We start from the raw sequence: 71557 nt of genomic DNA on the forward strand, positions 1-71557 counted from the left end.
TCTTCAAATTTCCTTCCCAGCAAACAAATTCTCATCCGAGGGTCTTGCATTTAAATCCAACATCAATGACTGCAGCTCAAACTTCTTCAGCGTTCAACCTCCCAATGCCGAAGAGTCCCAAGCATTCAAATCCCACGCCTCATCCGCTCCCAGCAGCGTTCCAGCTTCTCCAATCCGGTGAAGTGTCTATAAAAGGGGATCATGTGTGGAGGACAAGGGGGGACGGAAGAAGGAGGCCATTCGGGAAGAAGAGGAAGCAGCCATGCGAGTGTGTGACAGAGGAGTAAGAGACCAAGGGAACCACCGAAGCATCTGCATCTCCTCTTCCGATTTTCCCAGCCGGACGGAGCAAATCATGAGAGGGAGGCCGGATCCATCTAAGTCTGGCGAGAGAGGAGAAGAAGCCAAGAAGGAAGAAGCCACGATTCCTCATCCAGCCGGGCCACGGAAGGGAGAAAGCAGCCGGGAGAAGAAAACAGAGCCACCCTATTTCTGAACCAAAGAAAAAAAAAGAGATTTATGTTTATTTTAAGTTATTCTTTACTAATCCTTTTTATAAAAATGTTTCCATTTCATATGAGTAGCTAAATCTTCTCTAGCTAAGGCTAGGGAAAAGCCTAGCATTTTCTTCATGTATTTCATTTAATCATCAATGGGATTTTAATGTTTTTGATTTGATTTATGGTGCAGTAAATTTATAGAAATTATTTCAAACTTATATATTTTCTTTGATTTGTTATTTCCTCCGGATATAACAGATGCTTAGAAATCCCTGTAGTTTAAAATTGAATTACTGTAATGCTGCCCATAAAAATCTATTTTACTATGATTAATAGGTGATTTTAAGAAAAGCATGATGAAATGCTAGGCTGAATCTTGATGCCTTAGTTATATTTTTTGTCAATCCGAATATTATTCAGCCTTTAGTTTTTATTCACTGTCAAATCTCTGTGGATTCGATCTCGAACTCACCGAGAATATTACTTTGCTACACCCTATACTTGGGGTATTCTACATTTAATTTTTCTTTTTAAAAGAGCAATATTAAAATCGTAGCAATTTCTTCTGATTTTTCTTGACTTAGAAATCTTCACAAGTAGACTAATGTCATTAGTACACAACATGATCTCAAGTATTTTGTAATCATCAAAATTCATCCTTTAGGGTTGACAATCTTTTCCTTTTTGATGATGACAAAACCATTGAGTTAAAAAAATTCACAGCAATTATTAGAATTTTATAATGAAGTTCAGAGCAAATATGACATTCAGAGATATATGCATAATTTCACCAAATTAAGGAGAAAAGTCTCTCCTATCAATTAAAATATTTGAATTATGCAGAGTTCTTGTTCTTTATCTTTTCTTAAGTTTTGTTTGCCATCATAATTTAAATCTTCCCCTATATATTATCTTGAATGTAGAGATTGGTATTCTGAATTCTTTTCACATTTTTTATTTCTCATATTAGAATTCTTTTTCATATATTTCTTCCAATTTGTATTCTGAATTCTTTTCATATTTCTATCTCTCAGTTTAGAATTCTTTTTCATATATTTCTCCCCCTTTTTTGTCATCAACAAAAGGAAGGAAATTAACAATAATTTCTGATACCAACATTAAGGATTAAGGATTGATTCAAAATGTATCAGAGCAACATACAAATCAATAAAGACATTCACTGCATTTCAAGAAGGGTAAGCATTCATTACATTTGATAAATGAAGTATACTTGATAAATAAAAAGATTACAATTGAGATCAATTTGTATTAGACAGCATACAAGTGTGCCAAAACAAGCTTAGGACAAGGTTATGTTTTGAAAACATGGGTTTCAATCTAAGCTCAGGTTAGGTTCAGTCTAGGTTCAAGATTTTGAAGATGAAGGTCCAGATTGATCTTCCTTTGGTCTTCCATCAGCTTGTCAATTTTACTGTTCAGTGCAGTGATGGAGCAATTGAGCTGAGTGTGTTCTTCTTTTAATTCTTGGATGGAGCCTTGAACAGAATTTTCTTGCGCTTGCAATTGTTTTTCCAATCTCAATAATTCTCCTCTGTTGGTTAGCTGCTAGTTGCCTAAACCCTGCAGTTCTGCTTTCACTTCTTGGGTCATATTAGTGAGATGAATGGACTTTGCTAAAACTGACTCCATAATTAAGCAGTGCTGTAATAATGTTGTCCCCAATGGCTTTTAGTTGCCATTCAAGTCTGAGTGGAGGATATGATGGCCTTTGAATAGGTGGAGGCTGACTAACTGAAGGTTCTGTTAGAGGTGCTTGTTATAAAAATTCTTTTGCCTTTGTATGGTGTAGGAGTGTCTTGACCACTTTCATCTTGAATATCCTTCCCTTTATAGTCCATTTTTCCTCAGATTTGACAAATCCCATCCTCTTTCATGATTGTCATTGTGAACATCAAAAAAGACAGTAATTCTTTCTTGGTTTTCTCCTTCTAGATTTACATTGAAGTTACAGAGAACTTGTGTTAAGACCATACCATAGGGAAGTGAAACTCCTTTTTCTTTGACCTTGAGCTTCCATGTATCTAAGCATCAAGGAGGGTAGGTTTCAGTGGGAGTCCTTGTATGATATGGTGCTTACTAGTATAATCCTTTTCTGAAATATAATCAAATTTTTCTATCTTTGGGAAGAAAATTTTGTTGATCATTGTGATGTCAGTAGACGCATCTCTGCATTCAGTTGATTGGCACTAATCTCAGTCCAATCTTCTGTGACTTCTCTATTCAAGAATAGTACTAATCCCTTCATTCCTATTTTCTTGATGATCTCTATTTTTTCCATCATATTGGAATCCGAAGGGTATCTCTAAGAATTTCTTCAGTAATTAAGATAGGGATTTCTTTTACCTTGGACGAGATCTGTCCTTCTCCATATCTTGTATTGTTTGTATAACTCTCGTACCAGGTCTGGGTAGGTTGGCACATTCTGTGAACATAAATATTTCCAACCCATATCCTTAGATTTTTTGCCCTAAGGGAAAATTTTCTTTCTCCAGAAATTCAAAATCCACATCTCCTTCCTGTCTACATTTCTTATGGAGAGAGGTCCTTGTTTCGACACTAAGGACGGAGGTAAAGAGGAGCCGTAATAGGTTGAAGCGGTGGTGTTACTTGCCTCTGTGGATTCTCTACCCGAGCCTTTGTTCTCCTCTCAGTTTGTGGAGTGGCATTCTTTCCTCTTTGATCCAGATGTCACTTGCTTTACCCTCACCATTGGAAGATCAATCAGAACCTCAGAAAGATTTTGTAGGACTTTTGGAGGTTTTTGGTTTGAAGAGTTTGAAGACAAAAAAGCACTCTAAAGGGTATGAAACGTTTCAGGTTCAACATTTTAGAGAGAGAGAGGGAGAGAAAGCCTTTTAGAATTCGTTTCGAATAGTTTCTCCTTAGTCAACTCATCCAACTCATGAGTGCATCTCCTATGAACTAAGAGTCGACTCTTTTAACTTAAGAGTCGTCTCTTGTGGAGTTAGGGGTCGACTCTTTTTAACTTAAGAGTCATTTCCTTACTACATAAGTTCGACTCCTCCATTTACATGAAGTCGTCTCCTCAGACTGTTTCAAGAGACAAAATCTTTTTGAATAAGATTTAAAGCTCAATTACAAACCACGGATCATATCAACTAAAATTCAACTTTTAATAGTAAATCAAAATACATAGTTTATCATTCTTAATCAGTCATCAAAAATGGATCACAAATGCATAATTCACCTCTAAATTACAAAATACTTCTTCATTAAGAGGTTTAGTGAATAGATCTAGAATTTGTTTATCAGTATTTATAAATTCCATTTTTATATCCCCATTATGAGCATGATCTTTTATGAAATGATGTCTGATTGCTATATGTTTAGTTCTTGAGTGTTGTATATAATTTCTAGTTAGATTTAAGGCATTAGTGTTGTCACACCTTATAGAAATTTTATTTTGTTTTATGCCATAGTCCTCAAGCTATTGCTTAACCCCATAGGATTTGGGCACAACAACTTCCCTGCAGCAATATATTCAGGCCTCAGCTGTAGATAGTGCTACGGAATTTTGTTTCTTGCTAAACCAAGAACTTAAGTTTGTTCCAAGGAATTGACAAGTTCCACTTGTACTTTTTCTGTCTAATCTATAACCAGCAAAATCAGCAATCTAAATATTCAATCAAATCAATTGTAGATGCCTTAGAATACCATAAACCTAAGTGTTGTGTTCCTTTAAGCATCTTAATATCCTTTTAACAGCAATTAAGTGTGATTCTTTAGGATTTACTTGATATCTTGTAACACATATAAACACTATGCATTATATCAGGTCAACTTGTTGTAAGATAAAGTAAAGATCCAATCATTCCTCTATACAACTTTGAATCAAAGGATTTATCATCCTCATTTTTTTCTAATTTACAAAGAAGCTCATAGGAGTACCTATTGATTTTGAATCTTCCATACCAAACTTTTTTAAGATTTTCTTTGTGTATTTGCTTTGGAAGATAAAGATTCCATCTCTTGTTTGCTTGATTTGAAAGTCCAAGGAAGAAGTTGAGTTCACCCATCAAACTCATCTCGAACTTCACCTTGCATGAGCTTATGTAAATTCTTCATATAAATTTTCATTAGTAGCACCAAATATAATATCATCAACATATATTTGAACAATCAGAATATCAGAATTTTTCTTTCTAATAAACAGAGTTTTATCAATATTTTCTCATTGAAAAGTTACTCTTTATTAAAATATTGCTTAATCTATTATACCAAGCTCTAAGGAAGCTTATTTCAAGCTATAAAGTGCTTTGTTTAATTTAAAAACATGATCTGAAAGTTTATGATTTTTCAAATTCAGATGGCTGTTCTAACATAAACTTTTTCAGTTATGAAACCATTTAGAAATGCACTTTTGACATCTATCTGAAATAATTTAAAATCCGTGAACGCATGTAAATGCAAAGTAATAATTTAATAGCTTCAAGTCTAGCCACAAGGTACAAAAGTTTCATCAAAATTAATTTCTTCTTCTTGATTATATCCTTTAACAACTATCTAGCCTTATTTCTAATTACAATTCTATCTTCATTTAATTATTTCTGAAAATCCATTTTGTTCCAATTACAGAAATATTTTCAGGCCTTACTAACTAAAATTCCAAACATTGTTTCTTTCAAATTGATTCAGTTCTTCATTGCATTGCCATTAACCAATAGTTATCTTTTTCAGCTTTTTCAAAAAGATTTTTGGTTCTATTTGAGAAACAAATGCAAGATGATTACTAACATCTCTAATGGAAGATCTAGTCCTAATTCCTTGGGAAGGATCACCAATTATTAGTTCTCTAGGATGACTAATGTGCATACCTCCATTCTTTTGGTAGACTAGTTTTTATCAATTAAGCATTTGATCTTCTTCTTTCTGATTTTTATTATGCTCTGAATTTTCAGATTCAGACACATCCTTTAGGGTCAATTCTTTTGGTTTGCTTATTGAATTCTTCGGCATCATCATCGAGATCTAAAATTCTTCCTTGATGAAGGGCCATTAGATTCAATCAAAGATAAACATGTATTGACTCTTCATAACTAGAGTTGTCTTGTTAAAATATTCTATATGCTTTGCTTGATGAAAGAATATCCAAGAAAAATAGCTTCATCTGATTTTGAATCAATTTTTTCCAAGTTGTCCTGACCATTATTTAGAATAAAAACAGATGCAACCAAAAAATATGAAAGTATGAAAAGATTTGGTTTCTTATTTTTTCAAGAGTTCATATGGAGTTTTCTTTAGTATTAACCTAATAGTAACTCTATTAAGAACATGACAGTTGTATTTATTGCTTCAGCCCAAAAATACTTTAGTAAGTCACTCTCACATAACATTGTCCTAGGCCATTTCAATAAGTATTCTATTCTTTCTCTCTACAACATCATTTTGTTGCGGTGTTCTTGGTGCAGAAAATTATGATCAATACCATTTTCAGTGCAGAAATTTTCAAAATCATGATTTTTAAATTCAGTTCTATTATCAACTTCTAATCTTGATAGTTTTTCAGTCCATATTCATTTGAAATCTTTTTATACAGGTTTAATGAAAGCTGAAAAATGCTTCATTTTTGTGTGCCAAGAATAAAATCCATGTATACGTAGAAAATCATCCACAATAACAAAGCCATAAAGTTTTTCCTCCTAGACTTGCAGTTCTAGTTGGTCCAAATAAGTCCATATGCAGAAGCTCTAAAAGGCCTATTAGTGAAAACAGCAGTTTTAGATTTGAAAGAGGTTCTGGTCTATTTTTCTAGTTGGCTTGCAGAGCAGATTTTATCTTTTTCAAAATGATAATTTAGGCAAGCCGAAAATAAGTTCTTTTCGAATAAGTTTTGAAATTAAGTCCATGCTTGCATGAGCTAATTTTCGATGCCATAACCAGCTGGCTTCACTATTTTGGTCTTCATTGCTACTAGACAGTCCATGTTTTTCATGAGTATTTGAATCTAAATCAACTAGATATACATTTCCATGTCTATGTCCATTAAATATTATACCACTGTCATTACTACTAGAAACTAAACATGATGATGATTTCAAAAGTCACAAAATATCCTTTATCACATAATTGACTAATGCTTTAGCAAATTATATTTCAATCCATCTACCAATAAAACATTTTCAATAAAAGTAGTTGGTGTAATCTGAATGTTACCAATACCAATGATTTTGCCTTTTTCATTATCACCAAAGGTAACCATTCCTCCATCTTTTTTTTTAGGGACATGAATTGGGATTCATCTTCTGTCATGTGTCTAGAGCATCCACTATCCAAGTACCTTTTTCTATTTGATGCTTGGGATGCTAGACACACCTGCAAAAACAGAAACTCAATTCTTTATCTTTAGTACCCAAACTTTCTTGGGTCCTTGAATATTAGCAATGATGGTTCCCTTCGGAACCCATATCTTTTTAATTGAAGCATTGTTCATAAATTCTGACTTATAGGATTGTAAGTGGCATATTTCTATTTCAGTTTGTCTAATTTGAGTGGTTTCGGTTGAACATAAGTGGGTTTCATAAAAATATTTTTTAATGATTTCTGTTTCTTCCAAGAATTATATCTAAACCAGCTTTATCATAAATAGCTTTTTGACTTTCTAGAATTAAATTTAATTTCTCAGAGCTTAGGGTGAATTTATCAACTATAGGTTTCAGTTTTTCAACTTCATTAACTAACTTCTGATTTTCTTCATGCAGTTTCTTCTTATTACCCAGAAGCAGAGTTTTTTTTTTTTTTTTTTAATGATTGGTTCTTAATCTTCAGATCCTTGTTCTTTAAGCTAAGCTTTTTCTATTCAATCATAAGCTCAGAAAAAGTATATTGAAGCTCATCGAAAGTGAAATCATATTCAGTATTCAGATATACCTCATTTTCGTGTCCCATTAGTAACAAATTTGCAGCTTCTTGTTGCTGTTCTTCTTCTCCAGAGCTGGATTCATCACTGCCACTCCAAGTAGCCATCATAACTTTCTTCCTTAACCTCTCCGGAGCCTTTTTTAATAGAGGACAGTCTGTTCTGAAGTGTCTAGACTTTTTGCACTTATAATAAATATATTGCTCCTTATTTTCTTTGCTTTGCTTCCCCTTGATTATAGGCTTTTTCCTGAAATTTTTTTTGTTTCTTCTGAAAAATTTTCTAAACTTTCTTTTAATCAGGGCCATTTCCTCACTGTTATCAGGTTCAGAATCCTCACTCTCATCCTCATGCAGAGTGGATTTAAGAACGATGGTTCTGCGCTTCTTGGGTTCATCCTCCTCAAGGTTCTGTTTCATTGAGAGCTTATGAGTCATTAAGGAACCCATCAGTTCGTCCAGTGGGAGAGAGTTGAGATCTTTGGCTTCTTGAATGGCAGTGACCTTTGCTTCCCATGCTCTAGAAAGAAACCTAAGAATTTTTTGAACAAGATTACTGCTAGAGTAAGATCTACCAAGACTTTTCAGACCATTTAAAATATCAGTGAATCTAGTAAACATTTCAGTTATAGATTCACTGTTGTCCATTTTAAATAATTCATACTTATGCACTAGCATACTGATTTTAGATTATTTAATCTGGTTAGTGCTTTCATGTGTAACTTCCAGCCTATCCCAAATTTCTTTAGCAGTCATGCAAATAGATATACGATTAAACTCATTTGCATCTAAAGAACAGTAAAGGACATTCATGGCTTTTGCATTTAGCTGAGCCATTCTTTTCATGGTCATCCCATTCAATCTCAGGTTTGAATAAGGTGATGCCATCAACAATTTTAGTTGGTGTGTGAGGTCCATTACTAATAGCAGTCCATAAATCATAGTCAAGTGCTTGAATAAAAATTCTCATACGAGCTTTCCAATAAGTAAAATTTATGCCATTGAAAAGAGGTGGTCTATTGGTAGATTTTCCTTCGGCAAGAGAGGATCCCATAATGACGCCATGACTTTTAACTCTTGATTTGTTAGATCAAAAAGTTTTTGGGAGTACCAGGCTTTGATACCACTTGTTGCCCAGAGGTGCAGCCCAAGAGGGGGGATGAATTGGGTCTCTTTAAAAATAATCAAAGTTAAAACGTATGGAGAGTATGAGTTACTATTATGTTATAGATTTAGCAGCGGAAATAAGATTGCACAAATACGACAAGAAATAAAGTTAGGAAAGCAGTCAGAAAAATGCAGAGAAAAGAAAAAGAAGAACCACAATCACAAACACCAAGGTTTATAGTAGTTCGGTGCACTCGCAGCACCTACGTCCACTCCTCAAGCCTAGCTTGAGATTTCACTATACCCAGCAGATTACAGCCTGATTATTTTTCGGGCTCACAATCAAAACCCAGTTGGTTTTCCAGGCAACCAACCGAAAATCTTTTGTTTTTCGGGATCACAAACAACCCAGTTGGTTTTCAGACAAATCAACTAAAAACTTTACACCGTTTGTTTTTCGGGGCTCACAAACAATCCAGTTGGTTTTCAGAAACTTTTATATTCAATCAAGTTTTTCTCAGGCAGTAAAGACTTTCTGTTTATTTCAACTACACAAGGATCGACTCATGTTTTGCGGGGGTCGACTCATTGACTGTGTTCTTTGAATAAAACTTATCAGAATCAACTTAAACTTCTTCTTTTTGCTTAGGAATTGACTCAAGTCTTTCAAACAGAAAACTTTAGACTTCATCTCTGATTCCATGGATTAGATTAAGATCATTTTCTTTTAGTATGTCCCATGAGACGTTTGCGAAGAACTTATGATTTTGCAGTGCTTCATTCCTTCTGATTTTTCTTGACTTAGAAATCTTCACAATTAGACCAATGTCATTAGTACACAACATTATGTCAGTATTTTGTAATCATCAAATTCATCTTTAGGGTTGACAGATTCATCTTTCTGTAGTGTAGCACTTTCTTTTAGGGGGCGGGCACTCTGGAGGCAATGAGTTCAGTATAATTTTTCGATCTGGAACATAAGCTACCGAATTCGACGTCATGGAGTGTGAGTCCTATATTACCAAGGTCTCTCTAGAATGACTTGACCTATGTCATCAGAATACAGTGCACAGATCTCATCTTTATAGATAGGAATTGGAATCAGGATGAGGCATTTTCACCGAGATGGAACGTTTTATCCCAAGCTTTTAGATTTTGGGATGAGGAGTAGATTTCAGACCTGGCGGGAACAACTCGGAAGCAATGGCGTTGATGCACTCCCTATCAAATAAGATTTTGGCACGTTTACTTGATCTTATGAGCGTGTTAGGAAAGGTCTACGCGCAATCTTGCTCGGTTTTAGTCTGAGCTAAAGTACCTAACCATGAAGCCTAGATTTTGGTCATTCCGATTGGTGGGCTCACTTTGGTTTTTAGCTGGATAAAACTCTCGGTCTGTTCGTCTCCAAAGTCTTCCTACAAATTCTCGATGTTTGGTTTAGACTTTTTCGACACATTCAGTTCTGGGTTCAATTCAAGTTAGTTTAGATGCTTTTGGATTATATTGGGACGCGATATGGCCAAATTTTTGGCACTGAAACATTGGTTTGGTTCTTAAGAGGGTTGGAACTTAATATGCCTTTTCTTTATATTTGGGTTTTTGATGGGTCTAGTCGGTGCTTGGCTAGAGCGGGCTAGTTAGGAGGGTTTGGAAATATGGCCTGGATTGCGGAAGATAATTTTGATTAGGTCGGGCTCCTACAGTGGATCTGAGGGTCGATGATTGCTTATAGGGATCTGTAAGAATACCACATCTTGAGCCAACTGATATACTTGGCCAAGGGTGGTAATCTCTCGGAGGATTAATTTTTCTGGATCTCCTCGCGAAGTCATGCCCGAACTAAAGAGTAACAGTCTCCTCTTCGTTACACGATCTATATGAAACTCAAATGTGCAATATAATCGGAACGGTTGATGTCTTAAGTTATTTCTGCCACCTATCCATAAGGCGTTGTCGTAAGAGAATGGCGATATTTCTCATTCAGCTTTTCTTTCATATCTCAAGTGGTGATACGAGGAGCTTTGGGTCTACGCTATATTCACATTATGTCAGTACCAGTGTGCTTGCCAATAAGCTTCATTTTAGCGTCGTATTTTTTTATGGTCAGTTTTCATACATCCAAATAATTATCATGGCTGCTCTCAATCAAGGTACATGCTTGGCTTGTTGACTAACATATGTGGGGCATCTACTCTTACGGTGAAGTAGTCGCTGTCCGATGTCTGGTGATTAGGAGGATGTTGGTTCCTGGGGATTGGGAAGAATACAGGTGGTGGTGGCCTCAAGTGGTGACAAGTGGAGGGGAGGAGCAGCGTAGGGGTTTCCTTTTTTTTTCTCTGGTGAAAACGACAAAGGGGGAGAGAGGAAACACTGGATCGTGGCTTTGCAGCAAGGGCAAAGCCGACATCCTCTGATACAAGTTGATGCAGCACCACAACAGGGAAGGTTGCTATCAATAGGTCAGTGAAACCAGAAGATAAGGGGAAGGGAAGAGGAGGAGAGGAAGAGAGGAAGAGAGAGGGGGAAAACGGGAGGAGGAAGAAAGAGAGGAAGAGGGAGACGAGAGAGAGAGAGGAGAAAGAACGTAGGGAGAAATTTCAATCACTTCATTAAAACGCTAATCATGAAAATAGTCCCTTATATATAGGGCCAATTAAACACAATTAGCTTAAAACCTCTTACACAGAAATAACTCCTAATAAGCCCAAAAATAACACAAATAAGCCCTAAAATACAAACAAGCCTAGAAATAAAAATAAAACAAATATGCAAAATAAGATGGTGGACTAGGCGGGTAAATAGTCAGCTCCGATGTCCCCATCAGCATCTAATCTTATATTCAAAGAAAAGGGAGTTGAATGCAGCTCAAGGGTTCCTTATACTATTGTTAACCTTTTCACAGGTGGTTTAGTGACCAATTTTCTGCAACCTGCTTATGTGGTATGTTGTATATTTGCTCCAAATTTTGTTTATGTTAAATGAAGTGACTATAGGTGGCAACATACACCAACTTGATTTTATGGGAGAGGAAGCTTACTTCATCTTGTTGGATCCTGTTTAATTAGAGCCCACATTTGTCTAGTATCACTTGTAAATTCTGATGATCTCAAGAGCTTAAATGACATTTTACAGTGGTGAAGAGTTATCTTGATGGAGGGTGACTCTTCACGGGTGTGACCACCTGTGGCGTTTGGTTTTGCAGAAAGCTATAAATAGCTTGTCAGACTCTTTTTCTAATACACGCATTGAGAGCTCTCTCTCCAGAAAGACTATTCTGCTAATTTTTGATTAGATCTTTGCTGTTAGGCGCAGTTGCGGATCTAAGCCTCACATACATCTCAAAGTTTGAAAGATGGATTTAGCGAGTTAAGATATGATTCTTTTTTATTGTAGTTTAGTTTTCATCAATGGCCCAAAATTGTCCTTGTCCATGGATTCTCGGTTCAAGAGTCTTGCATATCAACATCAACCAATTGCGCATTGATAACGTGATTAGTAGTTGCCCTGTATTTCCTTGATATGGTCATGATCCCACCGCTAATGATGTGATCTCCAACTCCATGGTGGGGTTTGTGCTTGCACTAAAACCAATTGTCTTGTTCTTATATCCAATTGTATAATAAAGTTCTCCAAGTGTTATACCAACGTGAATAATTGGAGGTTTAGCAAGGTCAGCAATGATGAATACATCATGGTTAGGCACATAAGATATGCCCTTTTAGTTATGGCCACCACTCCGAACGAATGTTCTAACTATGCATCTTGTTGATGATGATGGATTCTTGAACATGGGATTCATTTTTTGGGTGATGATGAGGACATGCTTCTTACTAATAGATCGGCAGAGGTAACAGAAGTTGGGTTCACATATAGTATTTTCCATCACTTTACCTTCTGCTATCTGGCCGGAATGAAGTAGGAGTACTACTAATGAGCTCAAGCCATGCAGGGGAGCAAGAGATAGGCCAGTGCCACTCCTGGCCGTCAATAATAGCCTCCACCTATCCAAACTCCAGCACTGACTAGGTGAGAAAGGGACCGGATGAGCTGTCAAGCCTAGGTCACTGACACTATATCCCTGTCTTTCTATACTATATAGTTGATCAGTTAGTTGGAGTTAGGGTTTAGGGTTTAGGGTTTAGAGACCATATCTTCATCCATAGGATCCCAAGTCCCCGGATCAATCGAAAGTTTGATTCTATCTGAACCGCTTTAATGGGCGAACAGCCCAACCCTTGGAACATACTACAGCTCCAGGTGGCGAAGAGCCGACATCGAGGTGCCAAACTTTTCCGTCGATGTGAACTCTTGGGGAAGATCAGCCTACTATCCCTAGGTAACTTTTATCCGTTGAGCGACAAAGTTTTAAAAAAACTTAAAAAAGTATAGGGGGGATAAGGATAGGAATTAACCTTTGATCTTCTCATTATATGTCACAAATTATATAATCACATCTTCTTAATATATATATATATATGAAAACTTAACACTCTTTTTTTTATATATATATATGAAAACTTAACACTCTTTTTTGAGTGAGAGAAAGCATAATATGAACAAACAAGAAAGAAATTTATACTGTGTCTAAAATGCATCGGTAGGGGAGCGTTCCGCCTTAGAGGGAAGCACCCGCGCAAGCAAGTGTGGACGAAGCGGAAGTGAGAATGTCGGCTTGAGTAACGCAAACATTGGTGAGAAAGAAATAATAGTAACTTGGTCTCGGGCATCTACCATTATACCCACAATGATTGGCCATACAATCGCTATTACTTGGACATGTATAAAAAAAATATTGTGACATTTCATTTCGTACAGCATTTTCAAATAGATCATTTTTTATATATCGCAATGGACAATTCCATCGTTTATAATCGAAAAGAAAAGTTACAAGAGGTTTTTCAAACCAAAAATAAGTCTGAATCAGATAGATTCATATCGGAAAGAGGCTGACAATAAGTTCTTTCAAAATTGACTATTTGTTCCTCTATTAGAGGTATTGCAGAAATGTCTGCGATCGAGTAAATAGCTCTACGAACGAATGGATTGGATCGAAAATGGAAAGATTTGTACAAGTTACACGTTTCGTCACCACTTTGTGGAAAATCCTTAGGTATGAATATGTTAGATACCCGTGACTCGATTGGTGAAATAGTCTCCCTCTCCAAAAAAATATTTTTTTTTTACCGACGCACAAAGAAAATATTTTGTTGCGAATGAATAAGATATTGAGGAATTGTCCATATGTAAGATCATAATTATTGATACGGGTCTTTTCCACATAAAAAGGGAATCTTTTGTTACAATAGAACCAGAAGTGATGTGGATCATTCAGGAATCGAAGTCGATTTGCTTTATAAAAAGAAGATAAATATTAATATAAATAATAAATTAATATAAATAATAAATAAAAAATTAAAATACTAAAAATAAAAAAGAATCGATTTGATCCAGGTCATAATCCATATTGGATTCCCAAATTTATTAATGGAGGGCCAAACACGAGGGATAGAAGAATTACAGATGAATGTACAAAAGGAACTTCATTGGATTCATATCCAAATTCGAGTTAGATTCATATCCAAACTTATACTGTGTCTGAAATGCATCCTGGGGTTTTTATTGATAAAAAAGAAGAATCTACTTCAACCGATATGCCCTTAGGCACGGCCATACATAACATACTTCGTTTCCCAAGAAATCCGTGCAGCGGAAGATCCTGAATTTGAGACTTTCTACATATCGTATGGTAGGTCACAAATTGGGAGAATTCGCGCCTACTCTGACTTTCGTAAGACATGCAAGAAATGACAATAAATCTCGTCCATGAATGATAAATTATATATCAAACTATCGAATTGGAAAAATTGGGTGCTATCATAGTATGATTTATTTGATATTATGGATGATTGGTTACGGAGGGACCGTTTCGTTAAATTTATTTATTTGAACCAGCTACATTTCAGTTAAATTTGATTTTTGAAATCCGGCTGTTATCGGTGAAGTGATGTGGATGGCAATGGAGAGATAGGTATTAATCAGGAAGGTATTTATCGGCTCCCCAAAGAAATGGGTTCTATAGAGTGACAGTAAGGGTGACTTATCTATCAACTTTTCCACTATCACCCCCAAAACCATGGCTCCCCGATTGATTCTACCATAGAGGCCAACGATAGATAATAACTCCTCTCCGAACACAGCTTACAACTTTTATCGTACTGTGCTCTCAAAAGAGCAACTCTCAAAAGGGGGTTATAGATTTCTTTCTTGTTTGTTCATATTATGCTTTCTCTCACTCAAAAAAGAGTGTTAAGTTTTCATATATATATCAAAAAAAAAAGTTTTAAAAAAACTTAAAAAATGTATAGGGGGTTAAAGGATAGGAATTAACCTTTGATCTTCTCATTATATATCACAAATTATATAATCACATCTTCTTGATGCTATCTTGCTTTGTACAATGTCACGCCATTTTTCAAAGGTTATTATATGAGTTCAATATGAAATCATTTTTAGTTCTTTTTTTATTGGTTCGTGAGGAAATAAAAGATAATATATGGACCGCTACATCATATACGAAAATATAAATCTAGATTTATCATTTGATGGTTTCCTAATGGTTGGCATTTTGATAGTTTGCTCAGTTTCTCACAAAGTTGTTGTACTTTCTTTGAATACCTCATCTTTCTTTCTTTTTTCTACATCCTTCCCCTTCTTAACTATTGTATCTCTTTATATTGAACTTTTCTTTCCATTCCTGACTTACTTTTGCTTATTAATGCTATTGGTAAAGCAGGTCTAACTTCTGTCATATATATATATATATATATATTTCAAAAAATAGAGCTCACTTTAAATTCATTTTATTATCTCCGGAGGAAGTTTTGTAGCTCATACTTTTATTGTGAAGCTATTTTAGATGCCTACACAAGAAAACTTATAAGTTGGTGTGGCAATATGCATTGGCTATTCTCCAAGGCCAATATAAGCCATTAGGTGGAGCAACATAAAATATTAAAAAGTATTATGTGATATACATAAATAAACATTTATCAAATCAACTGATTCTATAAAGAATAATGATAAAAACATGTAATGAATAAAAACAACATGGATTAGAGAATGTCACATATAAAGAACTATAATAGGGTTGTCTAAGTGTTGAGATCGATAGAAGTAAATCAAATAAGAACTGGACATACTCAAAATGTAAATAGGTGGAAAGAAAGATGATATTGTCTCCTTCCAATATATCATGAACTTCTAGGAAAAGAAAAACATGATCCAATGTGAGCAAGTTATGAAGTAATAGCAAGCTCATATTGCTCAAAACTCAAAAAGCATATACAATTTCCCCACTTGATTCATCATCATCCAAGTCATCAGAATCTGTTGCCATGTCATCAAATGTACTAGCCCCAGATGTTTGTCCACCACTAAGATTTGGTCCTTGACAAGCTTCTTTGCCTCCTCTATTATGGCCATTATTTCATCAATGCTTTGCACTGGAGTATACAAGTCATCTTGTAAGTCGCTTTGATACCCTTCAACAAGCTCCATCGGTAGGTTGTTTAAAAACCAAGGATGGGTTTTAATCTGTTGCATGGTTATTCTCTGCAAAATTTAATGAATAAAGTAAAAAACAATTGGCCCCAATGCTCTTAACAAATTATGAGTTTCATCAAAAACAATAATATAAGATAGTCTACTTCAAATTTATGATGTTTTGTCTGCTTATACAAAAACAATACCTGATAAGGAGAAAAATGAATCGTCCAGTCTACAAACTAAAAGGCCGCCCAGTTTCGGCCCAGTAAACGTCAACGACAATCAGCTGAATCTTCAATCTCGGCTCAAAAATCAGCTCGAGCTTTGGGACTCCGCCAAAAAGCTCTACCACTTTCAGATATTTGCCGACTCCCCCGACCAAGCTCGAGGTGCCTCCAGACATTTGCCGACCCGCCCCGACCAAGCTCAGGGTGCCTACCCCAGCAATACGGCCCTGAACCTTCGAGCTCGGGGCACTTCACCGAGCACGCCCCGGAACCCGGGAAGCTGAGATACTTCCCAACACCCGCCAAGCTGAACCTCGTCAAATGCCATGACGCGATCTTTTTAACGAGCTCGGCCTTGGCCAACGATCACATCCATGTGCGTTGCCTATATCCATCTGCGTGACCGTACTTTGTAACACTACCGTGTCACATCTCTATATCCAGCCTTCAAACAGTCAGACGGCACCTTGACCACTCCAGCCATACCCTAACGAGATTGTCAACACCCTACCATTCTCAAAAACGGGCAGTACTACACGTCATCAGCCAGTCTAAGTTGCACGCCACACGGCTTAGAGCCACGCCCCCCATGATGAGGGCTGACAGTGCCCTTTGCCACCTGGGCCACTCCACCAAAATTATAAATAGCTCGGTCAGGTAACTTCTAAGGGACTCTTTTGGCTGGACCAAATCGATCCCCTTCTAACTTGATCGTCGGAGGACCCTCACCGGAAACACCGGTGAGATTTTGTGGCAGGTCCAACGGCCGTCGCGCAGGAGGTGGCTCCCGTCTTCTCCTTCCAACCAACGACGGCTCTCTTGACTCCTCCGGTGTGGTCACCCTCGGGTCAAATTTGAACCACAACATTTCTGGCGCTAGAGGAAGGGCCCTGAGCCGTGATCACAAGGATAATGAGCCAGGGGGCCTCAAACATGTCGAGCAACCGAAATCAGCGCCTGACTGCTCTCTCTCCAAATTCCACCTCCTGCATCGCATGCGCCGGTAGATCAAACTTCTCAAATCCAACCAGAGCAGTTTTATTTGCTCGCTCAAGCAAGTCTAAACCCTAGCTGTGGTTATTCAAATCCTTTATCCAGCTAGAGTTTCATCAACCATTGGAACTCGATAGGGAAGGTCGAGGAAGCGGGGCGACAAATCCAAATGCTTTGGGAATCAGGTCGTGGAACTCCGCGAAGAGTGTTATCGATCAAGAAGCAGGTCCCCACGGAAGTCTGGGAGACATCTCTACACCAAAGTTTTGAGAGTATACTCCTCTTACGTCCTTCCGGGCCGAAAATCCTCATAGAAATTGAAGGTTGTAGTCACCTCCAATCTGCCCCGAAGATGTGACCATCCAAGTTATGGAAGCGTTTAGGCAAATACTGCCGCTTCCATAGGGATCACGGCCATAACACGAAGGATTGCTATCAGCTCCATGATAAAATCGAAGTGATTGTCCGCCAAGGCCTTTTGAGCCGGTTCGTTAGCGGGTCAACCGACAGAGTGGAGCTCGATGGGCAAGACTTCGGGACCATTTGACGAACCCGATGACGGATGCCATAGTATGGGTATTATCAATACCCCGTCTATAAGTCTCACACGTTGATGCCTCCCTGGCCCCAAGGGGCCAAGAAAAAGCCACACTCACCGGCCCGAGGCTAGTGACCCCAGATGTAAATTACTCCCCGAAGAAAAAGACCTTAGCCTTTTTCAGGTCAGGGCTTTTTCCCTCAGACCGTAATCCAATGAAATTATCTTTCGGAATTTTTCGAAGGCGTCTCTGAAGTGTCCTAGGAAAGCTCGGCGCACATTTGATGTCCTGGCAATGCAAGTTATATGCCGACAACCTTATAAAGTCGCCCCTGGAGCTTGACTCGGAGCACCCTGCAGGACTTAGCGTGAGCCCGAGGGTCTCACAATTGCAGGTTCTATTTATAAAGTTGCCTCTGGAGCTTGCCTCTGGGTGCTCTGTAGGACTTAGCGAGAGCCCGAGGGTCTTGCGACTGCAGGTTTCATCTACAAAGTCATCCTTTGAGCTCGGCTCGGGATGCCTTGCGGGCGCCAACGGAGAGCCGAGGAAGAGCACCCTTGTCCACAGGATTATACAAGTACGTCCCTGATGTGAGTGGGGGCATCTACAAAGTCATCTTTTTGATCTCGGCTCAGGATGCCTTGCGGCGTCAATGGGGAGCCGAAGAAAAGCACCCCCGTTCGCAGGATTCTACAAGTACGCTCCTGATCTGAGTGGGGGGCATCTACAAAGTCATCCTTTAAGCTCGGCTTGGGATGCCTTGCGGCGTCAACGGGGAGCCGAGGAAGAGCACTCCCATCCGCAGGATTCAACGGATGTGCCTCCTATCTTAGTAGGAGGGCAATGGCGGGGTTTGTTTAAACCTCGCCGTTCTCGGGTAGATGTTTATCCCCGAGCTTATTATTTTCGAGTTGGCTGCGGCTCTTAGATGGATTTCTAAATCTCGAGTTGGTCTCAACCCTCGAACAGATTTCTGCTCTCGAGTAAATGTTTATCTCTGAACTTATATTTTCGAGTTGGCTGCGTCCCTCGAGTGGATTTCTGCTCTTGGGTAGATGTTTATCCCCGAGATTATTATTCCCGAGATGGCTTCGGCCCTCGGATGAATTTCTAAATCTCGAGTTGGCCTCGACCCTCGAGTAGATTTCTGCTCTCGGATAGATGTTTATCTCCGAGTTTATTATTCCCGAGCTAGCTTCGGCCCTCGGATCGATTCCTAAATCTCAAGTTGGCCTTAGCCCTCGAGCGGATTTCTGATCTCGGGTAGATGTTTATCCCCAAACTTATTATTTCCAAATTGGCTTGGGCCCTCGGATGGATTTCTAAATCTCGAGTTAGCCTCGGCCCTCGAGTGGATTTCTGCTCTCGAATAGATGTTTATTCCCGAGCTTATTATTCTCGTGCTGGCTTTGGTCCTCGGATGAATTTCTAAATCTCGCCTCGGCCCTCGAGTGGATTTCTGCTCTCGGATAGATATTTATCTCCGAGCTTATTATTCCTGAACTAGCTTCGGCCCTCGGATCGATTTCTAAATCTCGAGTTGGCCTCGGCCCTCGAGCGGATTTCTGCTCTCGGGTAGATGTTTATCCCCGAGCTTATTATTTTCGAGTTGGTTTCGGCCCTCGGATGGATTTCTAAATCTCGAGTTGGCCTCGGCCTTCGAGCGGATTTCTGTTCTCGGGTAGATGTTTATCCCCGAGCTTATTATTCCCGAGCTGGCTTCGGCTCTCGGATGGATTTCTAAATCTCGAGTTGGCCTCGACCCTCGAGCGGATTTCTGCTCTCGGGTAGATGTTTATCCCCAAGCTTATTATTTCCGAGTTGGCTTCAGCCCTCGGATGGATTTCTAAATCTCGAGTTGGCCTCGACCCTCGAGCGGATTTTTACTCTCGAGTAGATGTTTATTCCCGAGCTTATTATTTTCGAATTGGCTGCGGCCATCGAATGGATTTTCGAATCTCGAGTTGGCCTCAGCCCTCGAGCAGATTTCTACTCTCGGTTAGATATTTATCCCCGAGCTTATTATTTCTGAGTTGGCTTCGGCCTTCGGATGGATTTCTAAATCTCGAGTTCGCCTCGGCCCTTGGGCAGATTTATGCTCTTGGGTAGATGTTTATCCCCGAGCTTATTATTCCTGAGTTAGCTTCGACCGTCGGATGGATTTCTAAATCTCGAGTTGGCCTCGACCCTCGAGCAGATTTCTACTCTTGGGTAGATATTTATCCCCGAGCTTATTATTTCCAAGTTAGTTGCGGCCTTCGGATGGATTTTTGAATCTCGAGTTGGCCTCAGCCCTCGAGCGGATTTTTGCTCTCGGGTAGATATTTATCCCCGAGCTTATCATTCCTGAGTTGGCTTTGGCCTTCGGATGGATTTCTAAATCTTGAGTTCGCCTCGGCCCTCGGGCAGATTTATGCTCTTGGGTAGATGTTTATCTCCAAACTTATTATTTCCAAGTTGGCTTCGACCCTCGGATGGATTTCTAAATCTCGAGTTGGCCTCGGCCCTTGAGCGGATTTCTACTCTCGGGTAGATATTTATTCCCGAGCTTATTATTTCCAAGTTGGCTGCGGCCCTCGGATGGATTTTTGAATCTCGAGTTAGCTTCGGCACTTGAGCGGAATTCTGCTCTCGGGTAGATGTTTATCCCTGAGCTTATTATTTCCGAGTTGGCCTCGGCCCTCGAATGGATTTTTTAAATCTCGAGCTCGCCTCGACCCTCAAGTAGATTTTTGCTCTCGGGTAGATATTTGTTCCTGAGCTTATTATTCCCGAGTCGGCTTCGGCCCTTGGGAAGGTTTCTATTCTCGGGTGGATGCTTATCTTCGAACTCACCTGTACTCCCGAGTTAACAAGAACCCTTGGGCGGGCTTCTATCCTTAAGTTAATCTATGGTTATTTGTTTTTTCTTCTCCGATTTCGCGCTCTTGGGCAAGGCTTAAAGCGGCCCGCACTATTGAATAAGGAACTATGAGCTCGCCTCACATAAGGCTTATTTTTAAATTAGGGGTATACCGAGCCCGGAGATTTCTACAAGTACTTAATGCAACCCCCTGCTATATGAGATGGGTAGGGATTTGGGCTACACAATTCAGATCTTGATGTCCGAGCATGGAGCAGAACAAACTCAAATACTTATTGAAAGAGAAGAAATTTTATTGATAGTAAAGGCCGAGGGCCGAATACAAGAGTGCCCGACCTTGAATTACAAAGGGCCTAAACGGTCAGCCTTACAGAAACAAAAATAAAAATTAGTCGACATGAACGACCTCCACATTGGTGTCAGCTACGGCCTCCGACTCGGTTGCGACCTCGGGAGTGTTGTCTCCACCCGCTTTAGCAGCTTCAGCTCCAATGCCGGCGTCAGGAATGGTTGCTGACTCCATCTTATCGGCAGCTTCGGAAGCAATCTCTGGCCTGGCCTCAGCAGTGTTGACTCCGACTGACGGAATTTCTCAACGGCCTCATGGGCAGATGATTCCACTAGGCTCTCAAGCCACCCAACCTTCAGCTCCTGCTCTTTCGCCTCACCCTGTTTCGAGCTCGAAGATACAGCTTGCAGAGGAGGAGCAAGCCCGGGAATGCTCGGCCTCCATGTCTTGGATCTGAGCCAGCCTATCCTTTATTATGGCCTCAGAAGCACAAACTTTCTTTTTGGTCTTCCGAAGCGGCTGTGCGGCGGCTGCAGCTTTCTCCTCAGCCTCGTGCCGCTGCTGCTCAACGGCGGCTGCTCGATTTTCGAGCTCCTGCTGACGTTGCTGCTCGAGCTTCGACCTCTTGCTCTTGGAAATTGGTGCGCTCCGCCCTCAACCTTAGCGCCCTCAGCTCTTCCCAGTCAGCAAGTATGCTGGACATCAACATGTCGACCACGTGAAGAGACTGGCACGAAAAGAGAAGAGTGTCAGCAAAAAATGAGCATTCACAAAGGAAGTAAATAAAGGATAGAAAGACGACATTACTTACCCGCACGCTCGCCGAATAAACGTGATGGACGAGGTCGCCAAGGTCCTCCTCCATCAGTGCGCGGTCGCACGGAAGCATGATGCTGCGCACGAGCCTGCGAACAACCTCTTCAGATTCAAGGGTCGAATTGCCCTCAGGTGTACGCTGTGGTTCTTCCCTGCCGGACTCGGAAAACATCGGCTCGATTCTCGCCAAGGCTGAAACTTCGGAGAAGGTTGCAACCTCGGTGCATAATGAAGCCATGGGGGGACCGAATTCTCGGGCCCACACCCCAGCTCGAAACCAGTCCGGATGGCTGGGTTATCGTGGCGACCTTCGGAACTTGGTCAGCAGGTGCAACTGCCGCTTGGTCCGAAAGATCTCCCCCAGTCGTCGACTGGGGCACCTCGGCTTCTTCTACAGGCCCCCGGCTAGGTCCAACCAGAGCAGGGGCGACAGCCTCGGGCTCTCCCTGCTCGATCTCAAGGTCGGGGGCGACTTTTGCCTTCTTTGGCCTCCCTTCAAGATGGACCCCTTCAAGGGCAGCCCTCTTCCTCCTATATATGGCCATCAGTATCTTGGTGTTGAAGATCATCCCTGCGATATCTGGAGACAAAAAGTCTTACCAGCATCTCCAACATAAAAAAGAAAGAAGGAAAAGCCAAATTACTCTTACCCTCGGGATGAGCCGGGCTCAAGCCAAGATTCACTAAGGCCTCCTCGCTGAACAGGTCAGGAAGCCGATGAGTCTCTTTCATTCCAAGCAAACTATCTAAGGTCTTCTGCTCGGACTGCAACAACTGCGGGAGCTTATTATTCGCCGAGGCCAGCAAAAAACTTCAGGTCGGATTAAATCCCCACGGCCGCTCGAAGGAGATAAACAAAAAATTATCCTTCCATCCGTGGATGGAAGTAGGCAGGCCCCTAAATAGCTTGCGGCCTTCTTGAGGGGAGAAGTACCACCACTCTTTATCCACAGGGTTGCCTTTTAATATAAAGCAACTCCTGAAGACATTCACTAAGGAGGGGCAGGCCGTGTGCCAGGCAGAAGGCGAGGAAACCGATGATTAGCCTCCACGAGTTCAAGTTCAGCTGCACATGCACCAGGCAATACGCCGTCAAAAGCTCACCCACAAATCCATGCAGAGGAAACCTCAGCCCTGCTTGGAGTGTATCTACGTACACTCTGGCCCAACCGTTAGGTGGTTTGGCGACTCAGCCTTCGAGATCCAGAAGTTCGAGGACAAACTTCGGAGGAATGAAGAATTGGGCTCGGACCGAGCCCAGATCCTCATTGCTCATGAGCGAGCCAGTTCCATATAGGCTCGGGCCCACCTCGAGTTCAACCTCTTCCACCTCAGAAGAGGCCTGAGCTCGCGATGGACCTACATCGAACATTGATGCCCTCATCGACGAATCCATTGCCCTGGTCTTAAGATTATAAAAAAGGGGAGAGGACGAAAGACTCTCCGAGCGACCAAAAGGAGAGATAAAATGCCTATCCGAAAGCTCGCCGGAAAAGGTAGACGGGCAGAGAAGAAGAATATCCGCCGGAAGAAGGAGGCAACAGCCAGTGCAAAAGCTGACAGAAAGCTCCCAAGAACATCAGGAAGAAAGCTCCAACACCCCAGCAATGGCAGCTAAAGAAAGAAAATCAGGAGTGGAAGAGGGTCAAGTAATGATCCTAAGATCCCCTTTACATGCTTTATATAGGCCACTACAGCGGCTCCGATCAGGCAACCTAAATGATCAAATGACCCGAGATTCGCCACATGGCGAGCCATAAGACGGCCTCAACAAATCTTTCCGAATCGCCCCACTAAATGCTGATTATTATGGAGGGTGCTCTGGAGCTCGAAATATTGATGACTGACCTCTTCCAATCTGCCAGATGAGATACTTCGGAGAAGGGAACATTAATGATCGGCTTCTTATGTTTTGCCAAACGAAGTGCTTCGGGGAACGGGGAATTAATGATCGAGACCCTCCTCGTCCTACTCCAAGGAACGCCCACGTGGAACACTAGAAAATTTCCACAGCAGATCTACTCAAGAAAATCTGGCAGCTCGAACCTCCCAAGTCCAACGTCAAGCTCTCAGCCAAGAAAGGCGCCGAGGCATACCCAATTCGGTACACACCTCTTTTTGCCTATGTGATTGAAGCATTAGATGATCAGGAGTCTGCCTACTTCCATCGTCCGAGCAGCGAGGCAGCTCGACCTCGGAAGTGGGGGCAAATGATAGGGAGAAAAATGGATCATCTAGCCCACAACTAAAAGGCCGTCTAGTTTCGGCCTAATAAACGTCAACGACAATCAGCTGAATCTTCGCTTCGGCTCAGAATCAGCTCGACTTCGGGACTCTGCCAAAAGCTCCACCAACTTCAGATATTCGCCGACTCCCCCGACCAAGCTCGGGGTGCCTCCAGATATTCGCTGACTCCCCTGACCAAGCTCGAGGTGCCTCCAGACATTCGCCGACCCGCCCCGAGCTTAGCAATACGCCCCAACCCTCGAGCTCGGGGCACTCCACCGAGCACGCCCCGAAACCTGGAAAGCCGAGCTACTCTCAGCACCCGCCAAGCCGACCTCGTCAAACACATGACGTGACCTTTTAACGAGCTCGGCCTCACCAACGACCGCACCCATGTGCGTACCTACGTCCATCTGTGTGGCCGTACTTTGCAACACTACCATGTCACATCTCCATATCCGGCCTTCAACAGTCAGACGGCACCTTGACCACTCCAGCCATACCCTGCCGTGACTGTCAACATCCTACCAGTCTCAAGAACGGGCAATACTACATGCCATCAGCCAGCCTAAGCTGCGCGCTACCCGGCTCAGAGCCACGCCCCCTCATGATGAGGGCTGACAGTGCCTCTGCCACCTGAGCCACTCTACCGAGACTATAAATAGCTTGATCAAGTAACTTCTAAGGGACTCTTTTAGCTAGACCAAATCGATTCCATTCTAACTTGATCGTCGGAGGGCCTTCACTGGAAACACCGTGAGGCTTTGTGCAAGTCCACTGCCGTCGCACAAGAGGTGGCTCCCATCTTCTCCTTCCAACCAACGGCGGCTTCCTCGACTTCTCCGGCGTAGTCACCCTCGGGCCAAATTTGAACCACAATAATACCAAATAACACAAGTAATTGTATGGTTTGGTTAAAAACAAATCAAACAATAGGCACCTCTAAATGTTGCATATCATAAACTCATGTTCAATTAATTTGAAATATTTGATAACTATTACCTTTTTAGGATCAACAACAAATATCTGAGATAAAAGGTTTCTACATTCCACTGATATTGGAAGATGGTCTGGAACTGAGTACTGTACCTTAAGTATTCTCTGCCAAAGTAAATATTTATTTGGTCAAGCAATGTATAAGTGAGAATGCAACTAGCTATTTGGAGGGATATGATCTCTATATAAATTAAAATAAAAATTGACCTCCATTATCTTTTTAATATTTGTTGGGTCACCTGGATCTTCAAATGGATAACTCCCAACCAGCATCACATATAATACTACTCCACATGACCAAATATCTGCAAGCTGTAGTTCTTGATGAACAATTAGTATGGTTTACGACAAAATAAACATAGAAATTATTTAAAAGAATAATATAAATCAACCTACCATTCCATCATATTCTTTTGTAGATAAAACTTCTGGAGCAATGTAAGCTGGCGTGCCCACTGTTGATTTTGGCTGAGAGTTCCACATCAAAGACTGCAACCAATATAAACAAAGAGATAAATGAAAGGGGCATTGGGTAATAGCTAAAACCAAGAATAGTCAATAATCATAAGTGACGTTCAAGAAGAATCAGGCTAAAGACAGATTTGGTATTTAGAAAGAAGTATAGAGAATTTTCCAAAAAATTGAAATAAATTTGCATAACTAAAATCTGAAAAATCAATAATAATAACTTGTAATCTAAAATTATTTCTTGAATTAGCTATGTCCAATTTCCTAAAAACTGAATAATGACTAATTGAAAGAAAGGCATGACTAGTTTAATTACCAATCATAATTTGAGATATTTTATCAAATTGAATAATTTCAACGTATTTGTACGTAAAATCAACTACCTTGGAATAGCCAAAATCGCATATTTTGACACGAGGGGCTTCATTTCCGTCCAAAAGAATGTTTTCTAGCTTAATATCCCTATGACATATTTGCTGCAATAAAATAACCAAATATATCACTCCCATGACACAATAATAAAAAATAAAGTTGTTTAACAGACTTACCATGGAATGGCAATAGCTTAGACCTGATATTATTTGTTGAAAGAAGAATCTTGCCTGTTTGAAATGTCATAACCAACAGTAGATTATAAACCAAGCATATTTAGTTAAAGGTAGATGCTTTCACAACGATTTATTCAATTTTCTTTACCTCATCTTCATTAAATCTTTTTTCCTTGGATATCCTATCAAAAAGCTCACCTCCAGCAGCATATTCCATGACTATGGCTAAATGCGTAGGCGTTAACAATACCTAAAATTAACAAACTCGCTTATTAGGTCTCCATCTATAACACAGACAAGGATAAACAAACTAGCAATTTAGTACTTAAAATATATCAAAAAAAATAAAAATAAAATTAACATTCAACATTTTTAAAAATATTCAAAAGTCTGTTTGCATCGAAAAAAAACTCTAATATTTTATTAAAAGCTTTCAAAGAAATGTTAGTTAGGTATGATACTGGTGTAGACCTAAAGTTTTTATTTGAATTGGTATTTTTTCTTTATTTTAGTGGATAGTATTTTGCTAAGACAAATTGATATACTTTAGAACAAAAAGCAATGAGCAAAATGATATAACAAGAAAATACCTTAAGAGTATAATTAAGCATTTAAATAAAATGAAGTAAATATCTCTTGGTTGTTAGATAATATAACCTTCAACATAAACAAATAAGTGTTGCTGTACAAAGTTAAATTTAAATTTTAACCTATTTAGTTGCAAATAAAGACAATAGAAAAGAGATTAATATTTATCTTGAGCACTCCAAAGAAAAATATCAAGTGTTCAACTTATCACTAATTTCTAGCACCAATTTCAAATAAAAAAATTATAAAGGGAGATATATTTTTAATTTTGTTATGACTTAATATAGCAATATAGAAAGTAGAGAAAATGCCATAAAACCACCACCATAAAGTAAAGAATGATATTATAATAGAAATGGTAATTAGTTAATAATATTATCAAATTATTCATAAACCAACAAACACTTGAACAAGAAGGCTTATGAACATATAATAGATTACTTTGACGAACACAAAGGTGTAGTATTTTGATAACTCATATTCATCATGGCCATAGTTTAATATAAAGTTTACATTCTTAATGTGCAACAGTCATATTAATCTTATGATAGTTTTACTTCCACTTCTTCTAAGAGCTTTCTCTAGTTGTATAGCTTTAATATATCTTTTCTAAGCAAAGATAATACTAAAAAATGATAATATAAGTATCAACAACTAATATTATTTTAGATCCAACATAAATGTACTCAAGGATTGGAAAGGATAATTAAATATATTAATAAAAGGCTTGCTTTTTCTCTATAAATAAATCAAAATAATATTGACCTTAATAGATGGAAAAGTTTAATTAGTACAAAAAAATGAGATAAAAGTAGAGAAATAAATCTAGATAAAGAGTTGGATATTCAACAAATTAAAAAAATAGATTAAAATGTAGAAAAATTACATCCATAAGCCTCTTTAAGAACTAAAATGATGACTCCAACTGCAACAAGAATATAAGGAGAACAAAATTTACCTCCTTAAATCTTACTATATTTGTATGTTTCAGTACTCTATGGTTAATGATCTCCCTCTGCACATTCTTATCAATCTGCAAATCAAAATGAACAAATATAGTAAAGAGTTATCAAAACAAGTATGAACACATGCCCTATAAACTAAGAAAAAATCACAATCCAAACAAAAAATAGATAATAGAAAATCGCTGAGAAAGGCAAAGATGCAACTAAATTTTAGATGCTAAAAGAAATTTTTACCAAAATATCAAATCCAATCAAAGCAATAAAAAAGAACAAAGGAAAGATGTACAAAACTATTTCCCCTATTTTAAAACAATCTTTAACCAATATTCTAGAAGAAATAGTTAGCTTGTGGTGGAACATGATCTCAAACTTTGACCTTCTAAGATGATCTTAGGGTTCGAGAAGAAAGAAATGAAGCAAAGAAAAACCAACAAACCTTTTCTCCTCTCTCGATAAACTTTGCAGCAAACAACTTCTTCATCATTAGATCTTTAACCAACTTAGTCACCCCAAAATTTCCAGAACCAAGGTTCCTCAACACTTCATATCGCTCCATTGCAATTTAGAAATCTAAGAAAACCAAGCGCAAGTATGATCGATCACCAAATTTAAGACAAATGAGAGCAAATATGATCGATCGCCACTAAAACTAATGCTCTCAATCTACTCCTTCTGTTCTTCTCTTCTCTTTTTGGAGAATGCAAGAAGGAACTAGAAAGGGAAAGTATATGAGAGTTATGAGGCTAAATGTAGACACTATATGGGTATCTCAAGTCCTTGCCATTTGCCAGAATAAATAGTTTACATTCCTAAAAGTTGAGAATGATCTTAAGAGTGGATCATAAGATATTTTATGAAGGATTACATATGAAGACATAAAATATGCTTTTACATCTTTATCCTTTTGAAACGACATATTTGTCCTTAAGAATTTTAGATTTTTACAGCTTGGTATAAGGAGCGTGTATTATATAGGCTGTCAAAAATTGTAGAAGCAAAAATATGACAAGGACTTGCCAAATATATATCTAATTTCATGAAACACCAAATAAATTAAGCATATAAATGAGAAAGATTAATAGATGACTACTTAAAAGAACTAGCACTCCAAGATTGTCATTCCAAACTCATACTCCAATCATAGTCAACTCTAACCCTAGGTTTCCTTGTTTACTAGATAAATTCAACATCCTTTGATATATGATGATGCTTGATCGAACTCTTGGAGTTATGACTAAAGCCTTCTCCTATGGCTATGGAGTGAACACAATAGGTTTTGATAATAAAATTAATAGCACATCTAAAACACTCAAAAAAGTCTTTAAATTTACTCCATAATCTAATCCACTTAAAAAAATGATGATCCCCAAAGAAAAAAGAACTTTCAATCCACTCCACTTGAATATCAAAAACGAATAATAGAAAATAAGAAAATTATGAAAGTAGGATTCTAAATCCCCATCTCTTTCCTTAATTTAAATAGTCTATTACAAATTTTCCATTTATTCTAGAAAGGCATCTATTTTAGAATATGGATATAATATTTTTTCTAGTTAAAAGAGGAATAAGGTAGAAAGTAATAGTTAGATCCTTTTTAATGTCTTCCAATCAATATGTACAAAATTATAGTATAACCTTTTTGTATATTTGCACTAGCGAGATCTGTTCTTGAGAATCTATGTCAGATTTCTTTCCTAGTTGGGATTGAATTTTTAAATAAAATATTATAAAATTTTAAATTCAGATAAAAGCTAGATCTTGACTCTTACATTAACTTACCCTTCTATCATATTAGCAAATTCCTCCCAAATCAAAATTTACGGCCATTAAAATTTTCAATTCATAATTAGGTCTTGGATGCGGTAGATCTTGCTTCCAAAATGCAATTCAAACCTGTCCAAAATGGCCAACTTGGTCCACAACAGGCCCAGTGGCCCTTACGGTTCAAGAGAATCAGTACATATAACTTCTAAGGCCTTGCATAGAATGACTTATGGGTGGATTAGTATTTGACTTATTGAAATACTGTCAATGGAATTGCAACCTAATTTTGTTGTGTCAAATCCCTACATTGGCCTTCCAAGTGTATTTAACTTGTCCAATTAAGAGTGAATGATTATTCAACCTCAAATCAAATTAATTGTTGTTGATATCATTCGCCACAAATTTGAAATCATCTATGGGCTGTGCAATATGGCATAGTATATGATAACAACTTGCTTGGGATGCATTAATCTAACATAGGCCCATATTTTGGCTAATTTTCAATTTCCAAGTCTTTGTTAAACTGAGATTCATCTTGGGAAGATCTTCTGAAACAAAAAAGGAATTATTTACTTACATTAGGGTATAACCATGCCTTTCTAGTACTAGTTGTAGCTTAAGCATGATTTATAAATTAATGAGGCTAGTTTAAACTCAAGTCTTATCAAAAGTTAGATAACTAAGTTCAAGATCCACTTAGTTACAACTAAGTTATATTACATATACTCGAGAAAGAGGCAAGATTTTAATGTCATAAGGGAGGCTGCAACAACAAATTGTTTTATAATGCATATTAGGTTAACCTCCTCCACTTAATTGCTTCTCCCAACCCCATATGGCTTGGACCAAATATGTAAACAAATAAAATAATAGAGATAAAAAATGAGCCAAGATGACAATTATATTAATTACATCAATAATTGACTTGGAAGGGATATTCAAACTCATGATCTATAGCAAACTTGGCTCTGAAAACATATAGCTGATCACTTAAATTCAAAATCTTAACTTTTTAAAGAACGGGTTATTGCTGCATATCAAACTTTTGGCTAATAACTAAATATAAATTTTATAAGATACAACGTTTAAATATTAATAAAATATAAGTTTATGCCTTATTACTAGATTATAGATGCTCGTTGTATTTACATATACTACCATTTGGCACATCTGATGTACATATTTCCAGGTGAAGGGAGCAAAATAATCTATGGAGGTGGAGATTCACAGGCCCCCAAATTTTGGAGTTTTCTTCGTACAAAGATGCATTTAAATTGGATTTCTTCAAGCTGGACACAATTAGTTGTGCATAGCTTTTATTCAAACTCTTCTCTATTTCATGAAAGATAAATGAAAAACATGATTCGTAAGGGTATAAATGTCATTTTACTTTTTTTTGCCCTTGCCAAGGACCCTGAGACATTAGGTCTAGAATGGGGGATAGTTTTCAAATCCACTGTAACTTTCATTGTTGAAAGTTATTTACCAGCTATATGGCTTCACCTTGCATCAATTCATAGGAAGGTTGGTTTTAGATGGAAAGAAATTTTGGCATTCTTTCATGAGCTATCAAATCTACCATGTCCCTGAACTGTAAAAATTATTCCATTGGCCCAATCTCCCAACAGTAACCAAAGGCAAAATCTTGATTTATTGGAGTGCATACATGTAGAAAGTCCTAAAAAATACTAACCCCAAGGTCATTCCAAGATAGACTCTCACCAAACAATACTCTCTCTTCTGGATACAAGACAAATAATTTTGTCCTGCTCCCACTGTGCATTGCCATCTTAAAAATGGAGTTTCGAAGGCTAAGACCTGACCATCCAAGTGTACCCATACTTACAGAAACCAACACAAACGGTTACTTTAACTTTAATCACTACCCATCGTTTTCCTGCAAAAAATATTTGCTTTATTTCTTCTCCTGCCTCAAAACTTCTGGCCACCACAGCCACCAACCGTTACTTCTTTCAGTTCCGTTGCAGAATTAACACAACAAACAACTCAGGACGTGGTTTCAGCACACGAGATGGAGAAGAGTAATTAAGAAACAGAATAGGATGAGGACAAAGTAATTAGAAGTCCCCAACAAGTTTTGTCTGCTCCATTGAGAAGAAGGGCACTTGGAAGAACAGGATGGAGCCATTTGAACTTTTTGTCAGTGAAACCAAGACCGAAACCAAACTCTAATGAGACATGCTGAACTAACTTAGAAATGTCGAACAAAAAACGTTACACATCTAATGTGCGTACCATACTATCTGGCTTCTTGCTGACGGCCTATACCATCTCAAATACTAGCTGTCAGTTGAAAGCTCTAAGAATAACACTATAGCCTTGTAATTCTTTTACCTGAGATTTTTATATTTGTTTTGATTGGAGCTCAACTTGGACCTCTCATAGGAGATATAGAAAATAATAAAAATTTTGAAAACAGGTTCGAGCCTTCTTTGCTTACATTAATTGATGATAAAATTGATATGTAAAACCTCTATTTATACAGGTGAGGTTCATGTATCCAAATTTAAGTCGAATTCTTTCTCTAGTTAAAAGTAGAGAAAGCTTTTTCTAAAATAATAAAAAATTTATGTATAAAAAAAGTACTTAAGAAGTAGATCTTGACTCCTATATTATCTGTCTTCCGCTATATTATCTAATACCTCTTGAATTGGGAGATAAGTTGGTCAAAGAAATATCCAAAAACAACAGTTTTACTTTGATCGGCATATTTTGAATCCTAAAACTTGTCAAATATATAGATCTATGAGATGCAGCGAACCCTTTAAGGGTGGTATCACCCTATTAGCATTCGTAAAGTCTTTGTTTTGCCATCTGGAATGCCGATAATGAATATCATATAGAAAAGCTATGAGTTATAATTAAGTTTTGGCTCTACCGGATCTTGCTCCTAGATTATATTTGAACCTATTTGAGATGGCCAAATTGATCCATAATTTGGCTCCAGCGGATCTTGCTCCTAGATCATATTTGGACCTATCTGAGATGGCCAAATTGATCCATAATTGATCTAATGATACTCCTAAACCAGTAATACCATGACATGATAAATTCAGGGCCTGCAAAAAAAAAAATGTTTTTATGAATTTTCTAAAAAACAGTTCTGCTCTTTGTTGAGTGAGCACTGATTGGTGGGCCTGATGTAACCTTCCACAACAAACTTCAAGCTTAACATATGAATTCGGATCCATTCGCTGAGTATGTATTTATGGCTGGAATAAATGAAAGAAAACTTGTCCGCCTAGCATGGAGGTGGGATAAGCAATTAAGAAATGAGCCATAGTTGTCCTTCGGTGGGATAAGGTAGGATATTTTTTTCTTTTTGTTCAATAAATCAATGAACGCCATGAGAACATCATACCATCCTACAGTTGACATAACAATGACCATTGCAGATTAAAAGCTAAAAATGCCCTTGTCTTTGTGATTACTTTTTACTAATAAATGTGGGATAAAATCCAGAGATAACCCCTGCTCGATGGTACCTAGAATAATGCCGATCCCCGGTTATTCTCGTTTTTGACCATTGTTGGGGATCAGCAATTCCATATCATTTTTTTGGTTTTTTTTATTTACCCTAAGAATAATTAAGATTGTATAGATGCCTTATCCCGCCTCCTATCCTTCGAGTTTCCAAACGGAAGGTGATGCAATAGAAAAATAAACCAGATCATTGTGATTCCAGCTCGATGGGGCAATGAGAATGATATAGTGATGGTGGACCACTGCAAGAAAAATAGGGATAGAGGAAGAAGAAGGGAAGAAGGATGAAGAAGAGGCTATAGAGACGTAGGAAGAAGAGGTTATAGTATGCAGGAAGAAGAGAAGAGGAGGAGGAAGAAAAAAAAGCAGCAAAAAGGAGGCTAGGAATTTTTTTATTCAATCATTCAATTTCCTAATTCATGAGAGGGGTGACCTTTATATATGCCTTGCATCAAGCCGAACAATCGACGACATACCAAAATTGGACCCTCAATCCATTGACTAAGTCAATCGATTGATTACATACCAAAATTGATCCAATCACTCGACCCAATTACACGACTTAACAGCTAACCCAATTGACTTTACTAAAATAAAAGCAACTAACCAAATTGACTCGACCAATAACAAAAGCAACTAGCCAAATTGACTCGGCCAATAACAAAAGCAACTAACCAAATTGACTCAGCCAATAACAAAAGCAACTAACCAAATTGACTCGACCAATAATAAAAGCAACTAATTGACTCAATCATCTGAATGAGGGGCTCTGATGTCCCCATTAACTCCTCCCAGGTGGAAAAAACTCGATCCCATCGAGTGCAGATCTGGCCAAAAAAATTTTTGCAGGCACGATGAAGATGGTACAGTTGGGACCAAAGTTGGTGAAGAAGGTGAAGGCATACATGACAATGAAGCCGATGTGGTTGTTGTACGGTGTGAAAGGGATTGGGAAGGGAAACTGGTTATAGTGTGAACAGGATTGGGGAAGGGAAACTGGTTGTGGTGTGAACGGGATTAGGGAGGGGGCTGTGGGCTTGGGCTTGGGAGCACGGGCTTAGTCTAACAAATAGGGATGGGCGCTTGGGGTGCTCCTAATGGGTTGAAGACCATATCAACATGTATACCCTCTTGCAAATAGGGCATATCTTGTCTAGGCAAAATTTTTGAAATGATATCTTTATTCCCATGTCTTCCGGCTACTTTATCATCTACTTTGATTTCACGTTGTTGTACGGTGTGAAAAGGATTGGCAAAAGAGTTTTCCCCTTTTTTGTGCGAAATCGAGAGAGAGAAAACAGGGGGTGAAAACTGAGAGAGAGAGAGAGAGAGAGGAAAGAAACGAGATCGTGAATTTGCCAGCAGGGGCAAAGCCGGCCTGCTCAATACCAAGCTGATGGTGGACCACTGCATGAAGAATATGGATAGAGAAAGAAGAAGGGAAGGAGCAGGAGAAGGGTTATAGAGATGCAGGAAGAAGAGAAGAGGAGAAGAAAGAAGAAGAAACATCAGAAAGGAGGCTAGAATTTTTTTATTCAATCATTCAATTTTCTAATTAATGAGAGGGTTGACCTTTATATAGACCTTACATCAGGCCAAACAATTGACGACATACCAAAATTAGACCCTCAATCCGTTGACTTAGTCAACTGATTGATTACATACCAAAATTGATCCAATCACTCAACCTAATTACACGACTTAATATCTAACCCATTGACTTGACTAAAACAAAAGCAACTAACCAAACTGACTCGACCAATAACAAAAGTAACTAACCAAATTGGCTCAACCAATAATAAAAACAACTAATTGACTCCATCATCTGAATAAGAGGCTCTGATGTCCCCATCAACTCCTTCCAGGTGGAAAAAACTCGACCTTGTCGAGTGCAGATCTGACCAAAAAAATTTCTGCAGGCACGATGAAGGTAGTACGGTTGGGACCAAAGTTGGTGAAGAAGGTGAAGACATTATAACAATGAAGCCGATGTGGTTGTTGTATGGTGTGAAAGGGATTAGGAAGGGAAAACTGGTTATACACTACAAGAAAATACATATTCAGTGACTAAAATTCTCGTCGCCGAATAACCATATTTGGTCGCCGAAACCTTTTCGCGACTAGCATACCCTTCGTCGCCGAACCCTAGTCACTGAAAGATTTTGGCGACCAATATTGTGTGGTCACCTAAGGTACACCAACAACGACCAACGTTTGGTTGTCGAAGAAACTTATCAGCAACCAAAACTGTTGTCGCTAATTTCAACGCCAACCAAATAGTTGGTCGTGGAAGGTTTGTCTTCCACTACCAAAAACATGGTCACTGAATGTCTATCTTCCCCCACTAATAGTTTGGTCGCATAATGTATTGGAATGCATTGGCAACAAACAATTTTTGGTGGCAGAAAGTATTAACTTGTATTTAATTTACAATTCAAATTATAAGCTTAATATTTATTTTTGGGCTCGTTCCAAATCCTGTACAACCAACACAGCCTATCCAATATCCAGATGTTATTAGAAATAATAATCATGACACGCCACAGGGGATCAACCAGCTTAGAGATTCAGTCTTTCAAAATTTTGGAGTTGGTTTCAATCCAAGTTTTCCTCGACTCGGAGGTCTGATAAAGATGCAAAATTCCCATCAGTATAGACCGCAATTCTATGAGGTAAATGTCTTTCTTCGGCAGCTGCTTGGAATTGCACAATACATTTGCTCATCTAAATAGAAGTATGCACAATGTTGGAGAATCCATAATCATTCATTATAAATATCATCATCTATAAGTCTAAAGTCAAGCATACCTATTAACCATTCATCAAAATGTTTCATCCATACCATATGTTAAGGTGATAATCATCACCAAACACATCAAAATGTAAATTAAAAATTTTAAAATATCTGATCTTGCTATTCATCCAAACAACCATCATGTAGACAAAAATATGAATAAACCAAAAACTGGATTCTGCTTGTAGACAACTCCACCATGATCATCTGAACAAAAGCTATCCATGTACCAGAAACTAGATTTCACATGCTCATAACTCCACCATGTATCTTATAAAGCAAAAAAGAATATACAATCAATAACCACATGTGAAAAATAATAAACTAAAATTCAAGTATAAGTTCACAATGACATTTTGCTTAATTTGGTCCAAATCTCTAAATAACCTACGTAATATAAATGAGAATACACACCAACGAGTATTTGTACTACCAGTTGAATACATGGCCCCATCATGATGGATAGATGACTTGTGCGTTTGAGTCTTTCCCTTTAAGAACTCTGTCACCAAACTTGTAAGATGTGCAATTTGCTTCTGTTCTTCCTCTCGCTCTTTCTTTTCCTCCTCACGCTCTCTCCTCTCCTTCTCCAATTGCCTCTGCAGCTCCTCACGCTCCATCTTCATCTCCTCCATCTCAGTTTTAAGTTTCTGCAACTCCCCAACATAGTCTTGTGACACACGACTAGGTGTGGAAGAAGATGAAGAGGGCTTCGGCCCATCCCCAAATCCAAGAATGTATCTGTTCCTTTTTCCAAGTGCCTGCCTAGACATCTCCTCTGACGTTAATTGCACACCGGATTAGGAAGATTCTTCTCGCAAGCTCAACATCTTTGACTGTCAATGCAAAGGTAACAACAGAATTAAATGTATATAACCTTGCAAAAGCAGAAACTGATTTAAATGATTATTGAGATTTTAGATACCTACATGTTTCACGGTGCAAATAGGATCAATCCACTCTTTGTTCTTCTTGGTACGAGTTTTCTTATAAAATTCTGAAAATTTAAGATTTTCAGAACCATTAAACTTCGGCTGCAAAGTGCAATTTAGATTAGCATATAGCCACTACATAATAAGAAAACTCGAATAATTGTCAGATCTACTTGCATAAAAGGATTCCAAAAATATACTTGAAGCAAACTAGAATAAAAAATCTACTTGCAGCAAATTGTCTATTTTACAATAGCCAAAACTATCCCATAGACTGTTTCACAGGCAATTCACTAAAAATATAGTCAGTACATACTCAAAAACATATACCTGTATAGTCATTGTTGCAACAAATGACCGAGATCCTGAACAATGATTGTACTCAAGCTTTTTCCTATTCTTTTTGCCAGCTTTTGATCTCACCTTCAAAAAAATACAAATTAAAAATCTAAAGAAAACATTATGATCAAATATTTTACTTATAAACTCTAGAGCACTAAATATGTAAGTTACCTTGTGTTCTTTGCTTTTCCACACATCGTCAATTAAGTGGCGCCAATCCTCTTGAGTCACATGTTCGTATGGATGACTATAAGGGTCCACATGTAAAACGTTCTTAAGATACTTGTAATGCAATTTCATATTGTGCCTCCAATTTCTGTGAATATTGTAGCATTTTCTGTGGACAGCTTGCTGAGCTACTAGATTGCCATGATAATCATCCGAGATTTTGAACTTGTCCTAAAAACATAAGTAAAATCATTATGTAGTATGATCAATGCAACTATTACAAGTACCTAAAAAAATATTGTGCAATAAATAATTATAAGGACAGATTGTATGATAGCAGATTAAGTAGCCTCGTCTACATGCCGCCACATCGGTATGCCCTTAATTGGACACATTCTCCTAATGTACACCCCCAACAGATTGGCTACCTTTGGGGCATTAATACCACATAAAACATTCCACTCATCAAGTACTGGAACAGAAAGCTTTTCTCCGCCATTCTGGGCAATGAGCTTATCAATTCTTTTCCCAACTGTCTTACCCCGCACGCACTTTGATGATGAACCTGCTAAAATACTTAAATACTTTAGGCCATAAGACAAACATGCTAATGATAGACAAAGAGAACGCAAAAAAAAAAACACAAAACCACTGAAATGTCATCATTTTACCAAGAGTATCTTAGCAATAACAAGATTCAGAAAGATGAGTTTTCTCACCCACACTGTTAGCAATAATAGGTGGACTTGAAAGCTCGTGGGTTTGCTGGGTAGAAAAGGTGGGGAGCAAAGTAGGTTGGGCAGCCATCACGGGCACAAGTTCAGCATCTCCAGAAGAATTCAATCCTTCATTATCAGATGGTAGATACTCTTCATCATCATCGTCATTGCTAATCTTGTTCGATCCTTTATTACCATTCTGATTTGAACCAAATAATGCCTTGGACATACCCGATATGCCAAGAGCCTCTAATCTCATTGAGTTAATTTCAATCCTTTTTTGCCTTTGCCTTTTGTATCCCGTCAACTTCTGGGACAAGCACCCAGGCTTCACAAATTTTTTACCTACTTTGTGCATCTTTCATAATAAAAACCAGATAGATACATTACATTCAGCCATAAAGAAATATGGAGTAAAAAGTACATCACACTCTCCATAAAAAACAGAAGCATGTAAGATAAAAATGGATGATTTTCATTAACATATAAAACAGAAGCATGTAAGATAAAAATGTTCAACTTTGCTATAGATAGATCATTAGAGAAATATATCATGGCTCTAAATCTACGAGTGTATCACTGTTACTATCAATGTCTTCTTCTTCATCACTAGGCTCCTCCATTACTTCATCGACACTCCCCCCAGCTTGATCTCGCCCACGGCACTGCAAAATGACCTCCTCTTGAATAATTTCAGCATCAAATCATATCTACGCAAATCCATTGTGGTTGGCTCTTCAATGGAAATTGGTTCAACGTCATTGGTTTCATCTTGTTGGAACGCATGATTGAGAACAATGGTTTCTTCAACATCATTGGGTTCTAAATCACTCATTTGTGGCACATCCCATATACCTCGATGCTTGAATCTTTGGACAACTTTCCAATTGCCACGTCTCTCTGCAGTGTCATTAATATAGAATACTTGCTGCACTTGACTCGGTAGTACAAAAGAATCATCTTTGTACTACCGACTTCTTGTATCAATGCTAGTGCAATGCGCATCAATGCAGAAAGTTTTTTTACTTCCAATACTGTTGAACCATTCGCATTGGAACAAAATGACTCGTTGTCCGAACATATATGTTAATTCCCAAACTTTGCACAAGTAACCGTAGAAGTCAATCGGTTGCCCTTCGTGGTCCCCTTCAATAACTAACCCACTATTCTGGCTTTTACGGTGGTTGTCACGTTCGATGGTATGGAATTGGACACCGTTACAAAAGCACCCTGAATATATGTTGACTATCGGACGAGGACCATTGGCCAATGACCATAATTCATCAGTAGCTTTCGGTGATCGCTGGTTTCGAAGTTGAGTCATCTATAACAAAAAAGTGACATAATATGTTACTTCACTTTCAAATGCAAGGATAACGGTCCTACATGTTAATTAATTTTGCTTACGCGATCTTTGAACCACTTGGGAAATTCTTTACGTTGTCTATTTGTGATGTCAACTTTACTCTCACCTTGTATGTAGTTCTTGTGTTCCCTATTCGACATTCCGTAATGTATAAGTAACATATAAGTCTAAAACAACTAAATATACAATAGCTGAACCTTAATAAGCAAGTTAAAAAAACATACTCACGATATTGATCCACTTTTGAACTATTGTATAAGACAAACCATTCAGCCATCTCGAGTTCATTGACCGGCACATCAGGTCCCCTTCGGATTAACCTAAATGGTCGGGCACTTTGAGTGAAGACTGCTAACCCCGTGCCACGATCACCACCGTCATCATTCCTTTCTTCTCTGTTAAACACTGTTTCGATTCCATCGAGGTACATTGAGCAAAATATTGTACTCTCTTTAGAAATATAAGCCTCAGCGATAGAACCTTCTGGGTGAGCTCGGTTGGCAACAAATCCTTTTAGAACTCCGAGTAACCTACGATAAATAATAGCTCAATGCTAATAGAAAAATTCTTACATGTACAATAATATACATGATTAATATTCCTACTATACGGTTGCAAACAATTACCTTTCAATTGGATACATCCATCGATATTGCACTGGCCCTCCAAGAATAGCCTCACGAGGCAAGTGAATAGCTAGATGAACCATGACATCAAAGAAGGCAGGAGAGAAAATCTTCTCAAGCTTGCAAAGAATAAGAACAATTTGGTCCTCTAATTTTTTCAAATCAGCTTTTTTTAATGCCTTGGAGTACAATTGCTCAAAGAAATTGCCTAACTGAAATAATGCAGTATTAAGTTCTTTGTTGAGGTACCCACGCATTCCAACTGGAAGAAGACGTTGCAAAAGAATATGATAGTCATGACTTTTCAGACCCGATAATTTACCACCTTGAGTACTTACACAGCTAGAGATGTTTGCCGCATAGCCATCTGGAAACTTAATCGATTTTTAAAAATCACAAAACCCTTGTCTCTCTTGCGGGGACAATGTGTACAATGCTGGAGGCTTCTCATAAGATCCGTTCACCCGCTTTTTTAGGTGTAACTCCTTCCGTATACCTATATCTGCCAAATCCATGCGTGCTTTTTCTGTATCCTTGCATTTCCCATCTACGCCCAGTAATGTCCCAACAATATTTTCTGCAATGTTCTTTTCTATGTGCATGACATCCAAGTTGTGACGCAACTTGAGTGTTTTCCAATAAGGGAGATCAAACAAAATGCTTTTCTTGGCCCAAATCGTGTCATCATCTTTGCCCCTTTTTCTTTTCTTATTAATGCTTGGATGCTTGCCCAACGGCTTGTATGTCCCTGAATTAATTTGCTCCAAGATCTCTTCTCCCGTGAACTCTCGTGGCCTTGACCTGTCCTCACTTTTACCATTAAAGAGCTTGCTCTTTCGCCATATGTGGTTCTCAGGCAAGAAACGCCGCACACCCATATAGCCAATCTTATCAAACGTTCTGATGAAGCATCTTCGTTACAAATGGGACAAGCCAAATAACCTTTTGTTGGCCATCCAGACATGTTACCATATGCAGAAAAGTCATTAATGGTCCACATGAGAGCAGCATGCATTCTAAATGTACTTCCACTAGAGGCATCATAAGTTTGCACGCCATCCTTCCGAAGCTCTTTCAACTCATCAATTAATGGCCTCAAGTAAACATCTATTTCTTTATCGGGAGCCGTTTTTGGGGGAATAAGCAATAACAGCATACAAAATTGCTCTTTCATATACTTCCAAGGTGGAAGATTATAAGGCATCACGATAACAGGCCACATACTGTACGATGTGCTTATATTTCCAAAAGGATTGAAACCATCGGTGGCTAGCCCTAACCTCACATTCCACGGATCCTTGGAAAACTCAGGATGTTGCCGATCAAAGTTCCTCCATTCCTCCCCATCAGCCGGATGTCTTGATGTTTCGTCATCCACTCACTTCTCCTTGTGCCATCTCATATCTACAGCTATTTTCGGGGACAAAAATAAGCGCTTCAATCTTAGTGTCAGAGGAAAGTACCGCAAAATTTTATGAGGGATCTTCTTACCGTTACCATCATTCAATTTATATCTAGGCTCATCACATATAGGGCATTTCTCCAGGTTCACATTCTCCTTCCAAAAAAGAGCACAATCATATTTGCATGCATGAATTACCACATATCCCAAACCCAAATCTCGTAAAAATTTCTTGACTTCATAAAGGGTCCATGGAACAGACTTATCACACTCCGGTAGAATTTCCTTGTATACCTTCATGTTCATGTCAAAAGAGGATTTGTTCCACTGGTTGTACACCTTAATATGAAGCATCTTAATAACGAATGATAATACTGTAAAAGTTTTGCAACCAGCATAAACGGATCGTTGAGAATCATCGAACAACTTATCAAAATTCTGTGCATCCTCCCTTCCCAAGTTATTAGGCAATTCGTCAATATCGTCATTCATGAAAGTGCCCATGTAAACATCTTCCAGCATATTAGACAATTCTTCCCTATCATCGGTGCCATCCCCAGCCATTCTATCCTCAACACCTCCACCATTGTCACAGTTAGCATCATTTGAAACACAAGATTGATGCACGTGAACAGATTCTCCATGTTGCACCCAAGTCTTGTAAGAAGGCGAGATTCCTTTCAACATCAAATTAATCTTGACAACTTGAATGCTTTGTTTTTTGTCATTCATGCACTCGACACAAAGACACCAAATATCATTTGCTGAGCCTAAATTTGCCACCGCAAATTCAATAAAAGACTTCACCCCATCTCTATAGTCTTTACTCTTTATTCTATTTTTTATTGTCATCCAACTCTTGTCTATTATGACTGACCTATAAAGTACTTCATTAAGTTAAATTGATTAGTTTATAGATTTATTTTTGTATCCTGCAAAAAAAAGTTGCAGCAGAAAACCAGGGGCGGCCCAATACATTTGGAGGCCTAAGACAAATTCAGTGAATGAGGCATTTTCTTTTTTTTATTATTATAATAATAATAAATTTTAATAAGTAAAAAATAGTTAAAAAAATGATATGAAAATAGATAGCTGTCAAGTATACTATTTCAACAAAGATGCATGAATCTAACAAAGATAGACAAGAAGCCTCTTCAGTTTAATATAATCTTTAAATAGAAGCATGAAAAAATATTTAGTTTAAAAGAAATTCCATCCCACCATCTCCCATCTTCCCTTCGATATCCAAGCTACATCACAGCACGACAACCATTCAACCCAAATAGAAAGGGGAAGAAAAAATTAAAAAAATCTCCACCCTCTAAGAAGTCCATCTCCAATCCCCCTATCTTTCTTCTCGATGGCCCAGCTGGATCAGGAGTAACATGAGGGAAGGAAAACCAAAACCAAAACCAAAAAAATGAAGTCCATCTCCAATCCCCCTATCTTTCTCCCCTCTGTTTCTCTCCACCCAAAACAAAACCACCGCCCCCAAATCCCTCCTTGCTCTCTCTCCCTGCCGGCCCAAGAAAAAGACCTCGCCGCAAATCTCCTTCGCGGTGGCTGCGGCGGCGGCGAAGGAGGAGAAGCCCTCCGCGGTGGCTGCGGCGGCGGCGAAGGAGGAGAAGCCCTCCGCGGTGGCTGCGGCGGCGGCGAAGGAGGAGAAGTCCTCGTGGGTTTCTTCTTCTCTCGCCTTTCCTCCAAATTTCCCGACAACCCCCAAGGACCCTCGGCCACCGCTCCCTCTCCCTCTCCCTCCTGGCCTCTGCTAAATAAATGGGTTTCTTCTTCTCCCAGCTCGCCTCCAAATTTTCTGACGACCCCCAGCCACCTCTCCCTCTCCCTCTCCCTCCCAGCCTCTGTTTCTCTCCTGGGTTTCTTCTTCTCCCGGCTGGCCTCCAAATTTCCCGATGACCCAAGGCCACCTCTCCCTCTCCCTCTCCCTCTCCCTCCCGGCCTCTGCTAAATAAATGGGTTTCTTCTTCTCCCGGCTCGCCTCCAAATTTTCCGACAACCCCCGGCCACCTCTCCCTCTCCCTCTCTCTCTCCCTCCCAGCCTCTGCTAAATTAAAATCCAGAGAACGTACCTTGGGACGCCAACGCCGAAGGGATGAGCGAACGAGCGAACGGGCGATGGCGACGTGCGGGTGAAATAGACGCGCGGGTGAAGGCAAGGAGCTATAGAGGAATAGAGAATTAGGTTTTTTTTTTTTTTTTGGTTTCCCTGCATGCATACTTTTCGCGACTAAATTCTTTTAGTCGCTAGAGGTGAACCTTTAGGGACCAAAATTTAGTCGCCAAAAATTTTACCTCCAGCCCGCGCGAAATACTGGACTCGCGCCAACTTGGTTTTGATTTTCCACGATCAAATATGCATTTAGTTAGTGTAGGACAATCATTTAGTAACTAAAAAGGATGCGTGCAAATTTATTTCTAAGCGAATTTTCGATCCTGCCCGTAAGATGTCCAAGAATTCTATATATTTTTAAGCAGATTTTCATTCCCGCCACGTCCTCATGCCGCGTATCCTGTCGATCCGTATATTTATTTGACAAAGAGTCAAGCATCGAGCTCGAACTTTTAAAATTATATTATAATAATAAAAATAAAAAAGAATTTAAGTATGAAGAAAAGTTGTGGGATTGAGATTTAGCCGAAGAGACGAGGATATGCATGCCTAAGTGAATTAAGGTGTCAAACGGCACCGTTTGAAAATAAGCAGTTTTTTTTTTGAACTTAGAAATTAGCATCTTATAGGGGCCTGCACAACATCGTTCGGTTTTACGGGAACCTTCCACTACCAAAAGTTTGGTCACTAAAAAACTCAAACTTTCTGCCCAATTTTTTCATCGAAAAAAGGTGCCATTCGTAAAAGTTTTTCTGGACTAAATTTTTTTTAGTCGCTGGAGGTGAACCTTTAAGGACCAAAATTTAGTCGCCAAAAGTTTTACCTTCAGCCCGCGCGAAATATTGGACTCGTGCCAACTTGGTATTGCTTTTCCATGACCAAATATGCATTTAGTCGGTGTAGGATAATTATTCAGTAACTAACAAGGATGTTGGTCGCAGATAGCTTTATTTTCAGTGACTAAACGTTAGTCGCTAAACGTTTTACCTCCACCCCGCCAACTTGGTTTTGATTTTCCGTGACCAAATATGGATTTAGTCGGTGTAGGATAACTATTCCGTAACTAACAAGGATGTTGGTCGCAGATAGCCTTAGTTTCAGCGACCAAACTTTAGTCGCCAAACGTTTTACCTCCACCCCGCTAACTTGGTTTTGATTTGCCGCAACCAAATATGCATTTAATCGGTGTAGGATAATTATTCCATAACTAACAAGGATGTTGGTCGCAGATAGCCTTATTTTCAGTGACCAAACATTAGTCGCCAAACGTTTTACCTCCACCCCGCCAACTTGGTTTTGATTTTCTGCGACCAAATATGCATTTCGTCGGTGTAGGACAATCATTCAGTAACTAACAAGGATGTTGGTCGCAAATAGCCTTATTTGCAGCGACTATGATTCATGTAGTCGCCGAAAGTGGTCGCTGAAAGTGTATTTTTTTGTAGTGTTATAGTGTGAACGGGATTGGGGAAGGAGAACTGGTTGTGGTGTGAATAGGGTTGGGGAGGGGGCTGTGGGCTTCGGCTTGGGCACGTGGGCTTGGTCTAGCAAATGGGGGTGGTGCTTGAGGTGCTCCTAATGGGTTGAAGACTATATCGACAGGTGTCCCATCTTGCAAATGGGGCGTATCTTGTCTAGGCAAATTTTTTGAAATGATACCATTATTTCCATGTCTTCCAGCTACTTTATCACCTACTTTTATTTCACGGTGTTGTACGGTGTGAAAGGGATTGGCAAAAGGGTTTTTTCCTTTATCGTGTGAGAACCGAGAGAGAGAAAACAGGGGTGAAAACCGAGAGAGAGAGAGAGAGAGAGGAAAAAAACAGGATCGTGGCTTTGCCAGTAGGAGCAAAGCCGGCCTGCTCTGATACCAAGCTGATGGCGGACCACTGTAGGAAGAATAGGGATAGAGGAAGAAGAAGGAAAGGACGAGGAAGAAGAGGTTATAGAGATGCAGGAAGAAGATGTTATAGAGACACAGAAGGAAGAGAAGAGGAGAAGAAAGAAGAAGAAACAGCAGAAAGGAGACTAAGATTTTTTTATTTAATAATTCAATTTTCTAATTCATGAGAGGGTTGACTTTTATATAGACCTTATATCAGGCCAAACAATTGACGACATATCAAAATTAGAACCTCAATCAGTTGACTAAGTCAATCGATTGATTACATACCAAAATTGATTTAATCACTCGACCCAATTACACGACTTAACAGCTAACCTGATTGACTTGACTAAAATAAAAACAACTAAACAAACTGACTCGACCAATCATAAAAACAACTAACTAAATTGACTCAACCAATAATAAAAGCAACTAATTGACTCCATCTAAATGAGGGGCTCTGATGTCCTCACATATAGTTTACCTTCTGTTAGCTGATCTATCCTCCTAAGGACAGTACTATATCACATATACAACAAATCTACTCCAAGGACTATGTTAGTTTATACATACCAATGTACCCCACACCATTCTTTTTCATTTTAGTTGACATATATTGCACAAGACTCTCAACGTACATTAACACAAGGTAAATGGTATTAATTTCTATACATACATGTAGGTTGTGAGTATAGCCAGTGGAGAACTTCAACAGTTACCCACACCATTAATTCGAGGCTAAAAACATATATTCTTTTTATACTACCTGAGCAACCATTTTAAACCGCAACCTGGTATGCATACACCATTTAATCGAACATGATAAAATCTAATTCAAAACAGGGGAGGAACTGCACTGATATTGAGCTTGAACCTCTGAACTTTTATTGTATCTATACTCATCAGAGAAGGATGTGTACAAAATAGATGATACATAGAGTTAGTAAAGTCCATCAAAATCTGGATCCAATATGAGCTCAGGACCGAGGTATGGTGCTCCAGCGACGACCAAATCTTCCGGTAAATCTATTTCTTCAAGTATGGAAAATCCTGAGTTACATGAACAATTATAAGAGTATGTCAGTCTCCATGCCTTTCAAGAATATTAACCTTGTAGCAGATTCACTTGATAGCAGTCAAGAGACCTCAAGACTTACGAGGAAGAGAAGGGATCGGTATTTCAGAGAAGTAGGTGCATAGCCTTCCTAGCTCATCAGAGTAAGGTGGTGCTAAAACATCCAAGATAGCACAAGGAGTTAGGGCAGTGAAGGAGTGGATGTTTCCACCTCTTCTTGGGAACAACACTGATGCCTTGCATTGTGCTTGCAGGACCCAGTCATCCGCTACAACTTTAGCTAGCCCACCTGCAACATTGAGCCAAATAGGCTGAGCCACTCTCACTCTTGTCTGAGTTTATAAATCTCTCTAGTTTACCTTCCCTTTGGAAAGGGTGTCTTTAATACTATGTATATGAATTGGTATCTTATAAAAAGCAACAACTTTGACGAAACATATTAAAGAGGCTAGAAAATTCGAAACAACAATTGGCAAAGTCTTGGTTATTTTTCGCTCAAGAATTACATATTATGTTTAACATTGGACTTCACAATTAGAAGAGAAAGTGAGTATGAATGCTGTTCATGATATACATTCTCCGAGACCAAGTGCATGATTTCATTTGGGTATATATATTTGCATACTATAATTTCTTATGTGGTTTATCTTCACATTCTCTTCCTTGACTAACAGAAAAAGAAATTATATTTTTTACATATCTAGGTTTAAATGAAAAACATTGTTCTACAACCATTACGCAAGGTATTAGATTCTGATATTGCCTACAAGGAACTTGCACATCACAGGGAAAAATGTTACAGGAATATGCCATGTTTAGACCAGAAGGCAGCACATGATAGGTAGAAAATGGTAGTCATATTATTAGAAATGAGAAAAATAATATTATTGTCTAATAGTTCTATGAGAGAAATTATTTTTAGTTTTAGACTTTTAGGGTTACAGAGGGAGCTCAATGGCATGCAGGCCTAAGGGGACACATATCAGAATAGGTAGATGTTGAATATGTTGGTATCATGAGACTGTTTCTTGATTTATAACTCATCAAGACATGGTATATTAACGACGTATTTATGGATAGTTTCTTTTGTCTGATGCTAGAACCTCTCATCTGATATTTTGGAAAATTATTGTGACAGGTTTATCTTACAAATAAAAACTACACCAACCTTCTTGCTAATGGGGACTGCAGCCAGGAGTTGCAGGTCTTCGCATCATAAAAGAAGTAACAGAGTCAAGAAATTCCCTACCAACTTGCCACATTAGGTCTCATCTTCAAAGCTTAATTAGCACAAAGCTCTTGTTTATTAAGTATCTTAATTGATTTTTATTTTTTTAAAAAAGAATATCTGTCAATAAATTATGAACAATCCCTTACTTTACATATTAACAAAATTTAGGTCTTGCATATTACCAAACCTGTTAGATATAAACATAATGAAATTTAAAAATTTATGAAGTCATATAATTTTGTCTATGTGTTACTTTTGACAAGTGAACAAAGAAAAGTATGGACAATCCCTAAAATAAGAATCATTATGTTATGATGGTATAAATCAATATAAAGGAATTATGCAAACAATTCTCTAATTTACTTTGAATATATTGATAAATGCATTGCTCTTTATTAATTTATAGGGACCCATCTGTGAAGAACACTACCCATATATTTAATTTGTTAAACAGGTCATACATGCCTAAAATTATGATGATATAATTAGTATTACTGCTAATATACCCACCAATGATTAATTGAATTCATGTGTTAGCCCTATGGCATATAGATGTATTACATGGTAATCTACAGGAGAGTGAACTGTTTTTGTTGATTCACCAGGTTAAAGATAATCCTTGCGCGCATTCTCAAATTTGTGCTTATAAAGCGAACCAAATATGTTAGGGTAGGTTGCTATTGATTTTTTAATTTTAATTCAACCAATCACACATCTACCATCGCTTGTCTAGATTCATGAACAAACACTGAATAATTAAAGGGAAGAAATTAAAGAATGTGAGCACATAAAGGGAGAAATATTCTAAGGTGATTTGGCACAGCTTTGATTGGAAATCCTTATATATATTGCTTCAATGGACCAAACCCGGATTAAATTTGACCAATTTATCCAAACACGATATACCATGGGTGCAGTTTTATGCTATATTAAAAATAAGTATTCCATGATCAATGTTTTTGCAACAAAGATCTAAAAGAAGTAGCGTGTTTAAAAATAAAGGGCTTAGCTTCAAGGCTGCTTACCCTTCCTTGGTCTTGAACTTGGGGTGATAAACCAGTCATAGGACTTCACTGAGACTGAGCCATACAGTACTTTGCTGAGGACCACCATCCCTGGGTGATCATGGAGAGGTAGGCTCGCTCCGGCCGGGAAGCAGAACACCCCCATCTGCCATGCCAAAACTATTGATAATGATGCAATCAGATGTCAAACCGAAAAGCATATCCTTTCATCTTCACAAACTTAGATCTATATTGAAGGTGACAATGCTTGAAGATTTCATGGTGATCAACATCCTAATTCAGAATACGGTCCAGTTATGCACATGCTGTGTTCACAAACAAAAGCAGACCTCTAAAGAAACACATCTACAGCAAGAAAAGGCTCATCATGATCATGCATCATTCAACTTTCCTCTAAAGAAACATCCACAGCAAGAAGAAGAGCATCAGAAGTTGGATTGAAGAGCCTGCTTACCGAGAAATCATCGCATTCATGTATGTGCACATATGTGATCTGCGTCAAGGCCTGTCCCAAGATAAGGCCATCTCGGCTCGCGATGCTCGGCTCATCCACTGGCGATCTGGAGCCATCAATTCCGACGTCGACCGGTTCCATGTTATCTACAATCCATATTACAGAGCACCAAGAAGGACAAGATCGAGAACATCATCATAAGCATTCAAAAAGGAGCTTAGCATACTTGAGAGAGGTGAAGTTTGGTACCAAGGATCTCTCGTAGCCATCTGATCTGCTTGAGTGTAGGAAAGCCCTCCTTCCCGGAGAAGACCGTGCTACACGCGTCATAAAGCTCTTGAACTTTGCTCCTCCCCTTGGAGTGGATAGCCATGGTTGGAGCTCTCTCTTGGATAAATGGCACCATATCTGTCGACTCCGATGCATTCATGTCAGTGGATTTATATGCGCATGATCCCTCTAGAACTAGAAAGTCTTTAAAGAGGGAAGGTTTTACCGCCTCCTGTACGTTAACGAAGCGAGAAACCGTGGGCTTGCCCTAGTTTAACCACGGGCTTTCTCTCTCACACTCCTACTGTTTTGTGGAGTCACGCACACCATGTCGTCTTACTCGGTTAGCAACGATCACAGCCTCCTCCACGTTAACATCCACCACCTTTGCTCCTCCCTATCCTCGCCATGGAACAATGGGTTACCCCAATGAGTATGCATCTTTTGCAGTACACAGGTAGCACCGCAGTGCAACACTAGATGGCCATTATCAAAAAAATAGATAACCATCAAAAAAGATAATTCATGAGTGCATACAATGTCCTATATAGCACACGTTTTTTGATGGTCATCCATCTTGTGATGGCAACCATTCAGAGATGTGGATCGTAAAGTATCTTAATTATAACCGAATCCTTTGAACAAACCTAATTTAGTCCGAAGTCGAGATCCGACATGTTGTTCTCAGTCTTATAAGACGATCTGCTCTCCAAATAGTAGGTCTCTGTGGCACCAAATTGAACCCGGACTAGCAATAGCTTAGCCAACTATTTGGACCATTTTGTTAATAGGTTGGACTGGGCTGGAAAAGCCAGCACTGGCGGTAAGCTTAGAAACGGTAACCGCAAACCAGTTTAAGGGGAAACAGCGGCTGGGAATACTAGCAGGCGGCATCCGGGAATGCCCCACGGCAGCCTATTTCAGCGGCCCCAGGGACCACCGATTTCCGATACGTCGGGAACCAACGTGCCGTCTCAAAATCAGAACCGTCCATACGGTGGGCCAAACACACATTGGCATCCACACCAGATCCGGGTGTGGGGGCACAATGGCTGTTTCATTTGAATCCACTAGTTTGGGACAGCATCTTGGTTCCTTTAATCAGACGGCCGAGACATTCCCAATTATATATTAGCTAAGGGTACACCCTGGATTTGTGGTCTATTGGCGGGAATCTTGGGCTGGAGACATGGGAGGAGTCTCAATTTGGGATCCGGACCCGGCTGTCCAATAGGAAATCGCCATGTGTGGTCAGATGCCATGCTATTTGTGGAAAAGGGAATCAGATAGTGCGGAAGTGATTGATCCAACTTTACAATGGATATATTTTAATTAAAACATCCACAGGTAGCGCCGGGTTAGAATTTATCTATTGAGTTATAAACAAAGTTTTGGTTGCTTGATTAACCAAGGAGTTGACTAACGAAGCTTTCCTTAAAAACGGCCATTGACCCATGAGATTCGCAGTCTGATGAATACAACTCCTACCAAATTTCACATGTATTTAGAGAGCGGCCAACAAAATGGCCGATTAAGTAACCTCCTATGTAGCCCACTACTCGGATAGTTTTATTTGAGTTAGAAGTAAGCATGTTATAGGGTTATTATGTAGTAGTTTATTTTTTAATTTTATTAGCCGTATTTATATCTCTAACATATGTGCTGCCCTTGCGCAAAAAAAAAAAAAAAAAACCGGGGCCTCATGCCGTCCAGCTCCCGCCTGCCGCGCTTGGGTTTCTGGTTTTGACTAGGAAATGAAGCATGAGCATGCCCAAGTATGTAATTTTCTATGGTACGGGCTCATGGTATGGTGGATTTCTCTAGGGGCTTTTTATGGTGATGGTAGCTTATATGCATTGATATTGAGTAGTCAGCATCGATAATTTTTGTCATTATAGCTTAGAAAAAGATGTCTGCCACAATCTTTGTGACCCTAAGGAATGATGTAATGCTCTATTTGTCAACAACAAGTCAACATTTTCGGACCTTCTACGGTACGCATTTAGAAAGAGCTGTATCATCCTGGAATTTAGTGTTGGGCATCGGGCCGTGCCGGGCCGGCCCGGCCCAGGCCCACCGGGCCCAAGGTCTAAACGGGCCGTGCCTGGCCCGGCCCGCTTATGAAGCGGGCCGTGCCGGCACGGCCCGTCGCGGGCGCAAAAGGAAGCCCGGCCCGGCCCCCGGCCCATCTATTGGCGGGCCGGGCCGGGCACGGCACGCCACGGGCCGTGCCAGGCACGGCCCGTAACGGGTGCAAACGGGCCGTGCCAGGCACGGCCCGCAACGGTGAGGGGTGAGGAAAATAGCCGTTTCCAACGGCTATTTTGGGAAAAAGTCGGTTTTACCCCTCCCAACAGTCCAATAACGGCTGAATTGAGGGGTATTTTGGGAAAAAAAATTTGGGCTTCTATAAATAGCCCTTTCCTCCCTCATTCTCACCACACCAAACCAACTATTCTCTCCTTCTCTAATACTATTATTTCTCTCTTCTAAAGTGCTCTTCTAGCAATTTAATTTTTAGTTTGCATTTAGCAAGTGTTCAAGTGCTACACAAGAGGAGGTTCCTGTTGAGAAGAGAAGGTCACTCCTGTTGAGAGCACAAGAGGAAGCTCAGAATCTCGGCTCTGCGGCTCTGCCTTTGCCCTCCGACCCTCTACTCAATTCCTCCAATCCTCCTTGTGGTTAGTTTTTATTTTTTTAATTCATCAATTTAGATATGTCATCTTTTGAGGAAAGTCAGTTTGGCATTCCTCCTGTTTCTGAGGGAGAAGAAACTAATCCCCAACCCCATGTTCCTAGTTCCTCTAGAACTAGTGAACCGAGTGAAGATCAAACCTCTTCTCGTAAGAGGACTAGTGCTGTATGGACTGAATTTGATAGAGTTATGGTTGATGGAGTCTGGAAAGCTAAATGTAAAAAATGTGCCAAACTTTATAGTTGTAGTAGTAGTGGGGGAACAGGGCATTTAAAAAGACATCAAGAGAGTCATAGGATGCATGATTCTCATGCTCAAACTCAAAGTACCCTTAATATACAAGGGGGATTACTTGTAGGTAATTTTGCATATAATCATGAAAATCAAAGAAAAGCACTTGTAAAATGGATAGTTAAGGATGAATTACCTTTTAGTTTATGTGAATCTTTTAATTTTGAAGAATATGTTCAATTAAACCTACAACCTGCTTACAAAAGAACTAGTAGGCGTACATTTAGAAGAGTAGCTATGACTAACTTTTTAGCAATGAAACAAAGTTTAATTGAATCACTTTCTACTTTAAATGTAAAAATTTCATTAACTTCTGATATTTGGTCAGCATCTGTAGGTAGTAATTGTTTTATTGCCATTACTGCTCATTATATTGATAATGATTGGCAATTAAATAAACGTATTCTTGCTTTTCGTGCTTTTGATTTTCCACATTCTGGGCAACAAATTTCAAATATCATTTATCAAACTGCATGTTCATATAATATTAATGATAAAATTATGTCTATTACTTTTGATAATGCATCTAATAATAATTCTGCTGTTGCATTATTAAAAGACTCATTGCATCCCATGTTAGATGGAAATTTATTGCATATTAGATGTGCATGTCATATCTTAAATCTTTCTGTTCAAGCTGGCATGGGTATGATTCAAGATGTGATTGGTAAAATTAGAAATGCAGTTTCTTTTATTCATGCTTCAAGATCAAGACTTCAAGAATTTAAGGAACTATGTATAAATCATGGTAAACGTTTTAAAAAATTTAAACTTGATGTAATTACTCGTTGGAACTCAACATATAGCATGATACATGATGCATACCCATATAGAAACTTATTAAGTGCATATATTAATGATCGTGGATTAGGCTTTACATTGACTGAAACTGATTGGAATAAAGGAAAAATTTTGGAAGATTTTTTGCTTAGTTTTTATAATGCTACCAATGTTCTTTCTGGTATTTATTATCCAACTTCATGTTCATTTTTACAACAAGCATATATAATTAGTCAAAAATTTGCAGAATATAGATATGATGATGTTTTAATGCCTATTATTGACCTAATGGAATCTAAATGGAATGAGTATTGGGACAAGATATGTCCTATGCATAACTTAGCTGCTGTATTTGATCCTAGAGTTAAATTAAATGGCGTGCTAATTTTACTTGATGCATACTGTGAAAATATGATTAAAGATCCTGAACCTGCTAAAAATGAGGTAAAACAACTTCTTTATGATATTTATGCTAATATGATGAAAAAATTCGTGGATCTAGAACACAAATACAAACCTCTATTTCTTCTTCTAGTAGTTCTCGTTCGTCATCTATTTTTTCATTCATTGCACAGAGAAGACACACACATGCTTCAAGTTCCTCTTCATCTTCTTCATCTTTAAGTAGTGAACTAGAATTTTATTTACGAAATGATCTTCATTCTGCATATGATGAAAATCAAATAGAGAATCTAGATGTATTATCTTGGTGGAAGAGTGTTAGAAATCAATATCCTGTTATGTCTGCAATTGCACGCGATATTTTAGCTGTGCCGATGTCCACGGTAGCATCGGAATCCGCTTTTAGTGCAGGTCGGCGTGTTCTTGACGAAAAGAGAAGTAGGATGACGGGCGAAACGGTGGAGATGCTTCTCTGCTTTAAAGATTGGTTGGATGCTGAGGCAAGACTTCAAGATAAAGGTGGACATAATACAACATCCTCTGATGATGATGATACAAACACTACTGAAGACTGAAGAGTGAATACTGATTCACTGAATCACTGATGATTAGTAAGATTTCTTAATTTTTTATAATTGTACATTTTTATTGTATTCTGGAGGTCAGACCAAGGTCCAAACCTCGGCCCTTTGGCCCCTTTCTTATTGTATTCTGGAGGTCAGACCAAGGTCCAAACCTCCCTTCATGTACCATTTTGATTTAAATTAATAAACTGGTAGGGGTCTATGCCAAACCCCCCACCATTAAGGTGGCTTTATATTCATAAATCCTTAGTTTTCAATATTTATTAATTTATTAAAAAAATTATGAAGCATTAATTTTTATCGGGCCGGGCCGGGCCCAGGCCCGGACCGTGCTTGGCCTGCGGGCCTAGAGCGGGCCGTGCCGGCCCAGGCCCGAAGCGGGCCGTGCCTGGGTCGGCCCGCGGGCCAGTAACCTGTGACCCGGCACGGCCCCTTTAAATGGGCCGTGCCAGGCACGGCCCGGCACTGTAGCTATCGGGCCGTGCCAGGCACGGCCCTCTTTGTGCCGGGCCGTGGGCGGCCCGACCCAGTGCCCAACTCTATCCTGGATAGTAATCATATCATCCATCTTGAAGACAAACCGTTGTTGCTCACCTTGGAACATGCCACCCAAGGTACATCGCATGGATGAGCAATAGCCAACCGTTTTTTAGCAAAAAAAAAAAAAAAACCAACTATTTGCAAATGGATAGTGTGGTGCAATATGTTTTCTAAGGTTTTCTACCCCAAAAAAATATTGGTTAAAGCTATATATATATATATATATATATATATACTATTATTATGAATTGATATTGATGGGAGGTAAAATGGATCGTCCTACTCTAGCATGGAACCATCCAATTCCTACCGAGCGGGGCCAGCCTAGGTCCCACTAAGAGTTGAGCCGACCTTGGGCCCTGCCGAAGACCGAGCGGACCTCGGACCCCGCCGAAGGCTGATTCGACCTCAGCCAGAGGCCAGGCCGATCTCGACCCTGTCAACCTTAATCCCATCAAAGATCCCGCATATCCTCAGCACAAAAGGAATGGTTCCTTTCCAAAGCCTTATATAGCCTACCTCAACGGCTCTGATCGGCTTGCCTGGGCGGTCAAGTGGCCAGATCATGCCACATGGCAGACTCAGAAGCTTCCACAGCAGATATTCCTGGATTGCAGTATTAAAGGTTAGTCATAATGACGGCTGCCTCGGAGGGTGGAGCATTGATAATTGACCCCTCGCATACCATCAGGTAACACCTCGAGAAGGAGCGCGCACACAATGTGTTGCTGGAAATTGGACCCGGGGGCAATCGTCGGTCGAGGAGAGGGAGCAGCGAGTTCTCACGGCGGGGCGGCGGTCCGTCGGCGGGCGGCGTCCTCCGTCTGGGGCGGTCGGAGAGAAGGGACGGCTGGTCCACGGGGCGAGGCGACGATCCGTCAGCTGGCGGCGTCCTCCGTCTAGGTGCCTGCACACGAGCCGGTGGCCGGGTTTTCTGGCGCCGGCCCTCCGACGCTCAAGTCAGGGAGGGGGCAAATAGTGTAGGAAGGAGATAAACAGTGTCAGTAGAGTACATCCATCTTCCAACCCCCTCCTGAGAGGCCAAGGCTCCCTTTTATAGGCGGGGGTCGGTCTACCTGCGATGTAACAAGGCGAAGCCGTAGTACGGCTCGGCATGTCGTTCGGGTCGGCGCACGGTCAGGCGGATCATTGCACTGATGTCGGCGGTGAGGGCGTCGTACAGCCCGAACTAGCACGCTATCAGGCGAATTATTGCATTGGTGTCGGAGGTATGGCCGAGATCGGAGACTTATCATAGTTGACTAGACCCTGCTGGGCTGATTCGCCGTGGAGAGCTGAGAGTCCGTAGATGACAGGAGCCATGCGCATTTATTGTGGAGTAAGCAGGAGATCCGCATTTATTGTGGAGTAAGCCGGAGATCCGCATTTATTGTGGAGTAAGCCGGAGATCCGCATTTATTGTGGAGTAAGCCGGAGAGTTACAGCGACCATGCGCAATAAATGCCAGAGGGGCGTCATGGTATGGTCCTCGGCCAGACCTCAGAGGCGCACGGCCGTAGTAGGTGGCTGACAAGAGTAGACCTCGAACATCGGGATTTTTCTTAGGTCGGAGGTCTCGAGGTCGGTCGTCTTGAGGTCGGGCGCTCCGAAGTCGGACGCCGACTTCGGCCGTCCGGGGTCGGAAGTTGTACGGCTTCTTAGGGGCATTTATGTCATTTGGGAAAAAATCTTATTCCCCCCAACACAATGCATTGAAGAGCCTTCCTCTATTACTTCCGTTTGAAATGACATGGCGGATTCTCAGAACAAATATAGAAAAATATCTCCTGAATTCTCCGCCGGTGGGATGGATCTCCGTAATTCACGCCACCTCCAGCTAATGGCCAGCTTATCACAACTCGGCCCGAGACTTCAGATAACAGCCGAAACTCTCACCCTATAAAAAGGAAGTAGGGAAAGACCCTTGGTAGACTATTTCAAGCTATTCTAAGTCATTAGAAGCATTTCAAAATACTCAGAAACCTTTCAAAAGGCCCGGCTAACTTAACCATCGGAGGGCGAAAGCTTTGTGCAGGGGCACTAGAGCGGAGGAGGTGGCCAGCTTTCTCCGTCCCCACCGGCGTCTCCTCGGCTTCCTCCAGTGTGGTCACCCTCAGGCCAAATTTCAACCACAACAAATATATTTTGAGGTAGTGACAAATTTAATAACAATATGTTAGCTGAATAAATTCATTCCCATTCTTTGGTACTAAGATTTTTCAATTAATCTAGGAGACGGAGATTGGATTCTTAATGGTGCCAAAGGGAAGAAGAGTGAGAAGCAATATCAAGATATAGAATGCTCAATGTTGATTCCCTTTTTATCTAATTGTGGGAGGAGAGCCACAAGGGTGAAAAATCTATTAACAAGGTAGCTTGATCAAAGTATATCGCTGGTTATGATAACCATGGTTAGATATATAAGAGACGAAGGGTTGCTCTTAAGAGCAACACTCAAGTTGGTTTTGTAGTCATTGAAGAATGATTTGAGGAGCATAACCTATCATGGCCCACCAAGACATTCTCATTTGAAGGAGGCCAGTATACGGAGAATGGCCTTATAGGTAATAAGAAAGATGAATTTAATTAATAAATGCAAGAAAATTAGCCAAAGTATTTTGATGTCACTCTATTTATTGGCGCATCCTTCTATAGATGCCACAATTGTTTTTCTTTAAAAAAAAACTTCAACTTCCAATATATATTTTGGTTAACCTTAGTATTGGGATCCAATTCTGATATGCAAGCTAATTGAATTTACAAATCTTGTCAAAAATAGAAATGGAAGAAGAATTAAATTTCAATATATATTTGTGCGTAAAGAAAGATCAAATTAATGAGAGAAGAGAGAAGAAGAAGAAGATAAAAAAACTCATCTTGTCACCTAAGTTCTACTAATTGAAACAAATACTAAGCAAGCTTGGTGGAGAAGGACAGGAGGTGATTCCGAACTTAGCTAGCATTGCAACTATTTTGTTGTAAGCATGATTTAAGAATCAAAACATGATGAGCAGTAGTCTTGCGGAAAATGTAGACCTTAAGTATAGTTGCAATTAAAGGAAAATCGAAAGAAGTTACTAACCAAGTAAAAACAGGAGATGATCTTGAGCTTAGCTTGAGCATGACTAAAGGATCAAGACATAACAATAAACTTTTAGAAAATTGAGGAGATGAATTATAACTAAACTTATAATATGAATCCTAAAGAGGGAAGCATTTCCCAATGTCACGAGTTATAATAGAATTCTCCCAAAAGCAAGTGAAATTTAATCTACTTTAAGATGCTTGTAGCAAATAGAATCTTAAACATAAATGCAATACGTGAAACAATCTGGGAATTAAAACCTACTTTCAATGAATTTCGCATGAACAACGTAGAGTAAAAGCAAAATCGGAAGCAAAAATATCTCAGGTAGAGTTCACTTCTTGAAGGCCTTGTTTTTTTTTTTTTCCCGAATGGAAAACCGAGGAGTAAGGAGTGTCCCCCAATTTACTGTAAAAGTTAGAGATTTTGTCCTTGTGGTAGTATCCAAAATCATAACTAAGTCTAATGCATATAAACCGTGGAACTTATTCCTCCAATTAAATACACAAAATGCGAGGGCCTGGACCAATAACCAGCCCACGCATATATTAGGCTTGTGGGCACGCCTGGGGAGACCAGGGCCCATTAAGGGCTGAGCGTGCCAGCTGCGCACAAGAGATGGAACACTTCGGTTCTTCCTTTTTTGATTCCGGCAGGATCGAAGCCCAACTGAGTTCATCTAGAACTCGGAGACATCATCTACTTAATCCTCCTCCCCTCTAAGGCCCTCCAAGATGGTGATCGCATTTCCTTCTCTCTCCTTTCTCGCTTTGAAATCGCTGTTGCCTATCACTCTGCTCGCCGGATCCCAGCACTAATGAACCAGATCCCATCAGAACTCCGCAGTTAAGCATACTTGGGTGAGAGTAGTACTAGGATGGGTGGCCTGTGTGAGGACCCATACGGGCATGTGTTTAGCTCCACATCGATTATTCGCTAGGTAGATCTTAGGTACTTATATAGGATTAAAAAACCCAAATAATACCTTCCAGTTAGCCATTTTAGATGAGGGCCTAGGTTATTATATTCTATTCTTCAAGTAGATTTTTTTTAAAAAAAAATTATACTCTACACCACATGCACCAATATGGCTCTACGTCATGCCAAGCACTGCATCTCCTTCCTATGGGCCAATCACTGAGGCAAGCATATGATGAATAGGGCTTATAAGGAGCCAAGGTGATTGGCATAAGGTTCGCGTTGCATCTTTCGCACGAAAGAATGATTCACTTTTTTTTTTCACGATGTGCACCTCTGGATCATGCAATAGTTGCTATGAGATCTATACAAGCAGATGAAAAAGATTTTGGAATGCTTTGAGATCTATGTGAGGCATGATCCAATAGTCGATGTTGCAAAAGAAGATCAATCATTCTTTCGTGGGAAAGATACCACCCGAACCCATTGGGGGTGAAGCACGCGGTGTAGGTAGGGGTGGCAATCAGGTCGGGTCGGGTTAAAAATTCATCAACTCAAATTCGACCTATTTATTAAACAGGTCAAAATCTTAAATCTGACTCCGATCTATTTATTAAATAGGTAACCCAACCAGACCTACATAATCTATTTATTAAACAGGTTAAATGGATCAGACAAATTTTTAACGAGTTAAATGGGTTTAAACAAGTTAAGCAGATTGGATTAAATAGGCTAGAAACAGGTTAAGCAGATTTCAAATAAGTTAAATAGGTTAAACGGGTCGGATTAGACGGGTCGGGTTATAATCCGACCCAATTATTAAATGGGTCAAAATAGGATAAATAGATCAAAGGTTTAAACCTGAACTCAACTTATTTAATAAATAGGTTTAGAGGGGTTGACCTATCTACAACCTAAACTTATTTATGTCAAAACCAAGTCTACTAAAAACAGATTGTTCATGGGTTAAACTGATAGGTTGGATCATAAATTGCCATCATATCCCATCAAACCACCAAGCCTAGTAATGTGACCAGCCCCTAACCTTCCACCTTTATCTGTTCTGAAAACGCTCTCGTCTAATCCCAGGCCACCAACGTTACAACCCGGGCAACCGAGGATTTCAGAAGAAAAAAAGGTGAATTCATATTGTTAGGTGAAGCTATTTCAAATACGCGTTTCATGGATATATACGTTGCTCAATTATCATGGGGAGGCAGCCATGCAGTCCATGCATATGTGATACTGGACAAATGTTTTCTTCGATAGATACTGTCTCAACTTCTCTTCAATAAAACTATACAACTTTTTTTTGCTCTCTCTCTTTTTGAGGAAATCAAACTCCAAAGCTTCATCAAAATATGTATTTCATAATCAATTATTTTCATAAAAACATTAATTCTTTTTTAGATAGAAAATGAAATATACATATACGTACATATAATAATATAGAAACTCTATCAATTATTATGTATACTTAATTTTATTAGTTAAATTTTTATAATTTTTAATTTCAACTAGGCTGGTCTCCAGCCGGGGTTTAAGAACTATGATTCCACGTCAGCATTATGCTTCAAACAACTCAATGATTGGGGTGTTTTCACTGCAAGGTATCACTGGTCTACGACATGAGGGCATAGGACATTCCTAGTCTAATGGCATTTTATATATCTCTACTGCTGGTAAATTAGTTTTAGAAAAAAAAAATCTCCACCTGATAAATTAGCTTTCATGTTAATGAATAGATTCAGGTTTAAATTCTCAAACCATAAGTTGATAGCCCAAAACCTTGAGCAAAATATAATATATAATTCATTTAATTCTTTGTAAATTAATTATAACAACCTTTTACTTGGAACGAAATTGTCCCACCAAGAATTGTGGCAATGATAATTTTGATGTTGTGATAGTATTTGAAAAATTTGCATTGAAAATAAAATTTGAATTACTTGTTTTGTTCATGACGCTAGTGTGCTTTATATGCAAGTTGAGCCACTTGACTCGAAGGACCAAATATGGTAGAATACAACAACAAAATTCCATCATTTTGGAAAAGGTACTAGGGATCATATATAGTATAATACAACAGCAAAATCTCATAATTTTGTACAAATACTAAATTTAAATATGACAATCAGATCCTATGATTTTTGGAAATTCCTCTAAGCTAATGCACTAAGATTATGTATGCAATATAAGACAACTGTGATATTCAAGATTGCATACTATAATGGGTGAGATTATGCATAATTCTGACAACAATAGATGGTATTCCTTATTTGGCTCATCATGTACACAAGACCTTCTTTTGAAGCTGAAACTCGTATATAATTTCATTAGAATGTTCGGTTATTTTGTGAGATAAAAGAAACCAGTTTACCAATGGGAGTCCTAGCATCTGAGGATGAAGAAACTGCATCTCCGGCGAGGGGAAGAATTGAGACAGCTCCTTGGTATATTGTGATCAGCCACTTGAACTATTATCACTGCAATGGAAAAGTTTCTGCTTTGTTCTCCAAATGTAACATGCATCATTGCTCGTGATCAATCACGAGTGATAATCACAGCAACTGTAGCATTTCACAGCTTTCATAATGTTTAGATGGCTGCGAGGGCTTCAAATACGATGGAAGGGAGCTTGGTGCTTTCCCTTTGTCATACCCTACACGCCCTTCTACAGTCCTACTTGCAATATCAACATTAAATGAAGAAACCAAAGTACTCTAACTACACTATCTCTATCCCTTCCCCACTCAGAAGAAAAGGACTTCTCACGTGGAAAAGAAGCTTATTTTTATTTGATGTACAAGAAATCTATTAAGACTCCCCTCAACTTACCTTACCTTTTGTTTGTACTGTATCGCCCGCCAACGCAAAGATTCGTCCCCCTTGGGCACCCATATTGATGGTCCATGTCTATAAAAAGGGATTGGATGTAACACTACGTTCATATCAGCTAGGAGAATTCTGCTGTGTCGAGGGACCTTAGAAATGATGGAATCCACACCAATAACCAAAGAAGAGATGCACCTCCTTGCATCCAAGGTAAATATCATATTACTTATCATCAATGTTATGGTAATCCTTTTATGGTGACTCAATTGCCACGCCGGCAATTCTTCTAGGCCATTTCGACGTACCAATTTATTCTCTTGATGAAATTATCGATGATTATTCTCGCCTTCGTTTAATTAACAAAGAAAAAACAAAATTATTGTGTTCTTGTTTTGGCTAATAAGGCATGGACCCTTTTGCATGTCTGATGACCAAGAGAGGCATGGTCCAAACCGTCGGCGCCCTCGATCACTTGTTTCTTTAAGGTTCTAACTTTGTGATGCAGCATGTTTGGCCCCGAGGCTAGCCGCCTGACCATTCAGGGTTTAAATGCAAGTTAGCTCAAGAGAATTTTAGCTTTTTAGGTGAAATTAGCAAAAATAGAGTGCATGACCATTAAGACATTGCTATAGAAGCATAATATTTAGAACTACTTGATCTTTGCATGCTTTAAGGCTATGAGTTAGAAGGGTTTAAGAAAAAAAAGCTATGACTTAGAAGAATTATTATTTTCATATCAGATTTATGATAGTTGGGTTTATTGATTTCATTATGCATGGCTTTCAAACTCACAAGCTCCTAATAGTCAATAAGAGAGCGAAGAAATAAATTATTTTTGTTTCAAAATATGATTTCTTAGACTCTCCAGCTTCGTAGTGGTTTGTTATAATAACTTCTATGATGTATAAGTGTGATATGATAAGACTGTTCCTGAAGTCTAGTTTCCCCTACATACTATGTTGCAACGAATATTACAGCACCAAACTTCTTCGAGTTAATCTCAGTTTTATACAAAGCTGAGGTGAATTTACATTTTTTATTGGCTCTCTGTTGCTAAATTCACCATGGCCTTCTCCAATTTTTTGACTGTGTCTGATAAGATTAATGATGACTTGAACCAGCCTGCAAAAGCCAATGAAGTTGAGAGGGTGGAGTGTCGCTGCTGTGGAATGTCAGAGGACTGCACCCCGACCTACATTCGCCGTATCCGAGAATTCCATTGCGGCAATTGGATCTGTGGGCTTTGCGCAGAGGCAGTGAAGGAGAAAAAGAAGAGAGCTCCATCAATGGCGATGGAAGAAGCGTTGGAGTCCCATATGGCTCTCTGTAGGCAGTTCAACAGGACAGTCAGGCTCAATCCAGAGCTTTCTTTGGTTGGCGCAATGAGGGATATAGCAAGGAAGAGCTTCCAATACAGGGCTTCCCATGGCTCCTATGCACCAAAGATTGCAAGGTCCAGCAGCTGTGGGCCTAAGGCCAAAGCCGAGATCGGAAGCTCATCGATCCAGTGATCCATAGCAGTGCTATTGGAGATGACCAAGCTAAGAGTAGAGCAGAGTGCTAACTTAGTAGATTATCCCTTTGGACTTACAGGTCTGGTTAGAAATTTAACCTGTTCTTGCAAGCATAACTATAGAAATTGAACGAGAGTATGACGAAAAAATTAATGTTAAAGTCTGTATTGGCAGAGCAATGAAACATGGAATAATTCGATGAGCATCTCAAGAGTGGTGCTACCTCACAGAGAATTCTGTCCATGATAGGTCTAAAGAGGAAGTCACACATCAGTTGTGTGACACTTTATGAGAATTCCGTGATATTTTAGCACTTTCCACATTTCAGTAAATTGAGAATTGTTTAAAGGATTATTGTTTTTGAGATCTAGGATGGGAGAAATGCTGAATCGAATCCAGATCTTTGATACCAACCCCTAAGGACTTCATGATCTGCACGAGCCGGCACCCTCAGCTTATTGATACTCATTGATGTAGATAATCCTCGTCTCAAAGAATCATCGGTAATTATTAATGATTTGAAGAATATCTCAATGGATTGTTGAATATTAAAGACAAAAATCAAACACAGGGCTTGTTAAAACATAAGCCTTCCTTTTCAATTAGAGCTGCAAGTATATCCTATAAGAATGTAACTGCCAAGTAAAGCTCTATCATGATGCTCATGATAAGCTTGGATGAAAATGGCTTGAACAAAAATAATTCCCTTCATGATTCCGTTTGATCTGGTAGCCAAAGAAAAGGCTTTAGTTGCTGATCTATTCAATCTCTGGGGAACTTGGATTGAAGCTTGGAGTTTTCCCAGCATATTCTCCAAGGTGCCAATTACGAGTTAATAGAATTAATAGATCAGCTGCAGAATGTCTACAACGCCAATAGAACTGATAAGTTTAGTTGGAGATTGAATGAAAAAGGAACTTTATTGGTAAGCAACTGCTATGGAAAGCTGCACTGTGGATAACTCCTTCACCAGATAAGATTTAAATGTTTCAATGTCCATTTCTCTGAACACGAATTTCGATGGCTGATGATTTAAAGAAAGAAATTGGGAAGGGGAATGTTCATCATCTGTTCTAGTCAGGTCCCTGACTAACCCTTCTTACCGAATGAACTTGATGAATCTTGGAATTTGGATGAATAAATTTAGGAGGCTTTTTGCCTCCTTTTTCCTTCAAAAACCAGGGAAAAAAAATTGGGGTTCAGACAAGCCCGCAAAATTTGCCATATCAGTCGGTACCAGTGCATATGGACCGAACCGGTATGTAGTACAAAAGGCATACTGACATTTGGTATGCCATACCCAATGTACTGACACTATAATAGAATAATTTCAGTACAATATCCAGTACCAAGACTATTGTTCTAGATGCACTTTCTCACTGAAGACTGAACCAGATTAACTTCTTAAAAGGAAGCAGAGGCTTCTAACCCTTAAAAAAAGGAAGGGGACGTTACTGCTGAATCTTTAAAGGGCGTTGATTGGTTCCTGGTGTTTATTATATTGTTATGTCATTTTTCTTTGACTATAGATTTCTTTCACTGATGTACTCTATTATTTACCTGTCTTGCACTTTTTCTTTCCTTTCATTTCCTTCGTGAAAGTGATCAAGCAGTTGCACTTTTTTTACGGAATGCAGAGGAAGTGAGAGTCTTCCTCCATGATTTTATCAAGAGTAAATGGTTACAAGCAAGTTACATGCACAAATACAAGCTGAAGGAGGTGGAAAGATAACAAAGGGTGGGGTGCTGAGAGCAACACAACTACAAATACAAGGCAGAGAGTTTGGTAGAAATGTTTCTGTGGCTATCTATTGATCTGGCTGAGCAAGGGTTAGGCCATAAGCTGAACAAGTGGAGGACCTTGAAGAGAATAGAAGAAGCTGAGGCCTGCAGTTTCAAGAAAATCCTTGCAGTGAAAGCCCCATTTTCCTTACATAAGACTGGCGCATTTCTTTTCGCTCAAAGAGTTTTTATTTTCCTAATAGAAAATTGTATCAAGAAAGTTTCAGAAAACAAATTAACCCAGAAATCATTCAGAACAAAAACCCAAATTTTATGTATTCAGTACTGCTTAATCAATGTTCAGATTTTTATGCCAATTAGCCTAACCTTAGCTGGTTGGCATCTGTATACACTTGGAGAGGTCCAAGGCCCAAATCTTCAGTCCTTTACCAAAACACTCTATTGAAAAAAGTTGAAACAATAAGAGACTTGAAATCATCCGAACCAAGATCCTAAACTTTATTAGTATTTGATACACTGTTTGAACTCTCGTCAAAGCTGAAACTTAATAAGAAGAGTGATTTGGGTAAATCAAGAAGATGAAACGCACCAGAAATCTTCTTGGAGTCCCATAACAGGTCAAAACAAGCTGCCCTAGAAGTTTTCAACTGCAATAATATGTGCTTTTCAATCCTTATGAAGTGAGTCAAAAAATGACTAGATGTTGTATCTTGACTAGTAAGACATTAACCCCAACTCCAATCCTTCTAGTGCTCAAGCTGTTGTCATCTTCCAATGACCAAGTGGACAAGATTTCTTCTGTTAGAACCATCTTAGAGATGCACTTCTCATGGTACTTGTGAGATCAGTCAAGAGGCGTCACCCTGCTCCCCACCTCGAAGTTCTTCAAGACATTACACGTGTTGTGATTGCAACCAATGGTACTAGCAAATTATGAAATAGAGAATATAATAAAGCAAAACAACCACATAAGAGAAACAGAAATTTAAGGTGGTTCGGCCTTGGGCCTATCTCCACCAGCAGTGAGAGCAGGAAATTTCACCATATCAAAAGAGAGAAAACAAGGGTGGCTTACAAATTTGAAGAAGAAAGAAAAGAAAAACTTTAGAACGACTCCCTAGAAAGGGTGGTGGTTGCCTTCCTCTCATATGTGACCAAAAAGTGTAAAATAAAGGTTTGAAACCCTTTCAACAAAGGTGGTTCACGTGACCTAAACTAAAGCCACACATAAGAATGAAAAAAAAGAATTGATTGGGTATGATAAGGTGCACCAAACTAACGTACACCAACCCATTCATTTCATACCACATCATAACAAATCTCCATCTTGGTTTGAATTAAAGTAAGAGACACCAAATGATTTTTCTTTACTACCACAAAACCCTGAACGACATCTCACAAACTGCAAATACTAATCAAGTCCAACCAATTCTTGAACTTGAGAGTAGTAACAAGCTTGGTCATCATATATGCTGTAGCAACTTTTCTAACTAAAATAATGACTTGTGATACAATTTTTCAAATGAAGTGATATCTGACATCAATATGTTTGGTCCTCTCATGATATATTTGATTTTTGGTTAGATGTATAGCAGCACTTCGGCTATCACAAAATATAATAGTCTCAATCCGCTATAAACCCAGATCACTAACCAAACCTCTAAACCAAATAGCTCATTTTACTGCTTCTGTAATTGCTATATACTCTGCCCCAAAGCAATTGTAGACTGTAGAGTTGCTTTCTAACTAATGACACAACCACAAAGAGTGAAGACATAACCTGCCAGAGATCTCTTATCCAAATCATCAATATAATTAGAATTGACAAATCCAACAATACTAGTATTACTGCTAGAACTACTATCATATATCAAGCTGATTCGAGATTACAATCATCACTAGAACAACCAATAGATACGGATAAAACGGTTTCAGCACAATCAGAATTATCTGTTGCAACAATAGCAGTATCACCAGTATTTGAGACTTTTTCTTCCCAATGGTTCATCTATCACCTCTCCCTCAGAAAAAAATCCATATTAAGCAACACACGCGTCACTTGACGTAATGATAGTTAAAAAACTCTATTTTTAATATATTAAATGGGAAGTACATAGAGGGATTTTTTTTTTGTTGCTAAAATTGATGATTTATATAGTTCCAGGCAGCTCGGGTACTTTTGGACTGACTGGCTACATACAAGGCACCTAGTTCGCAGCTTTGTTAATCTTTTTGAATACATACCTGGTCTGAAAGGCCACACTGCCACTTATTATAGTCTAAATATCTCGAAGCAAAGGGTGGCACTCTCCACCGCCGCTGGAGGGACTGCCCTTTGAATGTAGTAAAAGTTTTAAAAACTCTTCCCCTAATTTGCCTATCCCTCTTGCATGGTCTCCCTCTTCCCTTTCCCCTCCTTTTCTCTTCCATGGATCTTGATTTCCTTCTCACCCATTCTCTTTTCCTCTCTCTTCCCCTTTCTGAGTGCTGTGAGATCTTCCTCTCTTTTTTCCCTTTTTTTTTTTTTTGCTGAAAGAAAGGGGAAGAGGGGAGGAAGAGACAAGTCCACCCCCGCGTAGCAGCCCCCACTAGAACCCTACCCTGCCAAGAGAATATTCGATGCGGGCAGAAATGACCATGTGTTGGGCACCCCGGCCGGTTTTACTCATACCCTCCCCACCCGTGGGCCCAGCTCGGTTATCCCTTTGGGCTCCGGCACGAATACCACGTGTGAGTACATCACACCTGGTACCACCGAGGCTACCAGCAGAGCGATACATCCTTCCAGACCCCGTGTCCGAGCAGGGAGCATCCGGTCTCCACAATTTAATCGACGCCCGTGCGTTTCGAACTCGGAACCACTTGGTTGGAAGTAAGGCCACACTCCCACTACCACCTCAGAGATCTTCCTCTTTCGCAATTTCTTTTATCTTGAACCTCTATTATGTGGGCTGTGGTGTGGGGTTTGTGATGATGACAGTCTCCCTATCTCAGCCTTATGTTTGTCGAATCCGGACCTTCTCTTCTTCCCCTCCCTCCTCTTCCCAGCAGGATCGCCTCTCTATCCTTTTTGTTAATCGATGGTTCGAAGCCATGCGTTCTCTTTTTATTATCGGATGGCATAAATTTCGACACGGTTCTTGATGGTAGCGGTGGACTGGTCTCCGTCAGATATTTGAATTTTAGATTCTAAATTTCAAAATTTGAATTATATGGGGGAGGTTTGAAATTTGAATTTGGGAGGTCATTTTGGATGACTACACAAGAGTTTGGAAGTTTTTCTTCTTTTTTTTTCTTTCCTTTATGCTGGACGGCGGTCCAAATTCATTCAAATCTCCTTACAAGCATGAGTGGTCAACCCTAATGATTCTGTATTATAATATCTCCACTCTGGTACCATTTGTAATAATTCAGGATTTTATCCAAACAAACTAGTCATAAAGTATTATTTGGGTTCTTTTGTTCTGTACAAATATCCAATATCTATTCAGTGCATAGTGAAGCATAGTGGTTAAGATCAAATAATAGCGATAGCTGCTAGGCGGAGGCGATCTTGCTATTTCTAATGATAGAGGATTTTGTGACGATCCTAGTCGCTAAAGAGGACACTGAAAGATCACGATAGATTGGTCGACCACAAAACATAGGAAAAGAACGGAGAGCAACAAGAAAAATTATATTCTGTACCATATGCATCACAGGGCCATGCATCATGATAATTATCTCGTTGCATTTTTATGGGCCTTATTCATCATACACTCATCTCGGTGATTGACTGATAGAAGATGAAATGATTAGCATGGCGCATGCCGGAGTTGGCGCACGTGATGTAGAATATAATTTCTTGAGCGATAGGATGTGGATATGAAGAAAAACTAGAATACGGGTTCAAACAAAAGAATCCCTCCTGTCTCCAATGTATCAAGGCTGTGCTCGCACCTTCTTGACATGCCAAAGATCTACCTCGAAGACAAAAAAAAGGGCGCTTAAATTAAAATAGGTTAGGTGTTGGGCCCGGTATAGATGTCAAATTACTAAAAATCAAAGCATGATGCTCTCGAAGCACTTGCCCTTCGTATGACATTATCACTTCCCATCATTAATATGCATCCACAAATATTAATCGAGCAGAAGTGGATTTATTTATTTTAGAAAAGCAATATTTGTAACACGAACATACATCCACAAATATACCCATATGATTCCTTTATTTCTTATCTAACAAAGAAAAAATATATTTAAGAATACTATTTTGCCCTCCCGCCACCTTCATAAGGCATGTCCAACTCATAATTTTTTCAGGCTGCCAGGGACAAAATTGGTACCTGTCGCTATCTCCATCTCTTGCCCCAAACTAAAATTAAAGCCAATTGGATTAAAAATACATTAGTTTAACTAAACGAATAATTGTCCTTAATTAAGCTTTAGTAAATTAAACCCACTTCCTTCTCTTCTTCTCCCCCGGCACCCCCCCCCCCCTCTTCTCTCTCTCTCTGTCGTCTCTTTGTCATTTTTCTCTCCACGCCTTCCTGCATTTCCACTCCACTTATTTTCTCTTTCTTGGCATCGAAATTCCGGCGATGGCGGCGGCGACGAGGGAGGAGTACGTGTACATGGCGAAGCTGGCGGAGCAGGCGGAGCGGTACGAGGAGATGGTGGAGTTCATGGAGAGGGTCACGGCGACATTGCCGGAGGGTGTGGAGCTCACGGTGGAGGAGCGAAACCTCCTCTCCGTTGCCTACAAGAACGTCATCGGCGCCCGCCGGGCCTCGTGGCGGATCGTCTCGTCCATCGAGCAGAAGGAGGAGAGCCGCGGCAACCAGGACCACGTCGCCGCCATCCACGACTACCGCGGCCGGATCGAGGCTGAGCTCACCAACATCTGCAACGGAATCCTCAAGCTTTTGGATTCTCGCCTCGTCCCCTCCGCCGCCACGGCCGACTCCAAGGTCTTCTACCTCAAGATGAAGGGGGACTACCACCGCTACCTCGCCGAGTTCAAGATCGGATCCGACCGCAAGGACGCCGCCGAAAATACCCTCAACGCCTACAAGTCCGCCCAGGTCGGGATCCCATTCCGATCAGATCCGATGTTGCTAGGTTTAGGAGTTTCAGATCGGAACGAGAAATTTTGGTTCTTTTCTGCAATTGATGGTGGGTTTGATTAGGTTTTGAGATGTTGATTTGATGTTGGATCTGTAGGATATAGCGTTGGCGGAGTTGGCACCGACGCATCCAATCCGGCTGGGGCTGGCGCTCAATTTCTCGGTGTTCTACTACGAGATCTTGAATTCTCCTGACAGGGCTTGTTCTCTTGCCAAGCAGGTGAGCAGATTGGATCTTGTGCTTGTTTCTGCTCTTTGTTGAATTGATGATTATATTTGCTCTTGGTGTTTTGATCCGAATTTGTAGAAGTGAATTATATGCTAGGATTTGTAGAAATGAATTATATCTGATTTAGTTAGTTGTTCGTTTGATTGGAATTGGGAACGTTCTCTTTCTTAGGGTGTTTCGAATTCACTGTAAGAATTTAAGTTGTTATGAATAGCTCCATTTTTTATTTTTTTTGACATTGCTTCGATTATAATTTCTCCAATATAGCTAAGATTTATCAACAGGACAACTGATGTATAAGAAAATATGAGATATCTTGAATAGAGAAAGGAGATAAAAAAAAATGAAGAGTGATGAGATCTCAGAATGATCTGTAGGACATCTCTGTATTTCGGGGTCATCTGCTATTGCATGATATTCTAGATTAGTTTATTATGAAATCTGCTATGTAAATGATATACAGAACTTGGATGCCTCCTCTTATGGATGTTTATGGATATATCATCTTGTGATGCCAAAATTTGTCCAATGTATTCAGGAATTATCAGCCACATAGTTTTCAGGATATAATGTGAATTATATAGAAAAAGTACCATGAGACCTAACTCTTTTACCAAAAGAAACCTCTGCACTGATGGCATGTCACATGGCTCAAGGGCATTGATGCGATCCATGGTGGTTTCGTGATATAAAGAACCGATTCCTTAGTGCCATATGGCATGCCAATGGTGCATCCCTTTTTGCCCTTTGGTAATAGGGTTGGCCCTCTGGCATTGCTTGAGATAATATTAATGGGGGGATATCTGGTAGAAGGTTGTGTAAACACTATGCTTGTTTCAGTTCACCTGCTTTGCCATGAGGTCATTCTGAAATTTTTATTATTGAAGGTTATTTGACTGGGCCATTGCGGTACATAGATAGTATGACCTGACTGCTAGATTTTTACTGGAAGATCAGCTGGTGGAGATAGTCATCATCTTTTTCTACTTGTGGTTCAAATCTTCAACTTCGTTGTTTAGGATGCTGTGATCATTTTTCCAATATGTTTCATAATATCGTAAATGCAGTGGATTGCTAATTTGTAGTCTTTCCAAAAATCTACCACATTTCTTCCTTCTTTTGTTTTTTTAAATATCATAACTAAGAGTGCAGGAACTAAGTACTTTTGTGCTCTCTCGGTCTAGTTCCTGGATGCCCAGATAAAACTTAAAGATATCTGGGTGTCCTATAGTGGACATACAGTCTTGTTTCATACCATGCCCATGTCATAGGATTGTTGTTTTTTGAGTTTCAGTTATTACACAATTATGAAGGTTCCGTTCGTTCATTTTCTCTGTTTTCTGTCAGAGCTTATCAACTTGTTTGGTGTATCTATGTCTCAGTTTCCATTGAATTACAGCATGTACCTCCATCAAATTAGGTCATGGACCCACTAAATGTCTTAACTGCAAGGATGTCCCTGGTGCAACAATTCCTATATGATTGTTTGTGTGTTTTTTTTAAAAAAAGAAAAGTCATTGATTCTCTACAATTTATTCAATTTGATATCCATTTTGGATAGTCAAAAATCAAATGCGATCTTCC

The 71557-nt window shown here is 39.4% G+C and overlaps 6 protein-coding genes and 1 pseudogene across 8 annotated transcripts in view; 2 read left to right on the forward strand and 5 right to left on the reverse strand.

Annotated features, from left to right (window-relative positions):
- Positions 1–15736: 15736 nt before the first annotated feature.
- On the reverse strand, positions 15737–28311 carry LOC103696039 (annotated as a pseudogene).
- Positions 28312–35698: 7387 nt separating this feature from the next.
- Positions 35699–36660, reverse strand: LOC120104971. Of its 3 annotated transcripts, none has more exons than XR_005507365.1 (3): positions 36559–36660; positions 36044–36465; positions 35699–35899 (listed from the first exon to the last, which is right to left on the reverse strand). XR_005507365.1 is itself a non-coding variant. In XM_039116982.1 (3 exons), the coding sequence occupies exons 2-3, from the start codon at positions 36400–36402 to the stop codon at positions 35769–35771; spliced, it is 471 nt and encodes a 156-aa protein (XP_038972910.1). In that variant the 5' UTR covers positions 36403–36465; positions 36559–36660; the 3' UTR covers positions 35699–35768. The 3 variants fall into 3 exon arrangements, 2 of the variants coding, with proteins under 2 accessions (XP_038972910.1, XP_038972911.1); XM_039116982.1 differs by having other exon boundaries at positions 36063–36465; XM_039116983.1 differs by having other exon boundaries at positions 36063–36660.
- Positions 36661–36725: 65 nt separating this feature from the next.
- Positions 36726–38810, reverse strand: LOC120104970. The gene is made up of 3 exons (XM_039116980.1): positions 38646–38810; positions 37075–37302; positions 36726–36984 (listed from the first exon to the last, which is right to left on the reverse strand). The coding sequence occupies exons 1-3, from the start codon at positions 38793–38795 to the stop codon at positions 36841–36843; spliced, it is 522 nt and encodes a 173-aa protein (XP_038972908.1). The 5' UTR covers positions 38796–38810; the 3' UTR covers positions 36726–36840.
- Positions 38811–39193: 383 nt separating this feature from the next.
- LOC120104966 lies at positions 39194–40660 on the reverse strand. Its single transcript, XM_039116975.1, has 4 exons — positions 40279–40660; positions 39783–40149; positions 39385–39686; positions 39194–39285 (listed from the first exon to the last, which is right to left on the reverse strand). Exons 1-4 carry the CDS (start codon positions 40658–40660, stop codon positions 39194–39196), a joined length of 1143 nt encoding a protein of 380 aa, XP_038972903.1.
- A 5399-nt stretch (positions 40661–46059) lies between these two features.
- LOC103718735 (plant cysteine oxidase 3-like) lies at positions 46060–49405 on the reverse strand. The gene is made up of 5 exons (XM_008807683.4): positions 49232–49405; positions 48983–49128; positions 48529–48673; positions 46355–46561; positions 46060–46247 (listed from the first exon to the last, which is right to left on the reverse strand). The coding sequence occupies exons 1-5, from the start codon at positions 49386–49388 to the stop codon at positions 46138–46140; spliced, it is 765 nt and encodes a 254-aa protein (XP_008805905.2). The 5' UTR covers positions 49389–49405; the 3' UTR covers positions 46060–46137.
- A 13041-nt stretch (positions 49406–62446) lies between these two features.
- LOC103718745 lies at positions 62447–62893 on the forward strand. Its single transcript, XM_008807693.1, has one exon. It carries the CDS (start codon positions 62447–62449, stop codon positions 62891–62893), a length of 447 nt encoding a protein of 148 aa, XP_008805915.1.
- Positions 62894–69103: 6210 nt separating this feature from the next.
- Positions 69104–71557, forward strand: part of LOC103718734 (14-3-3 protein 6-like) — a 3414-nt gene continuing 960 nt past the window's right edge. Inside the window, exons 1-2 of the mRNA XM_008807682.4 lie at positions 69104–69702; positions 69842–69964. Of these exons, the coding sequence (XP_008805904.1) occupies positions 69220–69702; positions 69842–69964 (606 nt within the window). The 5' untranslated portion in view covers positions 69104–69219. The remainder of the gene's footprint in view (positions 69703–69841; positions 69965–71557) is intronic.

This window comes from Phoenix dactylifera, unplaced genomic scaffold (assembly GCF_009389715.1).
Source record: "Phoenix dactylifera cultivar Barhee BC4 unplaced genomic scaffold, palm_55x_up_171113_PBpolish2nd_filt_p 000153F, whole genome shotgun sequence".
Classification (NCBI taxonomy): domain Eukaryota; kingdom Viridiplantae; phylum Streptophyta; class Magnoliopsida; order Arecales; family Arecaceae; genus Phoenix; species Phoenix dactylifera.

Bases quoted from the DNA above. Each gene is read 5' to 3' on its own strand.
- LOC103718735 (XM_008807683.4), bottom strand. From the start codon at position 49,388: ATGGTGCCATTTATCCAAGAGAGAGCTCCAACCATGGCTATCCACTCC. The intron at 46,562-48,528 runs GTAAGCAGCCTT...TCAATGTTGCAG, and splicing joins AAGTTCAAGACCAAGGAAGG to GTGGGCTAGCTAAAGTTGTA. The intron at 46,248-46,354 runs GTAAGTCTTGAG...CATGTAACTCAG, and splicing joins ACCGATCCCTTCTCTTCCTC to GATTTTCCATACTTGAAGAA.
- LOC103718745 (XM_008807693.1), top strand. From the start codon at position 62,447: ATGGCCTTCTCCAATTTTTTGACTGTGTCTGATAAGATTAATGATGAC.
- LOC120104966 (XM_039116975.1), bottom strand. From the start codon at position 40,660: ATGGGTGTGCGGCGTTTCTTGCCTGAGAACCACATATGGCGAAAGAGC. The intron at 40,150-40,278 runs GTATACGGAAGG...TTAAGTTTCCAG, and splicing joins CATGGATTTGGCAGATATAG to ATGGCTATGCGGCAAACATC. The intron at 39,286-39,384 runs GTGAGTATGTTT...AATGTCGAATAG, and splicing joins TTCAAAAGTGGATCAATATC to GGAACACAAGAACTACATAC.
- LOC120104971 (XM_039116982.1), bottom strand. From the start codon at position 36,402: ATGTCTAGGCAGGCACTTGGAAAAAGGAACAGATACATTCTTGGATTT. The intron at 35,900-36,062 runs GTAGTACAAATA...TTGCTTTATAAG, and splicing joins TGGGGCCATGTATTCAACTG to ATACATGGTGGAGTTATGAG.
- LOC120104970 (XM_039116980.1), bottom strand. From the start codon at position 38,795: ATGCGCATTGCACTAGCATTGATACAAGAAGTCGGTAGTACAAAGATG. The intron at 37,303-38,645 runs GTATATGGGATG...TTATGTTTTTAG, and splicing joins CCAAAGATTCAAGCATCGAG to GACAAGTTCAAAATCTCGGA. The intron at 36,985-37,074 runs GTAACTTACATA...ATTTTTTTGAAG, and splicing joins GGAAAAGCAAAGAACACAAG to GTGAGATCAAAAGCTGGCAA.